This window comes from Cherax quadricarinatus, chromosome 51 (assembly GCF_038502225.1).
Source record: "Cherax quadricarinatus isolate ZL_2023a chromosome 51, ASM3850222v1, whole genome shotgun sequence".
NCBI classification, from domain to species: Eukaryota; Metazoa; Arthropoda; class Malacostraca; order Decapoda; family Parastacidae; genus Cherax; species Cherax quadricarinatus.
The window spans coordinates 5,981,969-6,054,057 of record NC_091342.1 but is presented as its reverse complement, the minus strand read 5'-3'; the positions used below and the strand labels follow the sequence as shown (position 1 = coordinate 6,054,057).

The 72,089-nt window shown below is 38.6% G+C and overlaps 2 protein-coding genes and 1 long non-coding RNA gene across 6 annotated transcripts in view; all 3 read left to right on the top strand.

The window, feature by feature from the left end:
• The window catches only part of LOC128694676 (uncharacterized), a 9,640-nt gene extending 5,099 nt beyond the window's left edge, over positions 1-4,541 (top strand). For both annotated transcript variants that reach the window (XR_008407878.2, XR_011393398.1), the window contains exon 3: positions 1-4,541. This exon is cut by the window's left edge and continues 1,640 nt beyond it. This is a non-coding gene — a long non-coding RNA (uncharacterized lncRNA).
• Positions 4,542-14,637: 10,096 nt separating this feature from the next.
• LOC128705687 (uncharacterized) lies at positions 14,638-45,187 on the top strand. Of its 3 annotated transcripts, none has more exons than XM_070095727.1 (13): positions 14,638-14,730; positions 16,064-16,128; positions 17,264-17,405; positions 18,473-18,576; positions 19,681-19,814; positions 23,271-23,483; positions 23,668-23,797; positions 32,346-32,523; positions 32,740-32,846; positions 39,069-39,182; positions 42,119-42,211; positions 42,702-42,803; positions 44,937-45,187. In XM_070095727.1, the coding sequence occupies exons 2-13, from the start codon at positions 16,087-16,089 to the stop codon at positions 45,120-45,122; spliced, it is 1,545 nt and encodes a 514-aa protein (XP_069951828.1). In that variant the 5' UTR covers positions 14,638-14,730; positions 16,064-16,086; the 3' UTR covers positions 45,123-45,187. The 3 variants fall into 3 exon arrangements, with proteins under 3 accessions (XP_069951828.1, XP_069951827.1, XP_069951829.1); XM_070095726.1 differs by having other exon boundaries at positions 14,685-14,825; XM_070095728.1 differs by lacking the exon at positions 39,069-39,182 and having other exon boundaries at positions 14,685-14,825.
• A 2,999-nt stretch (positions 45,188-48,186) lies between these two features.
• Positions 48,187-69,562, top strand: Vps25 (vacuolar protein sorting 25). The gene is made up of 4 exons (XM_070095725.1): positions 48,187-48,343; positions 56,079-56,207; positions 57,783-57,887; positions 69,346-69,562. Exons 1-4 carry the CDS (start codon positions 48,294-48,296, stop codon positions 69,545-69,547), a joined length of 486 nt encoding a protein of 161 aa, XP_069951826.1. The 5' UTR covers positions 48,187-48,293; the 3' UTR covers positions 69,548-69,562.
• The last annotated feature ends 2,527 nt before the right edge of the window (positions 69,563-72,089 follow it).

The window sequence follows — 72,089 nt, the reverse complement described above, 5'->3', positions numbered from 1 at the left end:
CATCAGTGTTCACATTGTTTTAGATCATTTTCTCGAAAAACTAGTCTAGGAAGACATATGAAACTCCATCCTGAAAAGAATGATCTTACACTTCACACCCCCTGGATTCAGCGTTCCCCAAGCGAATTGAAACTGTTGTCCCAGCAGACAGACAGCGAGGTATTGATGTCAAGTCCATCTGTGGAGATGATTGATTGCTCTGGGGAGGAAGCAAAAACCGAATCTTATGTTCCTGACTCAACAGTCTCTGATGATGATGATCCATTGGATTCCAAGATGATTCCTAAAGGTGCCATAAAGGTAGAAAATCAGGAAAATTGTATTTATATTAAGGAAGAAGTTTAAAGTAATGATATTTTGACAGGCTGTCGGTTTTCACGTATCTCTTCGCCTACAATATATCTTTGATGCCATGTTCTCTCTCTAGGAACTTTTCTTCCTTGTTGAGTTTGCTCTGTAGATTCACATTCAGATATTGTAACAACTTTTAGCGGGTAAAGATGATAATCACTGAAATAATATGGAAGTTGAAAAACAAGGTAGTGGAACACCATGTGGTGCTATACTGTAGTGAAAATATGAATTTGAAAAGGGCAATCCATTACTCATCCTAACAATAGTGCTTCCATGAGTTAAGTACAGTTGGTCTACCTCTCACAAATTTCATATTTGCCTCTAAATTATTTATTATTGAATGTAGTCTGAGTGTAAAAAGTTATTCTAGGCAGGAAAAATACAAGTCTTAAAATTCATTTAAGCATTTGTACATCTGTTTCACCCCAATAATAAGACAGTGGTAAAAATAATGTATGTTGCATACATGAAAACCTTAATTCTGCACCCCTGTTTGCTCTTGTTACTAGCAGTGTGTGTATGGATGGATGGCTTCAAAAAATGTAGAATGAAACCAAGGGGATTGTCCTTGAATATCCACATGTCAATTTATTGACATCAAAATGCTCAGGAAAACCTACTTTAATCTGCAAAAGCACTCCAACAATTTTTATGACAAGTGAGAGCATTTTCAAATAGATGAAAACTGCACAATCTAGGAAAGGTAATGCCATTATTGTACAACTCCAGGGCCCTGTGTCTCAGCGTACACAGTTGAAAAAGTGTAGACTGCAGCATAAGCTGATGCTGCAGTTGAGTAGTAGTGTTGAAGATTGGAAGGGAATCAGAAGCATTTGTAAGTTGTCATTTGGAAACTAATATCCGAATTTCTTCCATAAAAATAATAAATTAGGTCTACCATATTTTACGGTGGACAAGACGCTATGGTACTTCAGCCTCAAAGACAATGGGTAAATTTTTGAGACTTATTCTGGGGAAAAAATGGCATCTTTAATGCCGTAAAATACAGTACAAAGCCCAGATCTAATTGAAATTTTTCAGAGAGACCAGAGACCAGTACATGTCGGCCATCACTAATCCAGCATCATTGGGACCTGTAGTGTGCCGGATTAGTGAGTTTGCCAGATTACAGAATAGTTAGGTTAGAATACACTTGATTAACCTATCAGTAGAGAGCTTTTCTGCTTTTTCCTCCACTGGCTTGCTGCTGTGGATTTACAACTGGCTGCACAATTTCCAAGTCAGTATAATGATGAAATTTGAAATTATGCTAGCTGAAATTAGTGCCGGATTACTGATGGGACCGGATAACTGATTGCCAGATTAGTGATGACCTACCTGTATATGTACTAAAATACACAAGCACATTAAGTGTGAAGCTGTTCAGAAGTTGCATTGTTAAGTTATCACCATGGAAGGCTTGAATCTAATCAGTTTTGACACTCAAATTATCACATGAAAAGTAGTATTTCAATATATTACACAAAATTCAGCAAAATCTGTACCTACACAGCCTAAACCCATGAAATGTTCCTTACATTTCATACAAAGAATCAGCACAAAGTTTAAGTCTTGCCACAAGATGCATTTTCCAGTTATTGCACAGAATACAACAAAATTTGTACCTACACAGCCTAAATCCATGAAACATTCCATTTCATATGTTGCATCTGCCACTGAAGACTGATGTCATTCACAATTGTTATATTTTAATCAGTGCTAAACCTGTAGTGGTCATATATAAACATGTAACAGTTTATTACCTTTGTAATTTGTTCAGCTATCAAAATTTTGGGATCCAGTCCCTGGACCTATCATGTACCTCTGGAATCTTTTGACTACCACCCAAAGGATGGGTATGGAGTGCATAATAAAGATATTAAACTAACTAAACTCATATAGTCCTGGTGCAATGAGACATTCAAATGCAATCAAAGCAAAGGAAAGACAAGTCTGGTTCTTGGATCAAGAGCCCTTCATCAGCATCAAGGCAAAATAATGCAATAATTTAAAACAATTTCAAGGTTAAAGGTGACAAAATGGCATCAACACACTATTAAATATACCAACCTCCTCCTAAGTCAGATACACAAGTGTTGAAATTCTGATACCAATCAGAGGATCCAGTCTCCAGTTTATCGCACGGAAACCGAATTTGGGAGCGGCCTATGTAACACTGTGCATAGGGCACCCACACATACAAACACTCCCACAAATCTTACCCAAGGAACATTACACAAGTGTTGAAAATTTGAAGTGTTCATGAAGGCATTCTTGAGTAATAAAAAAAAAATTAGAGAAAGTAAACACAAAATGTTGCTCAAGACTTTTCTTAAAAAATAGGAATGCCTCCCACTGCTAAATTTAAAAAATGCCATAAAAAGGCAAACTTTTATTTTTTCCAGTTTTCTTATTTACATACTATTTAAAATTCTATACAATCCTGCAAGATGGTTTTAAAAAATAGTTTGATAAAATCGACCTAAAAAATAGCAAATTTGTACCTACACAACCTAAAATTAATATAAAAATACTTCTAATTCAAATACACGAGCATTAAAGGTTTGAAGCCAATCAGAAGAGGTATTCTCTTGTTATTATTATTATAATAAAAAAGAAGCGCTAAGCCAATCCTCTTGTTATTATATAGGAAACAATTTTCTTAATAAAATTGATAAATTGAAATTTACACAGCCGAATGTGAGTGTGAAGTCATATTTTAATAAAGCCTATCAATAGTAAAAGTTTGAAGCCAGTCAAAAAAGGCATTCTTCAGAATTTTTTTTATTCCAATTCCAAATTTTTGAACTCGGTAAAATTTCAGATTGAACCTACTCGGACTAAACTTAAGGGGCATTCTCCTCCACAGTCTAAGGATATTGGTGCAGTACAAAGAATTCAAGAATTCCAACAGGCCCTTAGACCTGAAAAAGAGCAAAAACACCATTCAGTCTATCATTCTATATTGTGAGAAGAGCCACACATCTGGGGTTTAGCCAACCAAATTAACAGACTTGGATGTTATTACAGTACAGTGCTTGATTTTAGCCCCCTGACCTTGGTGGTGGAGTTTAAATAGTTTGTACCCTGGTGAGTAGGTGCAGTTCTTCATCAGGTGTAAGTAAATTTATTTAGGCACAGGTACACATAACTACAATTATCATACATAGTGTAAATTACCTAGGATAACCCAATAAAAGTCAAGTGATTGTGGTGTGCCATTTTCCACAGACTGCTTCACTAAGAGCCCAGCATCTTTTTTTAGTGTGAATAATGGGAATTTCTCCCCATTGCCTAAATTTGATGTGACTTCTGACCAATGGAACACACTATGAATATAATTTGTGGAATGTGAATAATTTACTTCAGATTGTTTTGCTTATTTTGTGATGATGTTTTCTGTAATATGCCATAAATTAGTGATAATAGCAAGTTAGTAACAATAGCAGTTAGAGTGATAAGGATGTATACAACTGTTTATAGTGAAAGCATTGAAAACATATAACTTGACTGGGACTAGCCTATAAATACTGTAAGTATATCTGTGAGTTCTTTACCTGCCGTTGTAGATATAACTAAATGTAAACTTTCGTCAGCAGTTATTTTCTCACCCTGCAGAATATAAACTTGAATGTGAAAAACAAAAGAATTTAGGTACAGTTTATTCAGAGATGTGTAAGTGTCCAAATACTGTTCAGAATGTCATCCATAATGACCTAGAAAAATATACAGTACTAGCTAAACATACCAATTTCACATATTTTAAAAACTGCATCCCATCACCACTAATGTGCTTACCCAGTTCCTCTACCAATTATGTACAGTCTTTCAACTACTCTCCGCAGAATAGGTATGGGATACTCAGTAAAATGATTAAATCTTCCTAATCTGAAATTCTTTACGAATACTGGTAGATTGCCACTTACAAATATGAAAATAATCTATATTAGATTTATTTGTATGGTGTGATACTTTTAAATCTTAACTAGTAGCTGAATCCTTCTATTGCTAGTTTATGTATTTTTTGTTTATAATTATGGTACTGTACAAGATTTTTGTATGAATATTTAGTCTGTTGTAATAAGTAAGATCACTGTTGCTATGGAAGATTTCTGAGACTTTGTAAGTTCATCTGTGAATTGTCTTATTTGTATATAATGTATTAATAAGTAAAGCTACTAATGAAAGGTTTCTTATTCTCATCCTGCTTAATATGTGACCATCTCCCTGAACCACCTTAACAACTTTAGTTTCAGATGTTAGATTTATGTACTGTATAGTTTGGTGGGGATGTCTCAAATCAGAGGGTAATTTGAATTGGTATATCTACACACTTCTGGCAAGGTAGTTACTGAATGAACAATGGTGAATGTTTCCTTCTTGGGAACACCCTACCTTGGTGGAAAACAGTCTGGTTCAGTAAGTGTATTTAGGCACAGGTATACACAAGTACAGTTATCACACACTGTTTAATTACCTAGGATAACCTAAAAAAAAAAGTCATTGACTTCTTTCTATTGGTGGCCTTGGTTTAAAAAAAAAAATGCAAGTAGGCCATTCAGTTACCTTATCAGCTATTATCCACCATGGATTGAAAAATAGATTTTGTCACATTTTATGGTAGTGACTTTAGAAGTTGTCCATTTTTTTATTCATGGGAAAGGCACTAAACCCTTTAGGATCATAAGTGCCCAGGGGGAATGTAAGACATTCAGGCTTGATTCTAGGAATTACAGCAGTGGTCCAATTCCTTAGATCAAGAAGAGCCACCCTTGAGGGTAAAACACTTCCAGACAGTAAAGGAAGTCTGATAACTTGATTTCCTTTTATAAACTGGTATTAATAATATTCAGTGTGAAACTTGTACATGAATGGTATATAATGCCAAAAAGATAAAGTATTGGACATGTGCAACATCTGGGTATCTTTATTTGTAGAAGTTTCACCAGTGGCTTTATCAATACAAATTCAAGGACATAATGGGAAGATCGCAGAACTATATACAAAAGACAAAGTAATAAATCCCTCAGCCTTGGAGTTGAAGAGCACCGTAGTCTTGAAGAGTCTGACTTTTCTGTATATGGTTCTGCGGTCTTCCATATGTCCTTGAATTTGTATTGATAAAGCTACTGGATGGCAAAAACATCTACAAATAAAAATACCCAGATGCTGCATGTGTCTTAATTCTTCAATAATGTGAAACTCACTGAATCTTCGGCAGTCTTTAATTCTTATACCTGGAGAGGGTTTTGGGGGTCAGCGCCCCCATGGCCTGGTCTGTGACCAGGCCTCATGGTGGATCAGGGCCTGATCAACCAGGCTGTTACTGTTGGCCACACGCACCCCGACATACGAACCACAGCCCTGCTGGTCAGGTGCTGACTTTAGGTGCCTGTCCAGTGCCTTCTTGAAGACAGCCAGGGGTCTATTGGTAATCCCCCTTATGTATGCTGGGAGGCAGTTGAAGTCTTGGGCTCCTGACACTTATTGTGTTGTCTCTTATTGTGCTAGTGGCACCCCTGTTTTTCATTTGGGGGATGTTGCATTGTCTGCCGAGTCTTTTGCTTTCATAGGGAGTGATTTTCGTGTGCAAGTTTGGTATTAATCCCTCTAGGATTTTCAAACTGTATATACATGTAATCATGTATCTCTCCTGCCTGCATTCTAGGGAGTACAAGTTGAGGAACTTCAAGCATTCTCAGTAAGTGAGGTATTTTATCTTAGTTGTATGTGCCATGAAGGTTGTCTACATTTTCTAGGTCAGCAGTTTCATCTGCCTTGAAAGGTGCTGTTAGTGTGCAGCAATATTCCAGCCTAGATAGAACAAGCGACCTAAAGAGTGTCATCATGGGCTTGGCAACCCTAGTTCTGAAGGTTCACATTATCCATACTGTCATTCTAGCAGATGCAATTGATACAATGTTAGTAAGTTTATTCAGGTATACACAAATACAGTTACAAAGATTATCATACATAGCAGCATATGTGTAGATTACATTTTTAGATTTTGCCACTGAAGTGGCTAGTTTATTGTGCACCCCATATCCATCCTGTGGACAGTAGCACATTATTATTATAATAAAAAAAGCGCTAAACCACAAGGGCTAAACAGCGCTTGGACGGTAGCACAAGAGCATATAGATACACAAAAGACCTAGGAGCTAGGCCCCGAAAGGGTTAACAGGTGTACATATGGATTTATATCTACATATCTACAGTTCACTTATCTGTTACAAGCAAATTTAGGAAATTTACTTAGTATATCTGGTATCTTATTTTCATTAATAAGATATCTTGACATGTCACATAGGTTATTATATTGTCTATCTCTGTATTCAATAAGTGGACAATTAAGCACATAGTGTTCAATTATTATTATTATAATCAAGGGGAAGAGCTAAAAAACCGTAGGATTATACAGCGCCTGGGGGGGGGATGTGGAAGGCATTCAGGCTTAATTCGGGGAACTGGAGCACAGATCCAATTCCCTAAATCAAGAGCCCCTCACCAACATCAAGGAACCTTCCCTGAGGGGGCATAGTGTTCAAGACAGTGACCATATGCCTGATCATATAATTTGCATTTAGTTGATCATCATCTGTGTGTCTCCCAAATTGCCAGAAGTACTTGTAACCAAGCCTAAGCCTGGCCACTACAACATCAGTCAGTCTGTTCACATTGCACGTTGCTCCATAAACATATTTATCTATGTTCATGTTATCATAGTGGGTTATAGATCTACTCAGGCTTCTAACTGCATTCCTATAACAATAATTGTCATTATTTGTTTTTCTCCTAATATTATTCCTAATACTAGACACATATACCAAAGTTATATTCTACATTCTCCTTCTGGGTACTCTTCTTGGCTAACATATCACCTTTATCATGAAGGAGTAATCCAATGTGTGATGGGATCCATAGCAATTGTACATTAATTCCTTTGTCTCGGATTTTTAAGTATCTATAATAATAATAATAATAATAATAATAATAATAATAATAATAATAATAATATCTTTATTTACTACATGTACAAGGTATACAGTCCTAGCTGACAACAATGACATATTACTATATAGAAAGCCCCTTGTTATGCTCCATATGTCGGGCAAATTAGGTCAGTGTCCCAGGATGCGACCCACACCAGTACAGAGGATACTCTATTTGACAGGTATCCTATTATCCAGCAGAGTAGGCTACCACCAATATTCATTTTGGCTAGTTCATGTAACATAATGGTTTTGCTCATGATATTAAATGCAGATTTTAGATCAAGAAATGTGGTAAAACTAGTAGAGGTGTGTGCAGTGAGAAAGGTGGAAATACAGTTCTGCACACTTTTACCTTTCATGAACCCATAGAGGTAGGGGGAAGGTGGTGTCTGATTCTGTGGTACAGTCTGTTAAGTATCGTTCAAAAGTTTTACAAGTCTGTTAAGTATCGTTCAAAAGTTTTACCTTAAGTCTGTTAAGTATCGTTCAAAAGTTTTACAAAGACAACCGGTTAAGGAGATCGGTCTAAATGTATCAGGCTGTTGGGGCTTAGGGATAGGCACAATGAAACTATTGGTCCAGGAAGTAGGAAGAACTTCCTCAATGTAACTAGTATTATACAGTGCCAACAAAGGATTATCAAGCATGTGCCTTAGAGTTATGAGAATATCATAGGTTATGCCATCCTCTGCAGGAGCAGTTAATCGACCTTTAGTTAATGCGTTATGTAATTCACTCTCGGTGAAGAGGCAATCACTTTCATCAATATTTTGGCTCATAAAATTAATCAGTTTCAACATTTCCTCAGAAACACACTCTTCTAATACGAGGTGGAAAGTTTTCATGCCTGGATGTTTTGGACCAGTCGTTTACGAGGTCATTTGCTTTTCTAAGAGGAAAGGGATGAGCAACATTGCCAGTCTTTTTCCTAGTTATTTTATTTATACCTTTCCAAGCCAAATTTAAAGGGGTACACCTATTTAATCCACTAACAAATTGTTCCCATTCCTATTGCCTAAGCTCTTCCTTTCTATTCTTTGCATGTGTTAGTGCAGCTTGGAACGTTCTGAGCAGGTCTGGGGTTCTACATTCATGATATGCTTCACCAATCCTCCTAGCTGCTGCCCCTCAGGGAAGGTTCCTTGTTGTTGGTGAGGGGCTCTTGATTTAGGGAATTGGATCTGTGCTCCAGTTCCCCGAATTAAGCCTGAATGCCTTCCACATCCCCCCCCCAGGCGCTGTATAATCCTACGGGTTTAGCGCTTCCCCTTGATTATAATAATAATAATAATAATCCTAGCTGCTGCATGCGTTAGACTGCATAGCTGTGGATCATTATAGTATTTATATTGGTTTTTAGTGTCATTTATAATGGAAGGTTTATATTGTCTTTTCCTCTCCACTTGATCTGTGAGTAGTTTCAATAGTGGCAACTAAATTATCACTGATTTTTTGTGTGCCAATGGGCTCGTACCCCTCAAGGAAGGTTCCTTGATGTTGGTGAGGGGCTCTTGATTTAGGGAATTGGATCTGTGCTCCAGTTCCCCGAATTAAGCCTGAATGCCTTCCACATAAGGCATTATATATATAGGCGGAGAGTGAGGTGTGACGCACGTGACCTGAGGAATGTCATAAGAACATAAGAATGGAGGAACACTGTAGAAGGCCTACTAGCCCATGCGAGGCAGGTCCTTATCAAAACAACCTCTGCCTATGATTAGGACGGGTAGACGATGAAATCACGTGACTCCTGTGTTGTTGGGTTGGTGCTGCTTAAGTATCATGTATGCCAATGTTTTTGAAATTTTGTAGTTTCCAGTGTTGCGTTCTATAGTGTCGGTGACGGCGATTAGTGAGGCTTCTAGGCACCGTCGGCGTCTGAGGCCTGGTTCGGTGAGAACGAGTTGTGCCTCATTCCAGTTCATCAAATGCCCCGTGGAGTCTCTGTGGAGGACACAGGCGTACCTTACATCGTCTCTGTTAGAGGCATTTCGATGCTCATTCAAGCGGTCTGCAAGATCTCTGCCTGTCTCGCCTACATATTTCTTGGGACAAAACCCACAGGGGATAGTGTAGATGCCTGCTGTAGAAGTTAGAGGTGTGGGGCTGCGTTTCATAGTGAGGTCTTTGATAGATGATGTGTTTATGGTGGAAACGTTGATGTTACTCATAGCAAGTGCCCGGCGAGTATTTGTGGCAACATCGCCACATGGGAGTACTATGAACTGCTTATATGTTATGTTAGCTAAAAAAATAAAAAAATCTTTCTCCTCCCTTTCTGTCGCTACATTCATTAGGTACCTTTTGGCTCTTCTTGAACTGGCTTATGCTATGAATGGCTTTGACATGTGCAATCTGTTCCAATCTTTTATTGCTGTACAATAAAAGATGTTTGAAGCCTGGCCACTGACTGTGGGTACTACTAAGTTGTGTTCTCTCCTAGTACTGTGATGGGTTCCCAACCTTGACAAAATTGGCAACAAGATATTCTGGACACTGAGTAATTTTATAACTTGATTTAACTTCAGTTGTTTTACTGTCTTCAATATTCAATACGGTGGCCCGTAGCTCGATCGGTAGCACACTCAGCTCACACACTAAGGTCCGGAGTTCGAATCTCCTCCAGTATGGCTGGAAAACATTAAGGACCTGTTTCCATAAGACACCCACTGACTTTTTTGGGTTATCCTAGGTTCTCTACACATATGCTGCTATGTATGATAATTCTATGTAATTGTATTTGTGTATACCTGAATAAACTTACTTACCTGTTCGCCCATCAGTAAAATGGGTACCTGGGTGTTAGTGGACTGGTGTGGGTCGCATCCTGGGCAAAAATTGACTTAATTTGCCCGAAATGCTCTGCATAAGTTAGTTTAATATGTTTATTATGCACCCCATACCCATCCTGTGGGCGGTAGTCAAAAGATTACAGAGGTACATAATTGGTCCAGGGACTGGACTCCAAAGTTTTGATAGCTGAGCAAGTTACAGAGGTAATGAACTCACAATTTACAAAGGTAATGAACTCACAATCTACAAAGGTAATGAACTCACAATTTACAAAGGTAATGAACTCCAGGTAGGTCTGGTCACAATCATGACAAGTTACAAAGGTATTTACAGATTACAGAGGTACGTAATGGGCTCTGCATAACAAGGGGCTTTCTGTATAGTAGTATGTCATTGATGTAAGCTAGGACTGTATACTTGTACATGTACTTGTATTGTATAAGGGCTAGACATAGGGTCCTGCGAGCATCAGTAGGTAGACACTGTGCTTCTCTGTAGAGGAGCTGTATAGCCCTTGTGGCTTAGCGCTTCTTTTTGATTATAATAATAATCTCTAGAGGAACTTCAGTCTGGCATTCGCTTTCCTTACTAAACTATTCCCTATCAGTTCTCTTGACATGCATGAGTCAAAGGAGATTCCCAGATATTTTACTGAGGAAACTGAAGTGATGGGCTCCCCATTACACTGGACATTAAAATTATTTACCCTTCTCAGTTTTTGTTTCGTGCCAAAGAGTATGGCTTCAGTTTTCCCGAGGTGCAATGATAGTTTGTTGTATATTAGCCATTTGTTGCAGGACTCCAGTTCTAATGTTATTACTTTAGCTATATCGTGTGGGTCTTTACCTGGCACTAACAGCACTGTCATCCACATACAGTAGGAGTTTGCATTTGACACTGATGGGCATGTCATTTACATAACATAGGAATGATAAGGGATCCAGAATACTACCTGGTCTTTGAAGGTGAGATCCTCTGACATGATCGCTCCCAGGTCTTTTATATTAGTTTTTGCTCTATTGTGTGGTTTGAATTAGTTTTATACTCCAATGTTATTTTATGGCTCGTTCAGATTTAGCACTTTCTAAAAATATAGTACTGTACTGTATGTGGAAAATTGCATTTATCTGAATGTAACTAATTATGTACATAACAGTAAATGATAACAAAGATAATTATTATTTATCAATGTTACATAGACAAGTAGGAATTTGGGACACCGCAAAAAATGTCCCCCTTCGATACCTACCACTATCATAACCACAAGTTGCTCTGGACCTATTAATTAAATGAAATGTACATACACCAGGAATACTGGTAAATATATAAATTTGTGGACTGTATATTAAAAATAATAAATGGTTATATATATACACAATTACATAACAGAAGGAAAATATATCTTAATATCACTCACCAATTTGACTGGAGATTAATGTGTATCATACTCAGAAAACCTCACTCCAACTAAATCTATGAAAATAATGCTGGCCAGAATTACACACAAATCTAGAGAGCTTATCTGAGGTTCCTGGAGCTGTCTTGTCCAGTCGTCTGATATCTCAAGTTATGCAGGAATGCACATCCACCAATTTCGCCTCCTATTTGAGAGGTGTCAACACAATTTTAACCTCTAGAGCACGAAAAATTCTTCCCATTACACCAACGTTTGTACAAAATTCAAAACCAAGATGGCGAGTCTCCTGCCCAGACGCAGGCTTTCCGTTTTCTATGACAAATATTATTAAATACAGTATAGGCCATCTATTTACATATAAATTACCGTATTTCCGAAAAATATATACAGTATTTCCCACACTGTTTGTGTAATACTGATTTTTTGTAACACCGGATTCAAGGAATATAAGACACCCTCCAAAAAGCAGAAAGATCAAGCAGACACTGCAATCAGCTTTCATCACCATTACAACAAACTCTGGGTTATTATTATTATTAATAATAATAATAATAATAATAATAATATCTTTATTTTTATATCACTGACATCGTCATACACACCATACTGCCAGATATACTTATAGCCTGGCCTTAGTCTACCAGTAACAACTTCTTGCAATCTGCTGACCTTGCTATTTTCTCCATATATATGTTTACTTTGACACATTTTCGTTCGTGTTTGTATTCTGCTTCAAGCTCGTTTGCTAGTTCCTTTCTAACAATGTTTCGTAGTTTGAAAAAAAAATGTACTCAACATTCTCTTTATTTAATGCTTTAGCTAATTCACCAACTTTGTAAAGCTCGTGGCTGCGCCATCTTTCTAGGATTGGTTGGTCTTGTGGGTTAAGGCGTCATGTGGTTCTCGCTCTCCATGAGGCTGGCCAGTACAACATGGGTTCGAGTCCTTGGCTAGTGCAGTGTTGTTAATGATCAATACCACTCGTTCATGGTTACAATAATATATGCTGCTATGTATCATAATCAATGTAACTGTATTTGTGTATACCTGAATAAACTTACGTGTGGGGTCGTAGTTTCCACAAGCCTGAGAGCAACAAGTATGGCAAACACATCAGTAAGGTGGAAGCCGTTATTAATTCTAATATTCTACTGTATTATAGTACCATCAAGCTGGTTAACAATAACAGCACTTCCCACTGTCAGGGTTAAGGGAGCCATCAGCGTAGATAGTCTGTGATAGAATTCTTTGGCCTAAGGTCATGTACGTGTTCCAGAGCATTAATTTTTAAGTTGAGGATTTAAATAATAAGATATTGCAAGGACCCTAACGGAAATAAGTCACATCTGATATTTTTGGGAGGTTATCCTAGGTAATTTACACTATGTATTTATTTACTTTTTTTATTTATTATTAATTTGGACATGATACATAGATGTCCAAAGAAATACAGTGGTTAAGTGTAACATGCCAAAGCCCCTCGTATGCAGAGCATTATGGGCAGGCTTAAAATTAACTTAAGATTAACTAAGCAATGATATATGCAGTGGTAAAAATTATAATAAACAAATAACAATTAAACACAAATGAGTATTTCAAAGACAGGTCATATGGTCATTTACTGTGTTGCTGTGCGTTGCTGTGCATTCAGTAGAATGGAGTATTCTGTTAGGTAATGTAATTTAAAAAAAAAAAGTTTGATAGAGTCACAGGTTAAACATTTATGAGATACAATTATTCAGTATTTATTTAGTTGTGGGTGAGTAAGTGATTTTTAAGAAGAGACTTGAATTTATAAACAGGTAGTGTTTCTTTTATGTTCACAGGTAATGAATTCCAGATTTTTGGGCCTTTTATGTGCATTGAGTTTTTGCATAGTGTGAGATGGACATGAGGAACATCAAAGAGTGATCTGTGCCTTGTGTTATGGTCATGTGTTCTGTTGAGGTTGGTAAGGAGACGTTTGAGGGGAGGGTTTATATCCGAGTTAAGTGTTCTATGTATGTAGTAGGTGCAGTAATAAGTATGGATGTTTTGTATTGTGAGTAGGTTTAGAGTTTTGAATATTGGTGGAGTGTGCTGCCTGTAGTGGGAATTTGTTATCATTCTGACTGCAACCTTTTGTTGGGTAATTAGTGGTCTGAGATGGTTTATTGTTGTTGAGCCCCATGCACAAATTCCATAGGTGAGATAGGGGTAAATAAGTGAGTGATATAGGGCCAGGAGGGCTGACTGTGGAACATAGTACCGTATCTTCGATAGTATGCCTACAGTCTTGGAAATTTGTTGTACATGTGTTTGAAATTTGAGTCTGTTATCAAGGTGGATTCCTAAGAATTTTCCCTCTGTGAGCTTTGTGATAGGTGATCCGTTTATCATTATGTTAAGAGGGACATCTGTAGCTCTGTTACCAAAGTGAATGAAATAGGTTTTGTCAATGTTGAAAGTAAGTTTGTTAGTCATCATCCAGGTAGATATTTTCTGTAATTTGGTATTCACAGTATTGGCTAGCATGACTGGGCTTGGGTGAGAGAAGACGTATGTAGTGTCATCTGCAAATAGTGTGGGTTTGAGTAGTTGCGATGCATTTGGTAGGTCATTTATGTAAACAAGAAAGAGAAGAGGGCCAAGGACACTTCCCTGTGGGACATCAACTGTAACTGGCTGCGCGGAAGAGTTTGCACTTGCAAAGTTTGTACTTGCATCACACTGAGTGTCCGTGGTTCAATACCCTGCCGGGTAGACACATTGGACATGTTTCCTACTCCTGCTATCCCTGTTTATCTAGCAGTAAGTAGGTACTTGGGTGTTAGTGGTCTGGTGTGGGTGGCATCCTGGAGGACAAAATCGAAGGATCACAGTGGAAATAAGACAGAAAGTCCTCGATAATATACTAACTTTCTTGGATTATCCTGGGTGGCTAACCTTCCCCCTGGTTAAAAATCTGAACAAATCTTATCTTTTACTTCCAATCTTACATGATTAACTAGGGGTAACACTTCCTAAATAGCACTTCCTGCCTGGTCATCTTGAAACAGGGTTCGATACGGTGTAGGTTGTCAGTGGCCCTTGAAACCCCCAACAATAAAAGAAGTAGATGAGTGTTCCTCTGCGGAGTTTGTGGTCCTGATGAACCCAACAAACAAACAAATAACTCGGCGTAGTTTTGCAGTATTTTAGTTTAAATTTGCTGTCTAATGTTGATGCAACTGCTGTATATATCATTGTTACTGGCTACCACAAAGATAATTACTATATTTAGAAACGTAATTTATTTTAAAGTTTGTTAAAGATTGTTGTTACTTCATTATCCTTACGTTGGTGAAGGGCTCTTGATCTAGGGAATTGGATCTGTGCTCGTTCCCTGAATTGAGCCTGAATGCCTTCTCCCCCTCCCACAGGCGCTGTATAATCCTACTGGTTTAGCGTTCCCCCTTGATTATAATAATAATAATAATTAGCGTTCCCCATGTTTATAATATTTCTATATTAATGCAGTACAGCAGTATGTTAGAACAATCTTTTGGATAATTGGTAATAGTTAGCAACATGTTCTTGGTGGAATTCATTATTTTATTTACAGTAGTGTTCTGCCTCTTATTTTATATCTCTCTAACCCCCCTCCAGGTACTTTCTTAACTAGCAAAAATAGCTAGGTATTTGTATTGTGTATTTATTTTAATTATGCATTATTATGATGGCTCCTGAATATAATACCTTTCCAGATTCCATCACTTCTTAATTGATACCAAAAAAAAAAAAAATAACCATGCTAGATCTGCTGTGACACTTCCCTGGCCCTCTTTTTTTTTTTTTTTACCTGATTCCCCTCCATCATCACCTTACTTCCTCTGTCATCTCTTTCACCTTGGCTATGTAGTACTCATTGACTTTTATGACTCTCTGATCGTGGGTTTTATCCCCACCCGTAGTATGGTTTGTTTACAATCGTGTCATTATGATTTTGTGACTCATTAACTTTTAATGGTTTAGAGCTTTCTGTAAATATAATACTGTAATTCACAATTATTTTATTGAATCTCAACTTGTTTTTCTTATTATTATCTTGTTTTCATGTTTGATAAATGGTATATACTTAAATTCAGAATGGTGTGGATTTATGAAAATAATTTGTGTTGCTGTAAGGTTAATAATTAGATATTACAAGGACCTCAGTGGACATGAGTCACTGACTTTTTGAGTTATTCTGCGTAATTGACACATGTTACTGTGTAAGACAATTGTAATTATCTAAAATTGTGTAACTGCACTTCAATAAACTTATATACATGCTAATAAAATACTTTTAAGGGTTATTTTTGTGTCTCCCAACCAAGCTGAAATAAAAACACTGCACCATAACCTTGATACAGTACAGCATTACACACTACTGCATATTTGATGTGTTTAAACAAGGTCTCTTTCTGTTATATTCTCAGGATAATAGTGTTTGTTCTGAGGACTGTACTACGATACAGTAATATTAAATTCTGCATTCTTTCAGACATTGCCACCATCACTGCAGAAATGTTGAATTTCATTGCTCAGCAGGCATGGAAGTGCTCTGTGGTGAGTCTCTGATCTTGCCCTTTAATGTTGAACTATTATTTGTGTGAGTATCGTTAAGAGATGTAAGTTAGTTCCCTTTTCGTAGCAGTTTTATCTGTAAATATTGTTCAGGTAGTCATCTTGCAATGTTGATTATTCCAGTACTGTATTTATTGGTATAATTAAAGTCACTAATTATCAAGCTTAGTGAAAAAAACAGCAAAGTTTTTAAATTTTCAAGTTGAAATAGAATATTATTTGAACTTATTGAACGGCAAGGCGGTGTTATTTACTTATACATGTAGAAAGTATTGGCAACTGTCCTAGTAATCCCCTCAAGGAAGGTTCCTTGATGTTGGTGAGGGGCTCTTGATTTAGGGAATTGGATCTGTGCTCCAGTTCCCCGAATTAAGCCTGAATGCCTTCCATATCCCCCCCCCAGGCGCTGTATAATCCTCCGGGTTTAGCGCTTCCCCCTTGATTATAATAATAATAATGTCCTAGTAATAATCACTGAACAAGTGATAACTCTATTAGAAGGTAAATGGCACATACAAATTGTGGACAACAAGGATTTTACAATATATGTATATAATGTACAGAATATACTATTTTGTACATGTACAATACTAATTTTGAATTCCATGCTGCTGCAGTCACAAACTTCAGACCAATACTAAATTTTACTAAATGCAAATTAGTTATAATCAGTCTTAAAAATCATCATATATTATAAAATAAATTATAATTGGTTCTCTTGACTGAAAAAATTACACTGTATGACTGTTACAAGCTCAGCATTTTTTTTTATATAACATTATAATAATAATTTGACATAACAAAAGGACATCAACGGCTAAATCTTAAAGCAATAATGTCAAGTACAGTAAACCCTGATTGAACAGACCTCCAGTTAACTGAGTTCAGAAATATGGGACAAAATTCACTAGGTCAGTTGATCTGGAGACTGTGGACCTTGCCCATTGGTTCTGAATCAACTGCCATGATTGCAGCAAAATAATCTCACCTCTATCTATCACAGGTGCCATTACCAGATAACCTGCTTTTCCCAGATTACTTCCTTAAATTGAGGGTTTACTGTAAAGATGGTGCACAAAGAAGGATATCATTGTAATTGTGAATTAAATTTCATCAGGTGCGCTCTTCACTGGTTTTGAGGCTCATGAGCACCAGTAGAAAAATTTTGGTTGAAGATCAACAAATGAAGTCTACACAAAGAGAGAAGTTAACCTTACATTACCTTAGGTCTTGGAACTCAGTCATTAATTATCATTATAGTAAGTGGTACTGTATTTTGTTTTGCTCTTTAGTTGTTTAATTGACAGGCAATACGGAAGGGAGAAGGTGAAAACATGAAAGCAGTATTAAGAGACAGAGCAAGTTGATGTAGGAAATGTTAGGGTCTGGTGAGGACAACAATCAAAATAGAGGCAGAATGACAAGTAAACAAAAGTTCTTTTGTTGCAAGTCACTATAGTTACATGAACCATGGTAGAGTCAGTGATGCTCAGATGCAGTGGATACCTTTATTATTGACATTTTGCCCATGCAGAGGCCTTATCATATTTTATGAAAAGCCTCTGTGTTGGCAGAAACTTGTCATTGATTATAAGGTATCCAATGCATCTAAGTGTCATTTACTACACCTTCTTGGTATTTACAACCATTTCAGTTCCTACACCAGTTTTAGGGACTCTTCGTTAAGAAAAATCGTCAAACAATGCATTATATGGCAGCTTATTCAATTTATTTTTCTTAATACATGACTTAATTATATATAAAAAAAATAGTTTACATTTGTGTAATATGATTGAAGGGAGACAACATAGCCTTCCCAGGAGTGCTGCTCCTACTCAAAACAGATGTGAGATGGAATAGAACACTTGCTACAAGGTATAGAAGCAAGCTGAAAGAGACAGGGGGATAGATGTTTTGAATAGCATTTACAAGAAAGGAATGTTTTGCATATTTCTAGAAGCTTCATTACGGATTGTGTGCTGGAATAATTTTTCACTCTACGATGTGAGAGCAAATAGAAGAATTGATGGAGTATAAGTTACTAGTAAAGCCAATGTTGTAACTTGCCACAATACAGTGAGACTGTTGTATTTTTTCTTTAATTACTGTACTTTCTGAACTGTAACCACATGTGTTTCATAAGGAATTAAAACTACTTACCTCTTCCTTGGTTCAGACTCGATTCCCCTTCATTTCCCAGGTAGTGTATGACTTCTAAGGGTTTTTCACTTCCCAGTGATTGTTATAAAAAATTTTAACCTCTGGGTGTTGTAAAGTACTCCAATACTTTTCAGTACTAATACAGGTTTTTTTCATAATTTTTCAGAGGACATGATTAGTCACAGCGAAGTGCACACTTTTATACGAGACTTCCCCAAAATTAAGACTGTCCTTAAGACTGAACTTGATAAAACATTAACTGTTCTCAAGGTAAATACTTATATTTTTCTTATATTTTGTTTCTTGGTAGTTATTCAAGCTAGTGATGAAGACAAAATTTGTGAATTAGTTAGGGTAGTGTAGGTATTCCACACAGTTTTTTTTGTATTAGAGTTTAGCACACATCCAGAAAATGAATCCGATTAAACTTATGATCTGTATTTGTTGAATTTTGTTTAACTCATGTTAAGCGGTAAACCCATGTGGGCCATTCAGTGCAAGATGTGGTGCAGGTTTGATCCTCCATCTTCTGAGCACCAGACAGATGCCCTTCCTATTGGTACTTGCCTAGATCCTACATTTTCTTGTGATCTGTAGAGTACCTAATGTTATAGAAAGTTTTAGGTACATGCAAAAATATCAGCCAGTTGTGACATGTAATGCACTGGTTTTCTGAGATTTATGGGAGTTTTAAGATTGAAGTGGGTATTATCAAAAATTATCAGTGTAGTAGGCATGATTGAGTTTGCAGTCATTTACTGTAGCTCATGTATGTACTTGTATGTGTTGTTCATATTTCTTCCGAGTTAAATCCCATTTAATTTCAAAGCTACCACTAAAATAATTTGTCTTTGGAATTTTTAAAAATCTTGAAAACTCAAGGAATTATACAAGGAGGATTGATCAAATAATAAGGATCTATTAAGATTAATCTATGATAAGAGCTTGAAAGAACACAGGACTTTTTGGGAAACTTGGGAACAAACTTTCCTCTAGTTATATTTTATTTTATGAAAATTTTATCAAGACATTAACAAAAGTTTCAAATACATCTTCTTGTATTTGAAACTTTTGTTAATGTCTTGGGTTGGAAGGGTTGAAACTATATATGGCTGCTCGTAGCCACATACATAGTTGCAGTCCTTCCATTGCACCAGGGTTACTGACAAAAACCACCCTAAAGCAAAGTACAGCAATATATATTATACAGTAATGGCAATTTCTTTAATGTAATTGCCATAAAATCTTCTATAGTTGGAAAGCATTACAAGTATTGTACAATAGGTGGTTGTAACTATTAATGCTTTATGAACAGCACAGTTAAGTTCCTTTTATATGTAATATAAACTGAAAGTTGCTCTGGTGCATCTGCAGAGTGAAGGCTACAGCTGGGATGAAATTCAAGAGTACAAGGAGATTCTTCTGCTAAATTCTAAAGACTTGAGAGATCGACTTGGAGTTTTGCATGACTTTTTAATACAGACGCCTACACTCCATCAAGTAGTTTAGTGAGTACTGTACTGCCATTCCCATTAGTAATATTCTCACTGAGTTTTTCACCTGCTTTTTAGATGTACTGCACAGATGTTTTCACCTAAGTATGAAAGGTAGGTTCTTACGAATATATTTATAGTTCTTTATTTAAATAAACATAGATGATTCCATTTATATAACTATCTACCTTTATGCCTTAAAGCCATGCACACTCACTGTTGCAAATTTATGTACAGTAACACATTATTTTTGGGATTTGATGAGCTGTTGGAGTGAGAGTAATTAAACATTTATAAAGGAACTCAGGGAAAAGATGTTAGCCAGGCTTGAATTCTTGAATTGTTTGAAATTATCATACAGAATATGATTCAGTATTGCAGAAAGAAAAAATATTCTAACTTCAACAGCTCTTGTATGTAGTACAGGAGGGCCCCCACATTCAACATCTTCTTTTCAGTGTTCCATACTTTTGTTGGTTTTTAATCAAGCCATTATTCATTATGTTTGATGCTTTTTCCACTTTTGCGCCTTTTTCACACATTTGCTTAAGGGAAGGACGACTGGCACCACATTTTAGGGTAAATATTGTATGTACTATGTATTTATTTTTCTTTTGTAACTGTTTTTTATGCCTAGCTGTATTTAGCACTTAATATATGATAGTGTAAACATGTAATCAGGCATTTGATGCATTCGATATTGAAAAACATGCTCTTTTCCACCCACCGTCGATTTTTGCTTATTGCTGGGAACTGGGAACACACTACATTGGTACCCTGAGTTTCATACACCTCCCAACTCGAACATCTATGCAAGTGTATTATTGTAAGTGCTTTTGTAAATGTATTTTTGAGGGTCTGAAAGGGACTAATCTAATTTACATCATTCCTTATGGGAACAAATTTGTTCGGTAATGACACTTGAACAGCCTTCTGGAATGAATTATGGCCGAAACTCAGGGTACCACTGTACAGTGGACCCTCGCCTAACGCTATTACTCCGTTCCTGAGAGCTCAACGTTAGGCGAAATTATCGTTAGGCGAAATTATCGTTAGGCGAATTAATTTTCCCCATAAGAAATAATGGAAATCAAATTAATCCGTTCCTGACACCCCAAAGTATGAACAAAAAAAAATTTTTACCACATGAAATATTAATTTTAATACACACAAACTGAAGAAGACATGCACAGTTACATGACACTTACCTTTATTGAAGATCTAGTGATGATTGATGGGATGGGAGGAGGGGAGACTGTGGATGGTGTTAATGTTTAGAAGGGGAATCTCCTTCCATTGGGACTTGAGGTGGCAAGTCCTTTCCCGGGGTTACTTCCCTTCTTCTTTTAATGCCACTAGGACCAGCTTGAGAGTCACTGGACCTCTGTCGCATAACACATCTGTCCATAGAGGCCTGTACCTCCCGTTCCTTTATGACATTCCTAAAGTGTTTCACAACATTGTCAGTGTACAGGTTGCCAACACGGCTTGCAATAGCTGTGTGAGGGTGATTTTCATCAAAAAAGGTTTGCACTTTAAGCCACGTTGCACACATTTCCTTAATCTTTGAAGTAGGCAACTTCCTCAATTTCTCTATTCCCTCCTCCGAAGCAGTTTCCTTAGGTGTGGCCTCTTGCTGTTGAAGATGATCTAGCAGCTCATCAGTGGCTAGTTCTTCATTGTCCTCCTCCACCAACTCTTCCATATTCTCCCCACTAACCTCCAACCCCAAGGACTTCCCCAATGCCACAATGGATTCCTCAACTGGCCAGTTTCTTCCAAGCAGAGTTCAAGGTCCTCTTAGTCACTTCCTCCCAAGCCTTACCTATAATGTTTACACAATTGAGGATGCTAATGTGATCTCTCCAAAACTCTCTTAGAGTCAATTGAGTTTCTGAGGTCACTACAAAGCACCTTTCAAACATAGCTTTTGTGTACAGTTTCTTGAAGTTGGAAATGACCTGCTGGTCCATGGGCTGCAGGAGAGGAGTGGTATTAGGAGGCAAAAACTTGACCTTAATGAAGCCTATTTCCGCAGAAAGTCGCTCTGCCATGTCTGAAGGATGACCAGGAGCATTGTCTAATACCAGGAGGCACTTAAGGTATAATTTCTTTTCAATTAGGTAATTTTTCACAGTGGGGGCAAATGCATGGTGTAACCAGTCATAGAAAAAGTCCCTAGTGACCCATGCCTTACTGTTTGCCCTCCACAGCACACACAAATTAGCCTTGAGGACATTGTTTTTCCTAAACACTCTGGGAGTTTCAGAGTGATACACCAATAAAGGCTTCACTTTGCAATCACCACTAGTAAAAAAAAAAACACTAGCATTGGCATACATCAACAGAGTAAGCCTGTCTTTCATAGGCTTATGTCCTGGGAGTGCCTTTTCCTCCTGAGTAATGTAGGTCCTGCTTGGCATTTTCTTCCAACACAGGCCTGTTTCGTCACAATTAAACACTTGTTCAGGTTTCAGTCCTTCACTGTCTATGTACTCCTTGAATTCCTGCACAAATTTTTCAGCCGCTTTGTGGTCCAAACTGGCAGCCTCACCATGCCTTATCACACTATGTATGCCACTACGATTCTTAAATCTCTCAAACCAACCTTTGCTGGCCTTAAATTCACTCACATCATCACTAGTTGCAGGCATTTTTCTAATTAAATCGTCATGCAACTTCCTAGCCTTTTCACATATGATCGCTTGAGAGATGCTATCTCCTGCTATCTGTTTTTCGTTTATCCACACCAATAACAGTCTCTCAACATCTTCTATCACTTGCGATCTCTGTTTCAAAAACAAAGTTGCACTTTTGGCAAGAACAGCTTCCTTGATTGCCGTTTTCTTGGCCACAATAGTAGCGATGGTTGATTGGGGTTTTGTGTACAACCTGGCCATGTCGGAGACACACACTCTGCTTTCATACTTAGCAATGATCTCTTTCTTCATATCCATAGTAATTCTCACTCTTTTTGCTGTAGGGTTGGCACTAGAAGCTTTCATGAGGCCCATGGTGACTTATTTTGGAGGTGCAATCACTAAAAAGGCTGTGATGATATGAAATGTTCCGATTGTATGCTTGGAAGCGACCGCGGTGGCTGGCTTGTAAACACTGGCACCCACGGAACAAGTGAGGCGGGCTCAGGCCGCACGTGGACGCGTTTCGTATGAATCGCGTTGAGCGAGTTTTTTAGCAAAATTTTTGCGTTAAAATGTATCGTTAGGCGGATTTAACGTTATGCGATGAGTTCGTTAGGCAAGGGTCCACTGTATATGTGTATTACTATTATTGGATATCCTTTACTGTGTGTTTGTATGTATGTATGTATATATGTTTATATGTATGTATATGTTTTAAATCTTCTTTCCTGAACTTTAAATAATGATTACAATTTAAGATTGTTCAGCAGTTTCAAACTAGACATGTTATTAATACAGCAATTCCAAAAATAATTTTAATTATTTCCAGTGTCTCAGAGATCATGCATTGTAGTGTTAATGTTCTGAAGGATTACAATGTGTACAATCCAAGCCTGAATATTGTTAAGCATCTGATGAGGGCCAAGGACTTCCAGCTTACCAAGAGTGTGTATGATCATTTTATTGAACAATATCAGTATGATGAAAGTGTCTCACTAAAGGATCTTTACATGTTTCTTTTGAAGAATTATATAGCACTGAGGTGAGTAATGCTTATACATATTTTAATTAAAAAATAAAGCTTGCTTGATGTATGGGCATGTAGAGAGAATGATTATATCATGAATGCTGAATATATCCATACATCTATTTATCACAGTAGGTATTGTGGCTTTTATTCTTGAAGAGGGTATATGCCTTTCTAGTTTGTTTGTTCTTTTATACAGATTCTCAAAACCTGTCCATGAAGTTGAACTGCTATTTGAAAAGGACTGGTTACCCAAATGGAAGCGACTTTCTGCATATATTTGGATATGTAATGTCATTATTAACATGTTACAGCTTGACTTCTCAACTGTAAGTACACGTTTTATATCGTAATATAATTTATTATTCTCTCTTACCATTATTATTATTATTATAATCAAAAAGAAGCGCTAAGCCACAAGGACTATACAGCGCTGCAGGGCAGGAAGGAAGTGAGGGCATCAGGTGGCAAAAGGGAGATGGATGAGCAACAGGTTACGGATAACAGCGGGGCAGTGGATGGTGAAAGGGTAAAGGGCAGCAAGAGACTGAACCAGAAAGGGCTGAGGGGAGTGCGAAAAGTATCATCAGAGTTTGTGGAGTAAATCGGACGTTGTCAAGAAGTCAATGAGAGAGTCAGGATTAAAGGAGGGTCCATCAGCAAGAAGGGAAGGTAAAGAGAGAGTAGTAGAACGAAGACGACGTTGGAGGTAAATTCTGCGTGCTCGTTGATAGAGAGGGCAGTCTAACAGAATGTGGCTAATCGATACTGGAACTTGACACTGCTCACAGAGAGGAACAGGGTGCCTCTCCATGAGATACCCATGAGTAAGACGAGTGTGGCCAATGCGAAGGCGGGAGAGAGTGGTCTCCCAACTTCGGCACTGATGACAAGAAGACGGCCAGTAACCTATGCTCGGTTTAATAGAATGAAGTTTGTTACCGAGCAGAGTTGACCAACGTTGTTGCCAACGGGTGCGAAGGTGGGTAGCTATTGCAGCAAAATAGTCCAGAAATGGAACACCTCGATAGGAAATTGGTAGGTCATATACTGCTGACCGCGCAGCAGTGTCTGCCTGTTCATTGCCCTGTACGTCGACATGACCAGGGACCCAACAAAAAACAATATCTTTATGTTTGGTAGAGATACGGCGTAGCCAAAGTTGGATACGGAGAACTAGGGGATGAGATGTATCAAATTTTCGTATAGCCTGTAGAGCACTAAGGGAGTCTGAGACTACTACAAATGATGACACAGGCATAGATGCAATACGAATAAGTGCTGCAAGAATGGCATACAGTTCAGCAGTAAAAATGCTAGCTGAAGATAGTAAATGCCCTCGTACGACGCTGTCCGGAAACACTGCTGCGAATCCGACGCCGTCTGAAGACTTAGAGCCATCTGTGTACACAGCGGTGGCATGAGAATGGGAGTGGAAGTGATCAAGAAAAAGAGAGCGGGAAGCCACCGTAGGCAGTTGAGCTTTCGAGCAAGGGAGTGAGAAAGAACAGACCCGAACAGCTGGAACTTCCCAGGGGGGCAGGGAAAAGTGAGATGCTACATGAACATATAAAGGTGGTAACTGAAGGGAAGACAAGAGTGAATGTAGGCGAAGAGAAAAGGGACGGAGCAAACAGGGGCGGCGAACGAATAAAGAATGTCTACTAATATCGGTGACCATTCTATAAATGGAAGGATTGTGTAGATCGTGAGAGCGTACATAGTAACGAAGGCAATGGGCATCACGGCGATCAGACAAGGATGGAACATTTGCTTCTGTATAGAGGCTCTCAACAGGGGAAGAGCGAAAAGCACCAAGGCACAAACGTAAGCCTTGGTGATGGATAGAGTTAAGGCTAGAGAGAGTAGCAGGAGAGGCCGCGGAATAAATCTGGTCACCATAATCGAGTTTCGATAAAACGAGGGCTGAATGTAGGCGAAGCAGAGTTCGACGATCAGCTCCCCAGGAAAGATGAGCAAGGGTTTTAAGAAGGTTTAGCCGGCTGTGACAAGTTGCCTTCAGAGAGGTAATGTGAGGTTTCCAGGTTAACCGACGGTCAAAGAGAAGGCCTAGAAACCTGACTGTATCACGTTCGGGGATACGGGAGCCATAGAGATACAAAGGATGATCGGAGATAACAGAGCGTCTAGTGAAAGTAATTTGGTGAGTTTTGGTACTTGAAAATTTAAACCCATGTGTGGTGGCCCAAGTGGAAACACGGTCGACCGCGTGCTGGAGAGAAACTGCAATAAGGTGACAGTCAGCGCCTGCACAAGCAATAGCGAAGTCATCAACATAGAGTGATGACCAAATATTGGGTGGAAGAACAGAGGCCAAATCATTTATAGCAAGGAGAAAAAGTGTTGTGCTTAGAACACATCCCTGAGGGACACCTTCAGCTTGGACGAAGTCCGGGGAAAGAACATTATTGACTCGAACACGGAAATGTCTGTCAGTTAAAAAGTTCTTAAGGAAGGATGGTAGATTGCCTCGGAGGCCTAAGGAATGGGCCTGGGCCAAAATATTATACCTCCAAGTTGTGTCATATGCCTTCTCAAGGTCAAAAAATATGGCAATAACTGAGTGATTATTCGCAAAGGCATTACGAACATACGTATCCAAGCGTAGTAAGGGGTCTATGGTAGAACGACCCTTACGAAAGCCATATTGACTAGCGGAGAGACTGTTGTGAGTCTCTAAATACCACATTAAACGTCGATTTACGAGGCGTTCCATCACTTTGCAAACTGCACTTGTAAGAGCGATGGGGCGATAGTGGGAGGCATCATGTCCTGTAGTACCCGGTTTGCGGAAAGGGAGAACAATGGCAGATTTCCACAGCTGGGGAAGAACTCCTTGTGCCCAAATAAGATTGAAGAGGTGTAAGAGGACTACAAGGGCTGACCGATGTAAATGTTGTAACATACGAATATGAATGTCATCAGGCCCAGCTGCCGATGATCGGCAGGCTGAGAGCGTTGCCTCCAGTTCTTGAAGTGTAAAAGGCACATTATACTGTTCTTCTCCGAGAGAAGAAAAGTCCAAGGGTACTAACTCTCTGGCAGACTTTGAGGAAAGAAACGAGGGGCATAGATGGAGCCCTCGGGAAATACGGACCAGATGTGTGCCAAGTTCAATGGCAACGTCGAGAGGGTTTGCTATATCAACACCAGTGACCCGTAGAACAGGAGCCGGGTCAGGAGAGTATTTACCACTCAATTTCCTCACTTTTTTCCAGACTGCACTCATAGAAGAAGCAGAGGTGATGGTGGAAACATAGTCTCGCCAACAAGTGCGTTTAGCTTCACGGATGACATGGCGAGCGATCGCACGCTTCTGCTTAAAATCAACAAGTCTCTCAGCGGTTCTATTGTACCGGTACCTGCCCCATGCAGCACGTTTCAAACGTACTGCACGAGCACAAGCAGGAGACCACCAAGGCACGCACTTCTGAGAATGCCTGCCTGAGGTTTGGGGTATAGAATGAGAAGCTGCGGTATAAACTGATGTCGAGAAGATGTGTAGGAGCTCATCAATGGAGGATGAAGAAGGAACCTCACTAAAAGCAGTGAGGTGTGAGTAAAGATCCCAATTTGCCCGATCAAATTGCCAGCGAGGGTTACGGGAAGGTGGTGAATAGGAAGGAGAAGTAAGAATGATCGGAAAATGATCGCTGTCATGTAAGTCTGGTAGAACAGACCAGGTGAAGTCTAGTGCAGTGGAGGAAGAGCAGACTGATAGATCGATGCAAGAGAGAGTATGAGTACGAGGATCAAAATGGGTGGGAGTACCCGTATTTAAAACATGGAGGGGGTGAGAGGCAAGAAAAGCCTCCAACTGAATGCCACGTGAGTCACAATGAGACCCCCCCCAGAGGAAATGGTGGGCATTAAAATCACCAAGTAACAGAAGTGGTGGTGGTAAGGATGAAACAAGAAAGGCAAAGTCTGGGATAGAAAATGCTCGAGAAGGAGAGAGATATAAAGAACATATTGTAAACCACTTATTCAAGTGGATACGGGCTGCAGTGTAATGCAGCGAGGTATGGACAAATAGTTGACAGTACGGAATATCATTGCGTAGAAGAAGGGCACTTTCATTAAAGGTCCCATCTGAGAAAGGATCCGAAGAATACAATAAATTATAGCCTGAGATAGGTTGGAAAACAGCCGAGTGTAATTTTGGTTCTTGTAAGCAAGCACCAACAGGGGAAAACCTGGAAAGCAACATCTGAAGCTCACCCCGATTACCCCTGAGGCCGCGGATATTCCACTGTAAATAGGCCATGATTGGCGATGAAGAAAATATCAGGAATCTGTAGGTAAAGGCACCTACGGACTAGAGGGGTTAGAAAAGTCAACGTGTGGTGGCATTGGAAGATGTTCAAGTAGCGAAGGAACGGAGCGTTGCGAAGAATGGGGTTGTGAAGATGGAGGAGAGGGAAGAGAAGGAACAGGAAGTGAATCAGTGTCCATTGAAGGTTTAGTCTCTGCAATATATTCTGAAATGGCTTCAAGTGTTTCTGAATTCAAAGATGTATGGGAAACCATATTGGAGATAGGAGGAGGAGGGTGAGTAAAGATTGGGACAGTAATGGACTGTACCAAAGTAGAGGGGGAGGGAAAAGTGTAAGGGACTGGAGATGAAGTGTGGGGGGGGACAGAAGAGGTAGAAACCTGGGAGGTGACAGAAGAGGGAGAAACTTGGGAGGGGACGGGGGTGGAAGGCATAGTACGAGGAGGAGGGTGAATCTCCACACTTGTAATAGAGCCAGAGAGAGGGGAAGAACTAGGTACAGAGACTGGAAAGGTAACGTGTGGAGGTGGAAGAAGGGAAGGAAGGGGCAAAGAAGATTTGAGCAATGTGGATTTTTTGGACTTCTGAGTAGAGGGGCGATTGGTATTAGGTGTCGTACGAGGTCTTGTCGATACTGGGGCTTGTGAGGAAGGACGCGAAGATGTGAGAACAGACTGAGTTGTAGTCGGGACGTCAGAGCCAAGGACAGCAAAAGGATTAGATGCCGTAGTGGCTATGGGAGGGGTAACAACAGAGGAGGCTGCAGAAGATGGGACCCCAGAAGTGGGGGGACGTTTGGAAACACGAGAATAAGAAACACGGGGTAGTCTCCCTTGGAGGCGGAGATGAGTAACTGCCATAGCATAAGGGAGACCTTCTGCCTCTTTGAGGCAACGGATTTCACGTTCATTTAAGTAGACCTGGCAACGGCGGGAGTACGAAGGGTGAGCTTCATTACAATTAAGGCAAGATGGAGGTTGACTGCAAGATGTATTAGAATGGTTGTCGGCACCACAGACTGGGCATTCGGCCATAGATCTGCAATATTTCGCTGGGTGACCAAAACGCCAGCAATTTCTACATTGTTGCGGTGTAGGTATCACCTTTCGAACTTGTAACCGATGTCCCGCGACATATACAGAGGACGGGAGTTCTCGGCTGTCAAAAGTTAAACGAGCCACATTGCAAGGGTAACGTCTCCGCCCCCGGGCAGGAAGGACATAAGTGTCTACTTTGAGGATTGGGAGATCCTGGAGTTCCAGCTGTTCAAAAATGTCATTGCCACATGACTGGAAATTCTGTTGGACTATGGTATGGGGCAGAATGACAGTACCACTACAAGAATTGAGAGAAAGATGTTTTTCAATAGTGATAGGAGTAGTATCGATATTCGAAAGGAGAGAAAGATCATGAGCTTGGGTAGCATTCTGGACAGTGACGATGCGTGTACCGCTCTTGAGAGCGTGAAATGAAATATCTCTGCCAACATGACGCAGGAGCGCTTTGGCAATACTATGGTCAGAAAGGTAGGCAGAAGAAGAAGTTGGTCTTAAAGTAAAGAATTTAGTCCATTGTGTGGTCCGAAACTGAGCGTGGAGAGGGAGTGCTTGACGTGTCGGTCGTTTCCGAGTAGAATGGGAAGGTAATGACGGAGCATCATCAGGAGATTGACGTTGGCGTTTAGGAGTAGGACCGGAGTTGGTCCGGCAGGAAATGGGTGGGCGATTCGAAAATTGCCGTACCGTAGAGGGAGAAGCCGGAAGCATAGTCAAAGGAGAGCGGAGTTCAGACAAATCGAAGGAGTCAGTCGAAGCCCCGGTACCTGAAGCGGGTGAGGAAACAGCACCAGCAAGAGGTACAGGGGCATCAGGAGTGTCCGAAGAGTGGTCTAAACACAAGGCAGGGTCAGAATGGGGTGCGGTATCAAGAAGGGGCCCGGGGGTAGTGGTTTCATGGACTAGGGCTGCCATGGTTAGGTTACTCCTTTGCTTTTTGTTTTTAAGAAAAAAAAAGAAAGAAGAAAAGAAAATAAAAATAAAAAAAAGAATAAAAAAAGGGGGGAGCGGGGAGGAATAGTTCCCAGGAGGAATGAAAGGGCCGGAAATCCCCCTCCGCGCCCAAGAGGACTCGACACCGCTAGTAGCGCAGATGCAGCATGGAACCCGTGCCATACCCTACCCTTCATGCCAGTAAACCAGCAATCTGGGATAGCAACCTCACATCTGCCGAGCTACCTCGGTGGACAAAAGAGAGGGCGGCCGGATATCCGCCACAAAGCATACCTCCTTCAGCCACCACCCCCGGAATCCGAAAGGTGGCTTCCAGAGATACACCCGTCGCCCAAAAGACACCCAAAGCTACTCCGGGATACCGAAGAGGGATCGGGACATCCCCAGGCAATCCAGATTCCACGGCAAACTACGCCACCGCCAAGAAACCTCAACGGAATGGGATGGACCCCGGTGTCCTTTCCCCTACCTAGGAACTAGTGCGCCTGTGGGAGAAATCACGAAGGCCAAGAAGAGGAAGGGCAAAAGGGAGGGGTGAGGAGGAGGAGGAGGAATGGAAAAAGGGGAGGATGGGGAGGATGGGATAGGGGAGGGGAGAATGGGGGGTAATTAGGTTCGGTCTGATCTCTCTTACCAACACTACTTTATTATGATAACAGTTGAATGCCAAATTTCACTAGGGTTAGGTTGTTTGAGGTCCTCATGAACTAAGACTTCTCAGATGTTACAATATCATTCTGTTTGTAATACATTTTGTTTCAGATTTAGATCCATTTTGTCTTTTAAAGATGATATTTCTTTAAATATCACTCTAGTCTATTTAATATTCATAAAAAAAGTCCAGGAAGGAAAAAAAAATTAGGCACGAAAAGTAATTGGGCACATTTTGAACGAAATCCTATGATTAGTTTTCATTTCAGGGGTCATATGCTAAGCCCAAAAATGGGCACTCTGAAACTCATGAATAATTAATAGGACACAATACAGGCATACTTCATTAATACTTCGCTCATTTGTGAATGCTTCACTAATGCAGTCCTTTTCAGTTATAGTCATGTTTATTACTTTTGGCGCTTTTGCCTTGCTCTTAAGATGGTTTACAGCAATTTTCAATTTTTTTTTTATTATTTTTTAGTTTTCCATCTTCTTGTTAAGCCTACTGGTATTGTGCATTTAATACATGATAGTGTAAACATGTTTTTAGATTTTCGTATGGACTGGAAAATGAAAAAAAAGAACCTAACCTGCCGTATCAGTAAAGTATGCCTGCATGAAGTTTATGGCATTTATTGAGAAGATGCTTTGTCCACCATGGATATGTGGTTGGATGTGCATAGTGTGTCTTATTTACATACTTGTCAGTATATCTTACCATTGATATTAAAAACTGTCCACATAAAGCACTGCAGCAAAACACTGGATATATAATCAAAGCAAATAAACTTGGAAGGTCATGAGTTTGGGAGTTTGAAATTGTAGTATCACCAACTTGGATATATTTTGCTTTCAGTCTGTATTCAGCATGCAGCATTTGTATGGGGGGTATTGTATTAATACTACATATTAATTAATATCAATAAGGAACTATATGGTAATTCTGTACTAACGCTAGATTATTTTTTCAAAAATATATATATTATGTGGTATTTTTAATATTGTTTTAGTAAATTTTTATGGTATAGGTGATTTGTTACTGTAATAAGTCAATCAGTTTTCTCAAAACACTCTGCTAATGTTACCAAAATACACTAAGACGATGGCAGTGTTAGGGGTATTACCAGTATAATTTTTTCCCATATTTTTTTGGAGTGTATTTTTTTTTTTTTTCAAAAGGGCCCTACCCCAGTGCTCTTGGTCTTGGTGTGCAGGAATGTATACTGTAAACAGATGATTTACTAGGCAAAAAGTTATCTAACACTGTTACTAGTTGTATAGATATTATATCAACTGTTTGCTATTTCTTACACAAATGGTAGTTTTTCTTACTTTGAAATGATAATTTTTAACCTTCATTTGCAAATGCAATACATTGCTTGTAGTGTTGTGCATCTTATTCCTGTGTCCGAGGTAGCCATAATTTCTTGTAATTTTTTTTACATTCTCCATGGGGAAGTGGAGAAGAATACTTCCTCTGTAAGCCATGCATGTTGTAAACAGCAACTAAAATGCCAGGAGAAAGAGGCTAGTAACCCCCTTCTCCTGTATAAATTACTGAATGTAAAAAGAAGAAAAACTTCTGTTTCTTCTTTTGCAGGTCACCTGCCTTGGTGGGAGATGGCCATGAGTTAAAATAAAAATTCTTACATCCTTTAATGTCAATTGTCCATGATAATAGGGAATTATGATAATTATAATGATGATAATTATCTCTCAAATATAAAACTGGGAACCTATTTTACCATTGCCTCTTCTGAAACTAGTCAAACAATCTTAGTAGCATAATAATTTTTATTTCTAGTACTTATCAGATTTTGGTGAGCTTAGCTGGTACAGTAATGGTTAGTTTATATGATTCAAATTACATAAGGAGTGCACTCAAGGACTACAGTTACTCAGTTACTTTGTTTGCAGGTCCTAGACAACAAAACTTTACTTGACTTGGATCCAGTAAAAGTAACTGAACTACTTGATAAACATCCATATATTGGCACGTCATCAGTAAAGGATATTATTGTGAATTTTCCCTCTTTCCTCTCAATACCAATTACAAACATTGACATATGGAATAATATGCTTAAGAAGTATGGAGGTAAGAAATTACTTTGTTGTATGTAATGAATGTATATATGCTAATTTTGTTATCTCTCATTTATTATAGTATGACACAAGATGTATTCTGTCTGAACAAAAGAATTCCCAGATGTCTTCTTCATATTCCAGAATGGCCATATATTTGATTTCATATTTTTTTCCCAGCAGTTGGAAGCATCAACAACTACATTAATCTGTTTTCTTTTGTTAACAGTCACAGCATTCAAGTTTAATAAAGAAGCATTGGTGTTTTTTAAAAGTCATGCCTTTAAGGATGTTGAAGAAAGATTAAATGTGCTAGTGAGACTTCCAGAATGGCAGGTATGTGGAGGCTCCTACTAAAGGACTTAAATTTTTTTTTACAAGTCTTTTTCCACCCAGGTTGGGTACCAAAACCATGGAAATAGTCACCATCATTCATTCAGTATCTCCTTTTATTGTAGCTGATTTTTACAGTGTTGAGTTATTTAGCTGTTTTAACTGCTAAGGTTTAAATAATAAGAAATTACAAGGACCCCAATGGAAATAAATCACTTTGACTTTTTTGGGTTATCCTAGGTAATATAAACATATGTTACTGTCTATGATAATTTGTGTAATCGGTATTTATGTGTACCTGCACCTAAATTCATAACCTTACTTGCCAGAAGGGCACAGATATCACCATTCAAATAACCCTCTGGACTGCAGCATCCCGCTCATCTAATTCATAGAAATTATGCGCAACATGTTGGTTGAGTCAGGAACAAGGGGCTAGTAACTCCTGTATGTTACTAAATTTAAGAAGAGAAACTTTCGTTTTTCTTTTTGGATCATTCTGCCTCAGTAGGATGCGACTGGTGCATTGAAAGATGTTAGTTGAGTCCTGGATACAGGAGATAGTGGCTGCATTCTGAAGGATACCTTTGATGAGTTTCGAGCGTTTCTACTCCTGGAGCTTGGCCATGGGCCAGGCTCATCTGGTGCTCGCCTGATCAACCAGGCTGTTGCTGTTGGAGGCTGGGGTGAGGATGTTATAATTTGGAGTATCATTTGAATTGTGATGTCTGTGTACTTATGGCAAAACAGCTATTGAATAAATGATGGTGAATATTTATTTATTTTTTTTTTTTGGGGGGGGGGGGGGTCACCCTACCCTAGTGGGAGATGGCCAGTGTGGTAAAAAAAAAAAATCACTTGGTCCTCATCACTGCTTAGTGTCTTACAAAACACTTTGCAACCAAATTTTCAAATTAGTCCTTGAAATGTTTTAACATTATTTATGCTAGGATATACTGTACTGTATATGATAATCACTAATACATTATGAAAACTCTGATTTTATTGTGATCTTACTTGCAAAGGGCTTCCTATTTACTATGCAGTTAAAATAATATTCACCTTACATTTAACACAATACTTACAAAAGTTTATAAACACAGGTTAGGCAAGGCTTTTTTCTCATTTCAGTATTTCTAATGTGCCTCTATTACAGTGATCCATCTACCTGAGAACTATCAACTTATGCACTAAAGTCTTAAGTATATGATTAGAACTCCAGCAAGATACAAATGTAATTTTTTTTATAGAGAAGGTTTTATGTAATGTAATCAAATATTATTTTATTTTCAACCAGTCACACCATCTCTGAAGGATCAGAAATTGCTATTTTAGCTTAATATTTGCACATTATATTTTTTATTTAATACACTTAGTATGTGGAAGAGGTCTCTTACATGATAAGAAATATGAGAGAGTGTCCTGTAACTGGATTGCTAGCACACTCAGCTCATGCACTGAGGTCCGGGGGTCGATCCCCGGTATGGGTGGAAACATCAGGATGTGTTTCCTTAAGACACCTGCTGTCCATGTTCACCTATCAGTAAAATAGGTACCTGGGTATTAGTCGACTAGTGTGGGTCACATCCTTGGGACAAAATTGACCTAATTTGCCTGAAATGCTATGCATAACAAGGGGCTTTCTATATAATAGTGTGTCATTAATGTCAGTTAGGCTTGTATACCTTGTAGAAATAAAAATTATTATTATTATTATTATTAACTCAGGGTTATACCTATGCTATGTAAAGATAAATTTGTCATAATTTTATTCTGTGAAAATTAATACACCTGTCTATTTTTATGAGTATAGTGAACCTCTCTTAACCCTTTCAGGGTCCGTCCCGTAGATCTACGGCTTTATGTTCAGGGTCCAAACCGTAGATCTACGCCATGAGCTCGGCTCTCACTGATAAACTGTGAGTGGTAAATTTGGGCCTAGATATGAGAGAATACATCTATGTGGTATGTGTGCACCACATAAAACAAATCCTGCAGCACACTGTGTATAATGAGAGAAAAAAACTGAGACCGTGATTTTCGATTAAAACAGCAACTTTGCAGTGTTTTTTTGTATGTTTTCTTATAGTTGTATTTGTGATTTCTTGGTCTCATTTGATAGAATGGAAGACATATTACAGAAATAGAGATGATTTTGATTGGTTTTAGCACTGGAAATGGCTTGAAACTGAGCTCAAAGTAGTGGAAATGTTAAATTTTTGCCGATGTTCAAGAGTAAACAAACGACCTCACATGTCTAATACACGTCAGCTGGTGGGTCTAATATACATTCACAAATGTGATGATATTTATACAATTATTACAATATTGCAGAACAGTAAATCTTCTATTTTTTGGTGTGAATAAAAATTCATTATGTGAATAAAAAATCAAAATGAATTTATTTGTAAAGCATCAAAACCTAACTAATGAACAGAGGAAATGTTAGTTTAGTGCCAGGAATACCTACATTGTTTATTCTGGACCCTGTTTTGAAACTGGAATATTTTGAACTTTGTGTTAAATTGGCCAAATTACGAATTTCCGATCACTTTATTTTCTAGTTGAAACAGTTGACTTGGCGATTTCTTGTGCTCAATCGATAGAATAGAAGTAATACTAGTGAAATAGCTAAGAATTTGGTTGACTAGAATAATGTAATTGGCCTAAAATGGGAGTAAAAATCGGCAAAATCGCCGATTCGTAAATATCGCTGACACATCAAAATTCGCAAGAGCATAATTTCGTCAATTTTCTATCAAATTTCGTACTCTTTGTTTTATTACCTTCACAAAAAGATTCTCTACCATTTCATAAGAAAAAATAATTTTTTTTTTTTTTTTGAAAACTCTTGGACACTGGGGCACCACTTCAGATTTTGGCCTTGGACCCTGAAAGGGTTAAGTGGAAAAGAATCTTTCTTGTGTAAGCCATGCTTGTCATAAAAGGCAACTAAAATGCTGGGGTCAAGGGGCTACATGTCAAAAGAAAACATATCGTTTTACTTTTTAGGTCACCCTCTCCAGGCATACCCTGTCTCAGTGGGAGATAGTAAGTGCTTTAAAAAAATGAACCTGTCTTCATCAGTATAAGCTAAAACTTGTGATTCATGTATGTAAACCAACATGGAATATTTATTTGGAACCATTAAGAGCTGTATTCTGTATTATTGAGTTACAATATAAACCTTACATATTTTCTTTCTTTCTTTCAACACACCAGCCGTATCCCACCGAGGCGGGGTGGCCCAAAAGGAAAAATGAAAGTTTCTCCTTTTACATTTAGTAATATATACAGGAGAAGGGGTTACTAGCCCCTTGCTCCTGGCATTTTAGTCGCCTCTTACAACACGCATGGCTTATGGAGGAAGAGTTCTGTTCCACTTCCCCATGGAGGTAAGAGGAAATAAACAAGAACAAGGGTTGGAGAGAGGGGGTAAAGGAGGTTTTGTGGGTAAGGGGCTTGGACTTCCAGCAAGCGTGCGTGAGCGTGTTAGATAGGAGTGAATGGAGACGAATGGTACTTGGGACCTGACGATCTGTTGGAGTGTGAGCAGGGTAATATTTAGTGAAGGGATTCAGGGAAACCGGTTATTTTCATATAGTCGGACTTGAGTCCTGGAAATGGGAAGTACAATGCCTGCACTTTAAAGGAGGGGTTTGGGATATTGGCAGTTTGGAGGGATATGTTGTGTATCTTTATATGTGTATGCTTCTAGACTGTTGTATTCTGAGCACCTCTGCAAAAACAGTGATAATGTGCAAGTGTGGTGAAAGTGTTGAATGATGATGAAAGTATTTTCTTTTTGGGGATTTTCTTTCTTTTTTGGGTCACCCTGCCTCGGTGGGAGACGGCCGACTTGTTGAAAAAAAAAAAAAAAAAAAAAAAAGAACTAGTAAGAAAATAGAAGAAAACCCAGCGGGGTGTGTATATATATATGCTTGTACATGTATATGGATGTGAAGCTTGGGTGGTAAATGCAGCAGCGAGGAGACGGTTGGAGGCAGTGGAGATGTCCTGTCTAAGGGCAATGTGTGGTGTAAATATTATGCAGAAAATTCGGAGTGTGGAAATTAGGAGAAGGTGTGGAGTTAATAAAAGCATTAGTCAGGGGGCAGAAGAGGGGTTGTTGAGGTGGTTTGGTCATTTAGAGAGAATGGATCAAAGTGGAATGACATGGAAAGCATATAAATCTATAGGGGAAGGAAAGAGGGGTGGGGGTCGTCCTCGAAAGGGTTGGAAAGAGGGGGTAAAGGAGGTTTTGTGGGCGAGGGGCTTGGACTTCCAGCAAGCGTGCATGAGCGTGTTGGATAGGTGTGAATGGAGACGAATGATACTTGGGACCTGACGATCTGTTGGAGTGTGAGCAGGGTAATGTTTAGTGAAGGGATTCATGGAAACCGGTTATTTTCATATAGTCGGACTTGAGTCCTGGAAATGGGAAGTACAATGCCTGCACTTTAAAGGAGTGGTTTGGGATATTGGCAGTTTGGAGGGATATGTTGTTTATCTTTATACGTATATGCTTCTAAGCTGTTGTATTCTGAGCACCTCTGCAAAAGCAGTGATAATGTGTGAGTGTGGTGAAAGTGTTGAATGATGATGAAAGTATTTTCTTTTTGGGGATTTTCTTTCTTTTTTGGGTCACCTTGCCTCGGTGGGAGACGACCGACTTGTTGAAAAAAAAAAAAAAAAAAAAAACATGTATGTGTAGTGTGACCTAAGTGTAAGTAGAAGTAGCAAGGCGTACCTGAAACCTTGCATGTTTATGAGACAGAAAAATGGACACCAGCAATCCTACCATCATGTAAAACAATTACAGGCTTTCGTTTTACACTCACTTGGCAGGACGGTAGTACTTCCCTGGGTGGTTGCTGTCTACCAACCTACTACCTAGGATACCTTACATATACAGTATAAATATAATGCCTCTTTCTGAAAGATGATTGTAGCATTTATTTATTTATTTATTTTTTTAACAAGTCGGCCTTCTCCCACCGAGGCAGGGTGACCCAAAAAGAAAGAAAATCCCCAAAAAGAAAATACTTTCATCATCATTCAACACTTTCACCTCACTCACACATAATCATTGTTTTTGCAGAGGTGCTCAGAATACAACAGTTTAGAAGCATACACATATAAAGATACACAACATATCCCTCCAAACTGCCAATATCCCAAACCCCTCCTTTAAAGTGCAGGCATTGTACTTCCCATTTCCAGGACTCAAGTCCGGCTATATAAAAATAACCGGTTTCCCTGAATCCCTTCACTAAATATTACCCTGCTCACACTCCAACAGCTCGTCAGGTCCTAAAGACCATTCGTCTCCATTCACTCCTATCTGACGCGCTCACGCACACTTGCTGGAAGTCCAAGCCCCTCGCCCAGAAAACCTCCTTTACCCCCTCCCTCCAACCTTTTTGAGGACAACCCCTACCCCGCCTTCCTTCCCCTACAGATTTATACGCCCTCCATATCATTCTACTTTGATCCATTCTCTCTAAATGACCAAACCACCTCAACAACCCCTCTTCAGCCCTCTGATTAATACTTTTATTAACTCCACACCTTCTCCTAATTTCCACACTCTGAATTTTCTGCATAATATTTACACAACACATTACTCTTAGACAGGACATCTCCACTGCCTCCAACTGCCTCCTCGCTGCAGCATTTACAACCCAAACTTCACACCCATATAAGAGTGTTGGTAGTACTACTATAGTTTCATATATTCCCTTCTTTGCCTCCATAGATAATGTTTTTTGTCTCCACTTATACCTCAACGCACCACTTGCCCTTTTTCCTTCATCAATTCTATGATTAACCTCATCCTTCATAAATCTATTCTCTAACACGTTCAACTCCCAAATATCTGAAAACATTCACTTCTTTCATACTCCTCCTCCCCAATTTGATATCCAATTTTTCTTTATCTAAATCATTTGATACCCTCATCACCTTACTCTTTTCTATGTTCACTTTCAACTTTCTACCTTTACACACACTCCCAAACTTGTCCACTAACCTTTGCAATTTTTCTTTAGAATCTTCCCTAAGCACAGTATCATAAGCAAAAAGTAACTGTGTCAGTTCCCATTTTGTATTTGATTCCCCATAATTTATTTATCTGTTTCTAATACCTGTTGAGAAATTGGGAGTATTGTGTCTTTTAATATAAACTGAGCGTAAATTAATAAATGCATTGTTTATTCCTGTCAGATCATTTCCATGTCTGAAAAGTTATTTTATGCTATCCGAGGCCGTGCATTTGTCAAGCATGCATTGAATGCTGCAGAGTCTGGAAAACTACCCAGTGTATCATCACTTACTCTGGTAAATATTAAATGTTACTTGTAATGAACCCAAATAGCTTACTACCTAATAAAGTACACTACTGTATAGCAATTCCAAAGTGTATAAGATTGGTGTCCAGTGTTGAGGCATCAGATTGCAACACTCCTTCCTCATTTTCAGAGTGCAAAACTCAAGTCTGACCGGCCAATTTCCTTGAATCCCTTAACCCTTAAACGGTCCAAATGTATATTATTTTTTTATTATTATTTTTTTTTATTATCACACCGGCCGATTCCCACCAAGGCAGGGTGGCCCGAAAAAGAAAAACTTTCACCATCATTCACTCCATCACTGTCTTGCCAGAAGGGTGCTTTACACTACAGTTTTTAAACTGCAACATTAACACCCCTCCTTCAGAGTGCAGGCACTGTACTTCCCATCTCCAGGACTCAAGTCCGGCCTGCCGGTTTCCCTGAATCCCTTCATAAATGTTACTTTGCTCACACTCCAACAGCACGTCAAGTATTAAAAACCATTTGTCTCCATTCACTCCTATCAAACACGCTCAAGCATGCCTGCTGGAAGTCCAAGCCCCTCGCACACAAAACCTCCTTTACCCCCTCCCTCCAACCCTTCCTAGGCCGACCCCTACCCCGCCTTCCTTCCACTACAGACTGATACACTCTTGAAGTCATTCTGTTTCGCTCCATTCTCTCTACATGTCCGAACCACCTCAACAACCCTTCCTCAGCCCTCTGGACAACAGTTTTGGTAATCCCGCACCTCCTCCTAACTTCCAAACTACGAATTCTCTGCATTATATTCACACCACACATTGCCCTCAGACATGACATCTCCACTGCCTCCAGCCTTCTCCTCGCTGCAACATTCATCACCCACGCTTCACACCCATATAAGAGCGTTGGTAAAACTATACTCTCATACATTCCCCTCTTTGCCTCCAAGGACAAAGTTCTTTGTCTCCACAGACTCCTAAGTGCACCACTCACTCTTTTTCCCTCATCAATTCTATGATTCACCTCATCTTTCATAGACCCATCCGCTGACACGTCCACTCCCAAATATCTGAATACGTTCACCTCCTCCATACTCTCTCCCTCCAATCTGATATTCAATCTTTCATCACCTAATCTTTTTGTTATCCTCATAACCTTACTCTTTCCTGTATTCACCTTTAATTTTCTTCTTTTGCACACCCTACCAAATTCATCCACCAATCTCTGCAACTTCTCTTCAGAATCTCCCAAGAGCACAGTGTCATCAGCAAATGTATATACTATACGTTTTTTCAACATTTGAAAGTATGTAAAAAAATGTACATCATCTTTTTTTTTTTTTGCATTTGAAAATGTGTAAAAAAACTTTTATCTACTTTTTTTTTTTTTTTATATTTGAAAATATGTAAAAAAACAGATCTACTTTTGGAGCACTACGGATTTGAACGTCGATCTATTTGGACCATTTAAGGGTTAACAGATATTACATTGCTCACAATTATTTTCAATGCTATTTCTAATTATTCTTTGCTTTACTACTGAACCCCCTTTCATCCCATCTCCAATTTATTGATCCTCTTCATTCACCTTTTATACTCTTTCTATATGATCAAATCATCTCATCAAATCTACTTTTTGTGTTATTCCTTTTATACCCTTGGTGAAAAACAAGAGGATTTTTATGGGCAAAAAAACTTTTTCTCACAAAATGGAAAATGGTCATGATGACACTATTTGTTGGATCAATTGCTCCCCATAACCATGAAAAAATCTGGTATATACAGCTTTCATGGAAGGATATGGGAATTTTTATAAGATAAATGTACCGTAAAAGACAGGGAAGAATCAGACGAGAGAAAACAGCCTTATATCATGCTAAAATGGTCCTTTTTTGTGTTTTCAAGTGCTTATTCTTAAGTAGCATCAAAAATAGTTCAAATGGGGTGTTTCTTTTTTTGGTTATGTTTAGTTATTTTTCATAATTTATGGTTATTTTTCCTAATTTTTAGTTATTTCTCATATTTTTTGGTAATTTTTTGTTGTTTTTAATAACTTTCAGTTATTTTTCACAATTTTTAGTTATTTTTCATGATTTTTAGTTAATTTCTCTAATATATTTATTTGTTTATTTATTTATTTTATGTCTTTGCAAACAGTACATTAAGATTTTATATTTACAATAGTGGGTTGCAATACAAAGGGAGCCTCTGTTATGCCTAGGCATTATGGGCCAACTTAACATTATTGGCTTACAGACTACTTAACACTAAGGATTTTATCATAGTTGTACAGTAGGACAGTAATTATTTCATAGTTGAACAGTAGATTATTAATTATAAGTGAATTAAATTTGTATAAGACAAAGGATATATTCATATAGTCTAAAATGCTTTTTGTGAAAACAGTGGTTCAATATAGTCTTAATGAAAATATTAGCTTCCTCTGTTAGGCATTACAGGGAAAGGAGGGCCTTATATGATGCTAAAATGATCTGATTTTACAGTTTTAAGTGTATATTCTGAATCAGCATAGAAAATAGTACCCCTGGTGTGGTTTTAAGGAATTTTGAAAATGCAGCTGAGAATGGCGATTTTTGGGGTGAAAAACCTTTCTCTCTCAGTATGGAAAATGGTCATGATGACACTGTTTGTTGGATCAATTGCTCCCCACAAACATGAAAAAATATGGTATATACAGCTTTCATGGAAGGTTATGAGTTATATTTTCATGTGTATTTTATTAAAGTTTTCAGTTCTGCAATATTTATGTTCCACATTGATGCTGATTGTCAGAATATTAAGAGGTAACAGATTAACAGAGGAAATAGACATGAGGATAACTTAGAAGAAATATTTGCTTCCCTAAATGTTTGTTGCTCACCTGAAATTATTACAAAATGGTAATTTTATTTTGCTCTTTCAGTGTTAATGTAAAGTATATGGAATCTTAATTTTTCAGGGTGTAGAAAGAAAGACAAGTGTTCGTCAGACCTTAATTTCTCAGGAGTTGTCAGCCTATGTGGCGCAAGAGCTGAATATCCAACAAGAAGAGGTATGGTGGTAGTGATTTAACCTAATTTGAGAGTTGTCACAGTGTTGGTTATCTAAATTTGTGTAAATCCACCATTAATAATTTTTATCAGGAGGGAACACCAAACTCATAGGGAATGGGGGTTCCTTGGATCAAGAGCCTCTCACTGATAGGATAATCCTTCCAAAAAGCACATACAGTGGTACCTCGAGTTATGAAATTAATTCGTTCCAGAAGGCTGTTCGAGTGCCGATACCGAACGAATTTGTTCCCATAAGGAATAATGTAAATTAGATTAGGCCGTTTCAGACCCCCAAAAATACACTTACAAAAGCACTTACAAAAATACACTTACATAATTGTTCGAGTTAGGAGCTGTTCGAAACTCGAGGTACCACTGTACTGGTATTGTATATTTTCCTCAATGTACTTATGAATAGTGTACAGTTAATAACCAAGTAGATAAGACATATTATTTGTGTGCTTTTACCTATAACTTTTTTTTTTACAGGCTAGAGAACTGTTGCACAAAGACTTAAAAACAAAATTTGGAGTAAATAACATAAAGAGGGTGTTGAACCTTCTGTTTGATTTTGGCTTTACCCGGGAACAGGTAAGTTTCATGCTTTGTGATCTGAGTTTTTTGTATTACCTTATGATCCATTCCTGTGTTCCAGGTATTTGACCAGTTGTTTGGGGTTGCATCCAGAGCCTTTATTCTCTGGTGCTTGTATGTATTATTATATTCACAAAAATGTGCTAAAATTGTATTGGTCATAGAGCTTGTTGGTTGTAACATTTGATTGAAGTTAATTTTACCTTTTTTGTCACACCATTCTTACATTATCAGTGCTTGTCTTTAAATTGCCTCTTCCTTTACTTTCCAGCTTGTATATCCCTCCCATCCTTACCACTTGTGGTGCTCTTCCTAGTAATGTCCCAACAAGAGTTTTAACAAAACTATTGAGACCTTTGATTCAGTGCTGGCTGTGCTGCATTTTCAGCAGATAACAAAAAAAGTAAACTTTTACTGCCTCCTTGTTTATTCTGACATTTCGTAATTCAGAATCTACTGTTTTCTCAGTGTGATTGTCCTTCTCTGAGTATTTTTCAATACTAGCTCAGCATGTGAGACCACAGGAAGCACTGTTGACCTGAGTCAATGACCATGAAGCTGTTGTTTAATCAAATTGCATTTGGGCTTCTGGACATCTTCCCTTCATTGTTCTTGGTTATGGGAAAGTGTAGTCCCATGAATGTGTATTGGTAAAACATGACCTTCTCATGGAGAGGTATTCAGTGTGGCTGCATAAATTTTTTAAGTCATGCTGACTGTTGATAGAATGTTCAGTCCATCAGAGAGCATGCCAATTTAGTTTTGTTCCTCTTCTTTAATGCACTGACTGGCTTACCCTGTCTGTTCTCACCCAAAGTTTCAACTTTAATGACGATTTACCATTACTCATAACCGACACTGCTTTAATATTAAGCACCAACTGGTTTCATCCTTTTTGCCCATTTGCTTACTGCTCATCACTCGTACATTGCTGATTAACCAAAAAATAAAAAAAAAAGCACAATACCGTGACTGGAACAATACACAAATAAACTACACGTAGGAGACAGAAACTTATGATGATGTCATAAGTTTCTTTCTCCTGTGTGTGGAAATAATTTAATGACAGTAGTATGCATGTTTCTGCTGAAGTTGTTCAAGATTAGCGATTTCTTTGTAATATAACACAATATTTGTAATGTGAACAATACAGTAGTCTACCCTCATATCCATATCCATGGGGGATGTATTCCAAGACCTATCATGGATATCAGAAATCGCGGGTAGTAGCAAACCCTATACAGCCTCTCCTCACTTAATGGCAGAGTTCCGTTCCTAAGACTACGTTGGAAAACGAATTTGTCACTAAGCAAGGAGCAAACTTTAATGGTAGTGCCTTTGTGTCATCCATCTTTGATATTGTTGTAATGTCACCTTTGCACCATTTATAACATTTTTAGTATATGTAATTTTAAACATTTATGTAGTAGTCTACCGTATATTGTAATAAACAGAATAGAGGAAATCAGCTCTAATATACATTATTTATGTATGCATATTAGTCAGGCCATCGTAAGCCTGAGTCGTTTGTAAACTAGTATGTTGCTAAGTGAGGAGAGGCTGTATATAAGTCGTTTTTTGTTGACATACATATCTATGATAAAGTTTAATTGATAAATTACACAAAATAAGTGGAGAATTAGTACTTTTTCACTGATGAAGCACTTCATGGCTTAGGCTTTGAAGAACTGCCACCATCACTACTTTTGCATTTTGGGGCCATTATTAAGCAAAATTAAGGAGGGGTGTTAATGTTGCAGTTTTATACTGTAGTGTCAGCGCACCTCTGGCAAGACAGTAATGGAGTGAATGATGAAAATTTTTCTTTTATGAGCCACCCTACCTTGGTGGGAAACAGCCAGTGTGTTAATAAAAATAAATTTTCAGACCACGGTAAACCATGGATAAGAAAGCACCAAAACCGAATCCGCGGATACGGGGGTTCTACTGTAGCGTTTTCACTATGCTGAGAGCTAAAAAATTAAATTTGTATTCTGTTAAAGACTTTTAAATTTTCCCCTGATAGACTTACAATAGCTACAGTAGACTGCCTAATATTAGACATGTTTTATACTGGATTCAAAATATTGTATTTTGAAGCAACTCATTGCAAACTTTTTTTTTCTTCAGGTAATAAATGGTACAATAGTACTGAATTTTGAACATAGTATAGTTGAGCAAGGTCTGCGAGAGTTTCCTTCAAGGCCAGAGACTCAACCCTTTGATGAATGGATGGAGAATCCATTGGTGCTTCACCTCTTGGCCTACTGTATCAAAAAAGATGTTCCTCACCTTGATGTATCTATAAAAAGATAGAATGACTTTACCATATGGGAAGTTATGTATAAATGTTTTATATATATATATATATATAAGTTGTTCATCTTTGTATCCTTACCCTGTAAACCGTTGTCCTGTTGAAGAATAAAACCTGTGAAGAAAAATTATGCACAGTACCTGGAGTAGTAAGGGGCCTTAATTCCACTGATTGACTGACTTCTGCTTCAGAAACAGTGCAGTGCACCTTCCACTTCCAGAGAGATTGAGGTTAGTAATGCATGTCCTGAACACACAACTTACAGATTTTAAGAAGGGAAAAATTACTTGTAAGTAAATACAGTATCACTCCAAACCTGTCTTCTAAAGGATACATAGAACACAGACAACTGTTAGGCTTACAAACAAAAATCAGAAATCTAGAAAGAGTTTCAAGATATCTTAGGCCTGGTCATGGAATGGGCCACAGGGGCATTGACCTCGGTCACCCTCCAGGTATACACCTTCCAGGTACATCTGTGTCCCATAACTATGAAAGTAGATCACCCTTTTGTTGGGAAGAGTCCTTGAATTGTACTTCAATGACTGCTATATCCCAAGCCCTTCAAGGATGCCTTGATGAAAGTATAGGGCTCTTAGTATGAGGAAACAGAACTGACCTCTCCTTTCTTCGATCAAATGTGATCCTTCCATTGTTCATGTGCTGCACGATTTCTATAGGTTTAGTGCTCCCCCTGCCTGTGAATGTAATAATACATTCCAAGCACAGAAACCATTGAGGCAGAACAAAGAATTGTCTTTGATATTATAAGTTAAATAATATGTAAATTTTTCAGTGTTGTACGGTCCCTGTGGGTTCAATACTTTTTTCATAAACAGAATATACCAAGGAAATAATGGTAATATATGTATATCAGTGGTATACAATACTGATCAGTTGATGAATACTTATATACAAAGTAGACTGTGTATGGATAGATATTAGGCGACTACCAGACAAACGATGAATATGGGGTGAATACCACTAATAGGGTGAATATGGGGTGACTAACCTGCACAAGATGAATATGGGGTAACTACCACCCAGTATGAATATGGGGTGACTACTATCCAAATCATGAATATGGGGGGTGACTGCCACCCAGGATGAATATGGGGGTGACTGCCATTGACAGGATGAATATGGGGTGACTGCTACTGATAGGATGGATATTGGGTGACTGTTACTCAGGATTAATATAGGGTAATTGCCACCCAGGATGAATATGGAGTGACTGCCACCCAAATGATGAATATGGGGTAACTACCACCCATATGATGAATATGGGGTAACTACCACCCATATGATGAATATGGGGTGACTACCACCCATATGATGAATATGGGGTAACTACCACCCACATGATGAATATGGGGTGACTACCACCCATATGATGAATATGGGGTGACTACCACCCATATGATGAATATGGGGTGACTACCACCCATATGAATATGGGGTAACTACCACCCATATGATGAATATGGGGTGACTACCACCCATATGATGAATATGGCCCGGGTTCGATTCCCGGCGGGTGGAAACATTTTGACACGTTTCCTTACACCTGTTGTCCTGTTCACCTAGCAGCAAATAGGTACCTGGGTGTTAGTCGACTGGTGTGGGTCGCATCCTGGGGGACAAGATTAAGGACCCCAATGGAAATAAGTTAGACAGTCCTCAATGACGCACTGACTTTCTTGGGTTATCCTGGGTGGCTAACCCTCCGGGGTTAAAAATCCGAACGATATCTTATCTTATCTTATGGGGTGACTACCACCCATATAATGAATATGGGGTAACTACCACCCATATGATGAATATGGGGTGACTACCACCCATATGATGAATATGGGGTAACTACCACCAATATGATGAATATGGGGTGACTACCACCCATATGATGAATATGGGGTGACTACCACCCATATGATGAATATGGGGTGACTACCACCCATATGATGAATATGGGGTGACTACCACCCATATGATGAATATGGGGTGACTACCACCCATATGATGAATATGGGGTGACTACCACCCATATGATGAATATGGGGTGACTACCACCCATATAATGAATATGGGGTGACTACCACCCATATGATGAATATGGGGTGACTACCACCCAAATGATGAATATGGGGTGACTACCACCCATATGATGAATATGGGGTGACTACCACCCATATGATGAATATGGGGGTAACTACCACCCACATGATGAATATGGGGCAGCTATCAACAACAGGATTAATATGGGGCGACAACAGTAGCTCGATCGGTTGCGCACTCAGCTCACACACTGAGGTCCGGAGTTCGAATCATCTCCGGTGCGGCTGGAAAACATTAGGGATGTGTTTTCATAAGACACCTGCTGTCCATATTCACCCATCAGTAAAATGGGGCACCTGGGTGTTAGTCGACCAGTGTGGGTCGCATCCTGGGACAAAACTGACTTAATTTGCCAGAAATGCTCTGCATAACAAGGGACTTTCTATATAGTAGTATGTCATTGATGTCAGCTAGACCTATATAACTTGTACATATACAGTACTTGTAAATAAAGATTATTATTATTATTATTATTATTATTATTATTATTATTATTATTATTATTATTATTATTATTATTATTATTATTATTATTATTATTATTATTATTTCGCAGTATGGGGTATAAGTCAAATAGTGAAAAAATAAAAGCCCTTTCACAAAAATCATTTATTTTAAGCCTGTTGTTGCAAGTAAGTTTATTTAGGTACATGTATACATAAGTGCAAAGATCATACATAGTAACATATGTGTATATAACCCCAAAAAAGGTTAGGCAAAGTGACTATTTCCATTGGGGGTCCTTGTGGTCCATGTGGATATAAAGTCTTTGACTTTGAATTTTAACTTTGATTAGGGGTTCATCCAAGCTCTTCCAGCTGACCTAATTGAGAACATATTATTCCCTTTTCTATCTTTTCAGGAAAATTCTTTCCTCTTCATTTCCAGCCAGTGATAAGTGGCTTTGGCATGCTGCTCTTATCTGTATTTTTTTGTACCTCTGTATGTATGCTCAAATTGTAAATGTATATTTTATTCCCAGGAAGCAGTGCTCAATAAGACGTAAGTTTTAGTGGCCCTCAAAACCGCCAACAACAACAACAACAACAACAACAATGACAGGATTTGAGTGGCCGTGGCAGTACAGTTTTCCACCTTTTTTCACGTATGTTATCTCTTAGTTAAACTTTAATATGTTTATATGACAAGTTATTGATCATCAGCGAATCACTTTTAACTAGGAAAACCACAACTAACAAGACAATGATTAGTGATAAGAGGGGGGATTCCCAAATTTTTTTTTTAAATTCTTTTTCAGTAAAGATAAGATTTGTTGTTTTTTTTTAACCAGTGGGAGGATTAGCCACCCAGGATAACCCAGGGGAAGATTAGCCACCCAGGATAACTCAGGGGAGGGTTAGCCACCCAGGATAACTCAGGGGAGGGTTAGCCACCCAGGATAACCCAGGGGAGGGTTAGCCACCCAGGATAACCCAAGAAAGTTTGCATTATTGAGGACTGTCTGTCTTATTTCCATTGTGATCCTTTAATCTTGTACCCCAGGATGCCACCCACACCAGTCGACTAACATCCAGGTACCTTCTTATTGCCAGGTGAACAAGGACAGTAAGAGTAAGGAAACATGTTTAACATTTCCAACCATACTGTGGATCAAACCACAGATACTTGGTGCGTGAGGTGAGCGTGTTTCTAAATGAGCCATGGGACACCTATAGCATTTTCATAAAGCTATAAAATTAATAGCTGCAAATGAGAGTAGAAGTGTAGCTGTGGAGTACATGACACATGTAGTATATTGGACATGGTACTGAATAAAGAAAACATCCGCTCTTAGTAACTATTGTGTATACTAAGGATGAGATGATGCCAAAATGTTTGGCAATACTGATACTCAATTTGAGGCCTTTAACCCTTAAACAGTCCAAACGTATATATATGTTCACTCGCGCAGCACCCCAAATTTTTTGAGAATTTTTTTTTTTTTAATAGGAGAAAAAAGCATGTGGTACCCAGGCGTTCCAAATTTTTTTCATATGGCACACAATGAGTGCACACACCCATTCTCTCATGTCTAGGCGACTCAGGCATATCATGCCAATGTTGAATGAATGACAAAGGAAACGTATATATACGTTTGGGGCGCTACGCGAGAGAACGTATATATACGTTTGGACCGTTTAAGGGTTAATGATAACATAAAAAATTAGCTGATACCCTCTGTTACCATAAAAATGAGCCTATGCCCATCAATACCAATATTCACGTTTAGACTGTTCAGATTCCATCAAATTAGCTGATACCCACCAATACAGATACTTTGACACATTTCTAATACATACTATATACCTCAATATTGTAAATCTAATTATGTGCCTGGCTGGGTATGTATCTAATTATGTAAATCTAATTATGTATGTGCCTCATACTACCTCAATATTGTAAATCTACTTATGTATGTGCCTAGCTAAGTATGTGTCTAATTTTGTATTTCTTTCTTTCAACGCACCGGCCGTATCTCACCGAAGCAGGGTGGCCCAAAAAGGAAAAAGGAAAGTTTCTCCTTTTACATTAGTAATATATACAGGAGAAGAGGTTACTAGCCCCTTGCTCCTGGCATTTTAGTCGCCTCCTACAACACACATGGCTTACGGAGGAAGAATTCTGATCCACTTCCCCGTGGAGATAAGAGGAAATAAACAAGAACAAGAACTAGTAAGAAAATAGAAGAAAACCCAGAGGGATGTGTGTATATATATATATATATATATATATATATATATGCAAGTGATGCAAGGAGGGAAGAGTATATGGAGAAAAAGAGAGAGGTTAAGAGAGTGGTGAAGCAATGTAAAAAGAGAGCAAATGAGAGAGTGGGTGAGATGTTATCAACAAATTTTGTTGAAAATAAGAAAAAGTTTTGGAGTGAGATTAACAAGTTAAGAAAGCCTAGAGAACAAATGGATTTGTCAGTTAAAAATAGGAGAGGAGAGTTATTAAATGGAGAGTTAGAGGTATTGGGAAGATGGAAGGAATATTTTGAGGAATTGTTAAATGTTGATGAAGATAGGGAAGCTGTGATTTCGTGTATAGGGCAAGGAGGAATAACATCTTGTAGGAGTGAGGAAGAGCCAGTTGTGAGTGTGGGGGAAGTTCGTGAGGCAGTAGGTAAAATGAAAGGGGGTAAAGCAGCCGGGATTGATGGGATAAAGATAGAAATGTTAAAAGCAGGTGGGGATATAGTTTTGGAGTGGTTGGTGCAATTGTTTAATAAATGTATGGAAGAGGGTAAGGTACCTAGGGATTGGCAGAGAGCATGCATAGTTCCTTTGTATAAAGGCAAAGGGGATAAAAGAGAGTGCAAAAATTATAGGGGGATAAGTCTGTTGAGTGTACCTGGTAAAGTGTATGGTAGAGTTATAATTGAAAGAATTAAGAGTAAGACGGAGAATAGGATAGCAGATGAACAAGGAGGCTTTAGGAAAGGTAGGGGGTGTGTGGACCAGGTGTTTACAGTGAAACATATAAGTGAACAGTATTTAGATAAGGCTAAAGAGGTCTTTGTGGCATTTATGGATTTGGAAAAGGCGTATGACAGGGTGGATAGGGGGGCAATGTGGCAGATGTTGCAAGTGTATGGTGTAGGAGGTAGGTTACTGAAAGCAGTGAAGAGTTTTTACGAGGATAGTGAGGCTCAAGTTAGAGTATGTAGGAAAGAGGGAAATTTTTTCCCAGTAAAAGTAGGCCTTAGACAAGGATGTGTGATGTCACCGTGGTTGTTTAATATATTTATAGATGGGGTTGTAAGAGAAGTAAATGCGAGGGTCTTGGCAAGAGGCGTGGAGTTAAAAGATAAAGAATCACACACAAAGTGGGAGTTGTCACAGCTGCTCTTTGCTGATGACACTGTGCTCTTGGGAGATTCTGAAGAGAAGTTGCAGAGATTGGTGGATGAATTTGGTAGGGTGTGCAAAAGAAGAAAATTAAAGGTGAATACAGGAAAGAGTAAGGTTATGAGGATAACAAAAAGATTAGGTGATGAAAGATTGAATATCAGATTGGAGGGAGAGAGTATGGAGGAGGTGAACGTATTCAGATATTTGGGAGTGGACGTGTCAGCGGATGGGTCTATGAAAGATGAGGTGAATCATAGAATTGATGAGGGAAAAAGAGTGAGTGGTGCACTTAGGAGTCTGTGGAGACAAAGAACTTTGTCCTTGGAGGCAAAGAGGGGAATGTATGAGAGTATAGTTTTACCAACGCTCTTATATGGGTGTGAAGCGTGGGTGATGAATGTTGCAGCGAGGAGAAGGCTGGAGGCAGTGGAGATGTCATGTCTGAGGGCAATGTGTGGTGTGAATATAATGCAGAGAATTCGTAGTTTGGAAGTTAGGAGGAGGTGCGGGATTACCTATATATATATATATATATATATATATATATATATATATATATATATATATATATATATATATATATATATATATACCACCCATATATATATATATATATATATATATATATGCTTGTAGGTAGTAGGTTGGTAGACAGCAACCACCCAGGGAGGTACTACCGTCCTGCCAAGTGAGTGTAAAACGAAAGCCTGTAATTGTTTTACATGATGGTAGGATTGCTGGTGTCTTTTGTCTGTCTCATAAAATGCAAGATTACAGGTACGTCTTGCTACTTCTACTTACACTTAGGTCACACTACACATACATGTACACGTTTATTTATACACACTCATCTGAGTTTTCTTTGATTTTATCTTAATAGTTCTTGGTCTTATTACTTTTCCTTTTATATCCATGGGGAAGTGGAATAAAAATCTTTCCTCCGTAAGCCATGCGTGTTGTAAAAGTCAACTAAAATGCCGGGAACAATGGGCTAGTAACCCCTTTTCCTGTAAAGATTACTAAAAAGAATAAGAAGAAAATTGTCAAAGTGGGAAGTCTGAATGTGCGTGGATGTTGTGCAAATGATAAGAAAGAGATGATTGTGGATGTTATGAATGAGAAGAAACTGGATGTCCTGGCTTTAAGTGAAACAAAGCTGAAGGGGGTGGGAGAGTTTCAATGGAGAGGAATAAATGGGATTAGGTCAGGGGTTTCAAATAGAGTTAGAGCTAAAGAAAGAGTAGCAATAATGTTGAAGGATAAGCTATGGCAGGAAAAGAGGGACTACAAATGCATAAATTCAAGGATTATGTGGAGTAAAATAAAGATTGGATGTGAAAAGTGGGTTATAGTAAGCGTGTATACACCTGGAGAAGAAAGAAGTGTAGAGGAGAGAGAGAGAGATTCTGGGAAATGTTGAGTGAATGCGTGGGGAGTTTTGAATCAAGTGTGAGAGTAATGGTGGTTGGGGATTTCAATGCTAAAGTGGGTAAAAATGTTATGGAGGGAGTAGTAGGTAAATTTGGGGTGCCAGGGGTAAATGTAAATGGGGAGCCTTTAATTGAGCTATGTGTAGAAAGAAATTTGGTAATAAGTAATACATATTTTATGAAAAAGAGGATAAATAAATATACAAGGTATGATGTAGCACGTAATGAAAGTAGTTTGTTAGATTATGTATTGGTGGATAAAAGGTTGATGGGTAGGCTCCAGGATGTACATGTTTACAGAGGGGCAACTGATATGTCAGATCATTATTTAGTTGTAGCTACAGTTAGAGTAAGAGGTAGATGGGAAAAGAGGAAGGTGGCAACAACAAGTAAGAGGGAGGTGAAAGTGTATAAACTAAGGGAGGAGGAAGTTCGGGCGAGATATAAGCGACTATTGGCAGAAAGGTGGGCTAGTGCAAAGATGAGTAGTGGGGGGGTTGAAGAGGGCTGGAATAGTTTTAAAAATGCAGTATTAGAATGTGGGGCAGAAGTTTGTGGTTATAGGAGGGTGGGGGCAGGAGGAAAGAGGAGTGATTGGTGGAATGATGAAGTAAAGGGTGTGATAAAAGAGAAAAAGGTAGCTTACGAGAGGTTTTTACAAAGCAGAAGTGTTATAAGAAGAGCAGAGTATAGGGAGAGTAAAAGAAAGGTGAAGAGAGTGGTGAGAGAGTGCAAAAGGAGAGCAGATGAAAGAGTGGGAGAGGCACTGTCAAGAAATTTTAATGAAAATAAGAAAAAAATTTGGAGTGAGTTAAACAAGTTAAGAAAGCCTAGGGAAAGTATGGATTTGTCCATTAAAAACAGAGTAGGGGAGTTAGTAGATGGGGAGAGGGAGGTATTAGGTAGATGGCGAGAATATTTTGAGGAACTTTTAAATGTTGAGGAAGAAAGGGAGGCGGTAATTTCATGCACTGGCCAGGGAGGTATACCATCTTTTAGGAGTGAAGAAGAGCAGAATGTAAGTGTGGTGGAGGTACGTGAGGCATTACGTAGAATGAAAGGGGGTAAAGCAGCTGGAACTGATGGGATCATGACAGAAATGTTAAAAGCAGGGGGGGATATAGTGTTGGAGTGGTTGGTACTTTTGTTTAATAAATGTATGAAAGAAGGGAAGGTACCTAGGGATTGGCGGAGAGCATGTATAGTCCCTTTATATAAAGGGAAAGGGGACAAAAGAGATTGTAAAAATAATAGAGGAATAAGTTTACTGAGTATACCAGGAAAAGTATACAGTAGAGTTATAATTGAAAGAATTAGAGGTAAGACAGAATGTAGAATTGCAGATGAGCAAGGAGGCTTCAGAGTGGGTAGGGGATGTGTAAATCAAGTGTTTACATTGAAGCATATATGTGAACAGTATTTAGATAAAGGTAGGGAAGTTTTTATTGCATTTATGGATTTAGAAAAGGCATATGATAGAGTGGATAGAGGAGCAATGTGGCAGATGTTGCAAGTTTATGGAATAGGTGGTAAGTTATTAAATGCTGTAAAGAGCTTTTATGAGGATAGTGAGGCTCAGGTTAGGGTGTGTAGAAGAGAGGGAGAATACTTCCCGGTAAAAGTAGGTCTTAGACAGGGATGTGTAATGTCACCATGGTTGTTTAATATATTTATAGATGGGGTTGTAAAAGAAGTAAATGCTAGTGTGTTCGGGAGAGGGGTGGGATTAAATTATGGGGAATCAAATTCAAAATGGGAATTGACACAGTTACTTTTTGCAGATGATACTGTGCTTATGGGAGATTCTAAAGAAAAATTGCAAAGGTTAGTGGATGAGTTTGAGAATGTGTGTAAAGGTAGAAAGTTGAAAGTGAACATAGAAAAGAGTAAGGTGATGAGGGTATCAAATGATTTAGATAAAGAAAAATTGGATATCAAATTGGGGAGGAGGAGTATGGAAGAAGTGAATGTTTTCAGATACTTGGGAGTTGACGTGTCGGTGGATGGATTTATGAAGGATGAGGTTAATCATAGAATTGATGAGGGAAAAAAGGTGAGTGGTGCGTTGAGGTATATGTGGAGTCAAAAAATGTTATCTATGGAGGCAAAGAAGGGAATGTATGAAAGTATAGTAGTACCAACACTCTTATATGGATGTGAAGCTTGGGTGGTAAATGCAGCAGCGAAGAGACGGTTGGAGGCAGTGGAGATGTCCTGTCTAAGGGCAATGTGTGGTGTAAATATTATGCAGAAAATTCGGAGTGTGGAAATTAGGAGAAGGTGTGGAGTTAATAAAAGCATTAGTCAGAGGCCAGAAGAGGGGTTGTTGAGGTGGTTTGGTCATTTAGAGAGAATGGATCAAAGTAGAATGACATGGAAAGCATATAAATCTATAGGGGAAGGAAAGAGGGGTAGGGGTCGTCCTCGAAAGGGTTGGAAAGAGGGGGTAAAGGAGGTTTTGTGGGCGAGGGGCTTGGACTTCCAGCAAGCGTGCATGAGCGTGTTAGATAGGAGTGAATGGAGACGAATGATACTTGGGACCTGACGATCTGTTGGAGTGTGAGCAGGGTAATATTTAGTGAAGGGATTCAGGGAAACCGGTTATTTTCATATAGTCGGACTTGAGTCCTGGAAATGGGAAGTACAATGCCTGCACTTTAAAGGAGGGGTTTGGGATATTGGCAGTTTGGAGGGATATGTTGTGTATCTTTATACGTATATGCTTCTAAACTGTTGTATTCTGAGCACCTCTGCAAAAGCAGTGATAATGTGTGAGTGTGGTGAAAGTGTTGAATGATGATGAAAGTATTTTCTTTTTGGGGATTTTCTTTCTTATTTAGGTCACCCTGCCTCGGTGGGAGACGACCGACTTGTTGAAAAAAAAAAAAAAAAAAAAATATGCTTGTACATGTATGTGTAGTGTGACCTAAGTGTAAGAAGAATTAGCAAGACATACCTGAAATCTTGCATGTTTTTGAGACAGAAAAAAGACACCAGCCATCATACCATCATGTAAAACAATTACAGGTTTCCGTTTTATGCTCACTTGGCAGGACGGTAGTACCTCCCTGGGCGGTTGCTGTCTACCAACCTACTACCTAGGAATTATGTATTTATCTAATAATATATGTTCACATGTACTGCTCCATGACCTATATCAATATAGAGTAAGAATTAGTATTAGTCTGCCCGAAATGCCTAGGCATGCTAGTGGCCTTCTTTGTAATTAACATTTCACAGTATGTGAACCAAACATTGTAAGCTTTACAAGGAAATAAAAAATGTTAATTTAATTTTAATTTAATCTATAAAAATTTCTGTATCTAACAATTACAGCAGCTATACTGAGATCCAGTTGTTCAGTATTTTGATTCTCTTATTTTTGAGTGTATTAACAACTCTCAGGCCATTTGACAGAAATGTCATGCACTGATTCTGTGTGAGGGCCATTTAGTATTGACTGTAAGGGTTAATTGAGGTCCTTCGTCATGAAAAATATTGTTTATCAATTTTTTTTTTCGATTGCAAACATTTTGCATGTACATTATTTTTCAAGGCTTCAGCCAAATGCAGATGTACGACGAACTCAACTTGATGCCTGGTGTGCCCTGGTTGTGAGTTGGGGAAGAAACAACAATGTTAGCCAAATTGATGTCACAGAAGCATCTAGTTTACCTGTGTTTAAGTAAGCATTGATGTCTTCAGTACTTAGCACTTTACAATAATTATTCACCTGTAGATAGCCTACAAATTCATGGCTTATTTATTTGCATGTTTCAGTTTTCCAATGGTTTTACTGATGGGTAACCCAGTAGTAATACAGTAGGTTCAATTATCCAGTGATTTTCTGACTCGAAGATTTTTCACACAAATTTCTTTTTCTTCTTGCCGTTATTTTTTATGAATGTCAATATTTACCAGATTATAAAAGATAAATTACAGAGTTACAGTCTCCAAAGTACAAAATTAATATCCAGATGAAAAGCAAATATTTTTATGAAGATTTAATTTTGTATTATCTGCAGTTTTTAGTTTTGCTAATTTGAAGGGACAGGTGTACTTGTAGTCTCTGACATAATGCAGATTTAAACTTTGGCATATTTTTCTTAACAACACTTCTTTGTAAAGTAGGATATCTCACATAAGCTTGCTATATTCACATTTGCTTGAGATAAAACTAATTTTATCATACATGGTGCATGGACCTCTCAAGGAAGGTTCCACGATGATTGAGAGGGACTCTGGCTCTAAGAAATTGAATCTGTTCTCCCTTTCTTCAGATTGAACATGATTGCTTCCCAGTCCACAGATGCTATATGACCCCTACAGGTTTAGCAAGTCATTCTAAATGTGATAATATTAAGTCTGGTGTATTATACATGGTAAACTAGTCTAAAAGTATTAAACAGTATTTAAAATAAAGTTAAATTATGCTTTGTACTAGGCAAATAAATTTGTAAATTTCTTTTAGCTTATTGGTACATTAGGTCACTGTTGGTAAAATTTATAGAAGTCTTCATGGCCAAAGCCTTTTAACAGATTTACTCTTTGTTGCACTTTTGTTTGTTTTTAAGTCATCTACATGTTTGGATTTTTTTTTTTTTTTCTCAATAGATTACCAAACTTTTGAGTCACTATATATGTACTAGTATTCTGTGAAAATTTAAATAGAATTAATATTAAAGGAATGCAAATTTCAAAGTATAGAATAGTGTACTGTTTCTTTCCTGCAACATTTTTATTCTCTTCAAACTATTTTCCATTAACCCCTGAAGGGGAAGAGAAAGCATTCTTGATCCAGGTTATTTGAGCTACTCTTACTTCCCTAAAATCAAATATAATTGTATCCCTGTTCCATGCCATTGCATGATCTGTTAAAATTTTACACTTCTTTATTGTAATAATAATAATAATAATAATAATAATAATAATAATAATAATAATAATAAAAACCTATCCTGGTGGGAGATGACTATCGACTTAAAAAAATAATAATAATAATAATAATGAGTATTTTTCCATTAAAGTTTCAGATAAAGCTGCATTAATGAAGGACCCATATAGATCTATTGCTTTATGTGAATAATAATAGAATGAAGCCATCTTACAGCTTTTTTGGTGGTAGATAGAGGTATCCACTTCTTAGGCTTAAGTCACTAACAGTTTTGGGAATTTAGGAACTGATCCTGAACTTTCATTATTGCTTTTATTGCAGTACTATATTATATTAGGCTTACAATATATGTTTCCACATTTCTAGGAACCCTTCCATCAGTCGCTCCTTACCAGCAGATAGTATAATGGTTGTCTTGGAGGAGTTGGCCAAACGTGGGAATCTTGAATGGATGGACAAGACCAAACGAAGGTGAGCATATACACAGCTTAAATATACACTGAGAGGAAGCATCACATAATATATGGGGTAACAGGAAAGACTTTGTTTCTTTTAAAGTAAATTTACTAAGCAGTTCAATGTTTTAGTGAATATTCACCATCATCAGGATCTGTAAAAATGTATTATTGTATAAGCAACAGAGAACAAATGCTGTAAGAAAGGCTAAAAAAACAATAAACTTTGTTAAGCTCAATACAAAGAGCAAAATGCAATCAGAGAAGAGTATACCTCCAGAAAAATTCTGAGCTATAAGCTAATGAGAGTGATTTTGTTAAAAATTTTCAGTATTAAGATAAGATTTCGTTTGGATTTTTAACCCCGGAGGGTTAGCCACCCAGGATAACCCAAGAAAGTCAGTGCGTCATTGAGGACTGTCTAACTCATTTCCATTGGGGTCCTTAATCTTGTCCCCCCAGGATGCGACCCACACCAGTCGGCTAACACCCAGGTACCTATTTGCTGCTAGGTGAACAGGACAACAGGTGTAAGGAAACGTGTTGAAATGTTTCCACCCGCCGGGACTCGAACCCAGGCCCTCCGTGTGTGAAGCAGGAGCTTTAGCCACCAGGCCACCGGGCCACCGTATTGCTTGAAACCACACATACACTTAAACTTCTTCTTTCAACAAACCGGCCGTATCCCACCGAGGCAGGGTGGCCCAAAGAGAAAAACAGAAGTTTCTCTTTTTAAATTTAGTAATTTATAGAGGAGAAGGAGTTACTAGCCCCTTGCTCCCGGCATTTTAGTCGCCTCTTACAACACGCATGGCTTACGGAGGAAGAATTCTGTTCCACTTCCCCATGGAGATAAGAGGAAATAAACAAGAACAAGAACTAGAAAGAAAATAGCAGAAAACCCAGAGGGGTGTGTGTGTATATATATATGCTTGTACATGTATGTGTAGTGTGATCTAAGTGTAAGTAGAAGTAGCAAGACATACCTGAAATCTTGCGTGTTTATGAGACAGAAAAAAGGACACCAGCAATCCTACCATCATGTAAAACAATTACAGGCTTTTGTTTTACACTCACTTGGCAGGACGGTAGTACCTCCCTGGGCGATTGCTGTCTACCAGCCTACTACCTAGGATACATTTAAACATACTAATTAAAAACATTGGAATGGAAAAAGTCAGATGCAGAAAATTTTAGCAAATTATGAGACCCCTGGTTTCTTAATATCCAGTGCTCTCTTGGAAGCATGGAAAAGGAGTGTATATACATGTACTCTTTAATTTTTTTTTTTTTTAACAAGTTGGCCGTCTCCCACCGAGGCAGGGTGACCCAAAAAGAAAGAAAATCCCCAAAAAGAAAATACTTTCATCATTCAACACTTTCACCTTACTCACACATAATCACTGTTTTTGCAGAGGTGCTCAGAAACAACAGTTTAGAAGCATATACGTATAAAGATACACGACATATCCCTCCAAACTGCTAACATCCCGAATCCCTCCTTTAGAGTGCAGGCATTGTACTTCCCATTTCCAGGACTCATGTAAAAATAACCAGTTTCCCTGAATCCCTTCACTAAATATTATCCTGCTCACACTCCAACAGACCGTCAGGTCCCAAATACCATTCGTCTCCATTCACTCCTATCGAACACGCTCATGCATGCCTGCTGGAAGTCCAAGCCCCTCGCCCACAAAACCTCCCTTCCCCTTTCCTTCCAACCTTTTCGAGGACGACCCCTACCCCGCCTTCCTTCCCCTACAGATTTATACGCTCTCCATGTCATTCCACTTTGATCCATTTTCTCTAAATGACCAAACCACCTCAACAACCCCTCTTCAGTCCTCTGACTAATACTTTTATTAACTCCACACCTTCTCCTAATTTCCACACACTGAATTTTCTGCATAATATTTACACCACACATTGCCCTTAGCCTCCAACTGCCTCCTCGCTGCTGCATTCACAACCCACGCTTCACACCCATATAAGAGTGTTTTATTTTTTTTTTTATTATCACACTGGCCGATTCCCACCAAGGCAGGGTGGCCCGAAAAAGAAAAACTTTCACCATCATTCACTCCATCACTGTCTTGCCAGAAGGGTGCTTTACACTACAGTTTTTAAACTGCAACATTAACACCCCTCCTTCAGAGTGCAGGCACTGTACTTCCCATCTCCAGGACTCAAGTCCGGCCTGCCGGTTTCCCTGAACCCCTTCATAAATGTTACCCTGCTCACACTCCAACAGCACGTCAAGTATTAAAAACCATTTGTCTCCATTCACTCCTATCAAACACGCTCACGCATGCCTGCTGGAAGTCCAAACCCCTCGCACACAAAACCTCCTTTACCCCCTCCCTCCAACCTTTCCTAGGCCGACCCCTACCCCGCCTTCCTTCCACTACAGACTGATACACTCTTGAAGTTATTCTGTTTCGCTCCATTCTCTCCACATGTCCGAACCACCTCAACAACCCTTCCTCAGCCCTCTGGACAACAGTTTTGGTAATCCCGCACCTCCTCCTAACTTCCAAACTACGAATTCTCTGCATTATATTCACACCACACATTGCTCTCAGACATGACATCTCCACTGCCTCCAGCCTTCTCCTCGCTGCAACATTCATCACCCATGCTTCACACCCATATAAGAGCGTTGGTAAAACTATACTCTCATACATTCCCCTCTTTGTCTCCAAGGACAAAGTTCTTTGTCTCCACAGACTCCTAAGTTCACCACTCACCCTTTTCCCCTCATCAATTCTATGATTCACCTCATCTTTCATAGACCCATCCGCTGACACGTCCACTCCCAAATATCTGAATACATTCACCTCCTCCATACTCTCTCCCTCCAATCTGATATCCAATCTTTCATCACCTAATCTTTTTGTTATCCTCATAACCTTACTCTTTCCTGTATTCACTTTCAATTTTCTTCTTTTGCACACCCTACCAAATTCATCCACCAATCTCTGCAACTTCTCTTCAGAATCTCCCAAGAGCAGTGTCATCAGCAAAGAGCAACTGTGACAACTCCCACTTTGTGTGTGATTCTTTATCTTTTAACTCCACGCCTCTTGCCAAGACCCTCGCATTTACTTCTCTTACAACCCCATCTATAAATATATTAAACAACCACGGTGACATCACACATCCTTGTCTAAGGCCTACTTTTACTGGGAAATAATTTCCCTCTTTCCTACATACTCTAACTTGAGCCTCACTATCCTCGTAAAAACTCTTCACTGCTTTCCGTAACCTACCTCCTACACCATACACTTGCAACATCTGCCACAGTGTTGGTACTACTATATGTACTTTCATACATTCCCTTCTTTGCCTCCATAGACTGTTTTTTGTCTCCACATATACCTCAACGGACCACTCACCTTTTTTCCCTCATCAATTCTATGATTAACTTCATCCTTCATAAATCCATCCGCTGACACGTCAACTCCCAAGTATCTGAAAACATTCACTTCTTCCATACTCCTCCTCCCCAATTTGATATCCAATTTTTCTTTATCTAAATCATTTGATACCCTCATCGCCTTACTCTTTTCTATGTTCGCTTTCCACTTTCGACCTTTACACACACTCCCAAACTCGTCCACTAACCTTTGCAATTTTTCCTTAGAACCTCCCATAAGCACAGTATCATCATCAAAAATAACTGTGTCAATTCCCATTTTGTATTTAATTCCCCATAATTTAATCCCACCCCTCTCCTGAACATCCTACCATTTACTTCTTTTACAACCCCATCTATAAATATATTAAACAACCATGGTGACATTACACATCCCTGTCTAAGACCTACTTTTACCAGGAAGTACATAAGAACATAAGAAAGAATGAACACTGCAACAGGCCTACTGACCCCTGTGGAGCAGGTCCATGTCCCCCCCGGATTAGACCAATGACCCACCCCCCGGATTATCCCAATGACCCACCCAGTCTGGTCATCCCCAATCAAGGATGGAGCACTGCACCAGACCCAGCAGCACAGCTAGTCAGGTCCAACTCACACCCACCCACACCCACTCATGTATTTATCTAACCTATTTTTAAAACTACACAACGTTTTAGCCTCAATAACTGTACTCGGGAGCTTGTTCCACTCATCCACAACTCTATTACCAAACCAGTGCTTTCCTATATCCTTCCTGAATATGAATTTTTCCAACTTGAAACCATTGCTGCGAGTCCTGTCTTGGCTGGAAATTTTCAGCACACTATTTACATCCTCTTTATTTATTCCTGTTTTCCATTTATACACCTCGGTCATATCCTCCCTAATTCTACGCCTTTCGAGAGAGTGCAGATTCAGGGCCCTCAGTCTATCCTCATAGGGAAGATTTCTGATACATGGGATCATCTTTGTCATCCTCCTTTGTTCGTTTTCCAGAGCATTTATATCCATTCTGTAATACGGTGACCAGAACTGAGCAGCATAGTCTAAATGAGGCCTAACCAAGGATATATAGAGTTGAAGAACAACCTGAGGACTTCTATTATTTATACTTCTAGCTATGAAGTCAAGAATTCTGTTAGCTTTATTGCGAACACTAATGCACTGTTGTCTTGGTTTTAGATTACTGCTAACCAGAACTCCTAAATCCTTTTCGCAATCGGTAGTATTAAGATCTACATTATTTAGTTTATATGTGGCATGGTTATTTAACTGTCCAACATTTAGAACTTTGCATCTGTCAGTATTAAACTGCATCTGCCACTTCTCCGACCATTGCGTCAGTCTATTCAAATCATCCTAGAGTGCTCTAATGTCCTCATTAGAATGAATTGGACAGCCTATTTTGGTGTCATCAGCAAATTTGCTTATGTCACTATTTATTCCCTCATCTACGTCGTTTATGTAAATTGTGAACAACAATGGGCCCAACACTGACCCCTGAGGAACACCGCTTGTGACGTGCCCCCATTCTGATTTCTCCCCATTTATGCAAACTCTCTGCTGTCTACCCAGGAAAAAATTTCTCCTATTCCGTGTGCCCTAAGTTTCCTCAGTAGCCTCTGGTGTGGAACTCTATCGAAAGCCTTACTGAAGTCCATATACACAATATCATATTCATTACCATAATCTACCTCCTTAAACACCTTAGTGAAAAAAGTTAGTAAATTCGTAAGACAGGAACGCCCCTTTGTAAAACCGTGTTGAGAATCATTAATCAATCTGTGCCTGTCAAGATGGCTACGAATTGCTTCGGCAATTATTGATTCCATAAATTTTCCCACTATGGAGGTAAGGCTTATTGGTCTATAGTTCGAAGCCAAGGACCTGTCACCTGCCTTGTAAATAGGTATTACATTTGCCATTTTCCACTTATCAGGCACTATGCCAGTTTGTAGTGATATGTTAAAAAGATTAGCCAAAGGTATGCTAAGTTCCTCTTTACATTCCTTTAACACCCTTGCAAACAGTTCATCAGGACCTGGGGATTTGTTAGGTTTTAGTTTCTCTATTTGTCTGAGGACCATGTCACAAGTTACCGCTATCGTACACAGTTTATTATCATCCTGTTCTACGTAATCTATTATTTCAGGAATATCGCTAGTATTTTCCTGGGTGAAAACTGAGAGGAAGTAGGTATTTAATATTTCACACATATCCTTATCACTGTCAGTGATCTGACCAGAGTTACTCTTAAGTGGGCCAATCTTGTCCCTAATCTTACTTCTATATACCTGAAAGAACCCTTTTGGGTTAGTCTTTGAATCCCTTGCGACCTTAGCCTCATAATCCCTTTTTGCTTTTCTTATTCCTTTTTTATTTCTCTCTTTAATTGAATATATTGATTTCTTAACTGCCCATCCCCTCTTTTGATACGCCTATATATGCCTCTCTTTTGACCAATGAGATGTTTTAATCTATTGTTCATCCATTTGGGATCATTTTTGTTAGATCTAATTTCCCTACTCAGAACAAAAGTTGTCTGGGCAGCTAGAACTATGCTCTGAAAAACGTCATATTGGCAACCAAGATCACCTACCTGACCCATAGTCAGGACATCCCAATTTAGCCCACCCAAGTAATTTTTCAGTCCCATGAAGTCGGCCAAGCGAAAATCTGGGACAGAGATTTGATTGCAGTTATCGGGTAATTCCATGATATATTGAAACTAAGTGATTTGTGATCACTTTCCCCAAGCTCATCATTAACCTCAAGATTATTAATTAGTGAATCTTTGTTGGCAAGAACCAAGTCAAGCAGATTGTTTCCTCTAGTTGGTTCTGTCACAACCTGTTCTAAAAAGCAATCCTGAACCATATCAAGAAAGTCACTAGACTCAAGATTTCCTGTCATATTGTTCCAATCAGTTTGTCTAAAGTTAAAATCTCCCATTATCACAACATTTTCATATCTAGATGCCTTATGAATTTTGTCCCATAACAGCTTACTGCACTCCCTATCAAGGTTTGGGGGCCTATAAATCACACCCAAAATTAATTTGTCACGTCCCTCGAGAAACTGTAGCCAAACCGATTCTGTGTTCGATGTTTCTAATCTTATATCATGTCTAAGACAACAATTTAAATTTTCTCTGACATACATCGCCACACCACCACCCTTCCTGTTGACCCTATCAGTGTGGAATAGTTTATAACCCAGTATGTTGCATTCAGAAGGCATTTCTCTATCTTTCAGGTTGAACCAGGTCTCTGTTATACCAATAATATCTATATTACCTACACTTGCAAGTAATTTTAGCTCATCTATCTTATTTCTTAGACTCCTACTATTTGTATAGTAAACCTTTAGGGAGCTAGTCACTCGTTGCCCTCTACTATCTCTCTTTGTTTGTTGATCAATTGATTTGCCATTACTAGCAACTTTATTTTGAATATTGTCTTTTAAACATATCCCTGAGGTATCCCGGTAATAACTGGTGTTTTTAACCCTAATGCTGCAGCCTGATTGTTTCCCACAAACACCCATACCTCTATAATCTATCAGTTTAAATTCCTAGACAAGTCATCAATTACCCTCTCAATTGAATTGGCTAATGCAACCACTCCATCCCCAGAGATGAACCCCATCCTTTGCATACATATCACATTTGCCAAAGAAAAGGTCCCAGTTATCAATGAATGGGATTGCAAGTTCCTTGCAGTACCTGTCTAACCAGTGATTTATACCAATTGCCCTAGACATCCATTCATTGCCCACTCCCTTTCTAGGCAAGATGCTACATATGACTGGGATCCCTCCCTTAGACCTAACTACTTCTATGGCTGACCTGTACTTATCCAGCAGCTCCTCTCTCCTGCCCTTCCCAATGTCATTACCCCCAGCACTAAGACAGATAATGGGCTTGTTCCCATTACCTGCCATAATATTATCCAACCTGCTGACTATGTCGCCAACACCAGCTCCAGGAAGACACACTCTCTGTCTGAACTTTCTGTCTCTAGTTACAAAATGCACGGTCCATATATTTTACCTGAGAATCGCCTACTATTAAAATATTCTTACCTTGATTAGCAGGGGAATCAGTGGTACCTTCAACCTCACTAACCACTGAAGTACACTCGTCTTGGAGAACAGAGAATCGATTTCCTACCTTCACATCTTCTCTATTAACTCTCCTCATCTTCCTTCTTCCTGAACTGTGAACCACTTGCCACTTAAAGCGGCTGCCACTCTCACTGCTGGTGACCATTCCTACCTTACCAGTTAAATCCTTCTCACACTCGCTCCCAAACTCATCTATGCAAAGCTTCAGCTTCCTATTTTCCTCCTGAAGAAGTAGAATCTCCTTCTTCAACACATGAACCTGGGATTCTAAAGCACTACAACAAGCCATGGAATGGGTAACAGCCCACGCTAACTCCCAAGAGCTTGGCAGGTATGACCGCACTTGACCACTGACCTCAGCGTACTGACCACTGACCTCTCTTCTACACACCCTAACTTGAGCCTCACTATCCTCATAAAAACTCTTTACAGCATTTAGTAACTTACCACCTATTCCATATACTTGCAACATCTGCCACATTGCTCCTCTATCCACTCTATCATATGCCTTTTCTAAATCCATAAATGCAATAAAAACTTCCCTACCTTTATCTAAATACTGTTCACATATATGCTTCAATGTAAACACTTGATCTACACATCCCCTACCCACTCTGAAACCTCCTTGCTCATCCGCAATCCTACATTCTGTCTTACCTCTAATTCTTTCAATTATAACCCTACCATACACTTTTCCTGGTATACTCAGTAATTTTTACAATCTCTTTTGTCCCCCTTCCCTTTATATAAAGGGACTATACATGCTCTCTGCCAATCCCTAGGTACTTTCCCCTCTTTCATACATTTATTAAACAAAAATACCAACCACTCCAACACTATATCCTCCCCTGCTTTTAACATTTCTGTCATGATCCCGTAAGTTCCAGCTGCTTTACCCCCTTTCATTCTACGAAATGCCTCACGCACCTACCCCACACTCACATCCTGTTCTTCACTCCTAAAAGATGGTATACCTCCCTGGCCAGTGCATGAAATTACCGCTTCCCTTTCTTTGCCGACATTTAAAAGTTCCTCAAAATATTCTCGCCATCTACCCAAAACCTCCATCTCCCCATCTACTAACTCCCCTACTCTGTTTTTAACTGACAAATTCATACTTTCCCTAGGTTTTCTTAACTTGTTTAACTCACTCCAAAATTTTTTCTTATTTTCATTAAAATTTTTTGACAGTGCCTCTCCCACTCTATCATCTGCTCTCCTTTTGCACTCTCTCACCACTCTCTTCACCTTTCTTTTACTCTCCATATACTCTGCTCTTCTTATAACACTTCTGCTTTGTAAAAACCTCTCATAAGCTAAATTTTTCTCTTTTATCACACCCTTTACTTCTTCATTCCACCAATTACTCCTCTTTCCTCCTGCCCTCACCCTCCTATAACCACAAACTTCTGCCCCACATTCTAATACTGCATTTTTAAAACTGTTCCAGCCCTCTTCAACCCCCCCACTACTCATACTTGCACCAGCCCACCTTTCTGCCAATAGTTGTTAATATCTCACCCAAACTTCCTCCTCCCTTAGTTTATACACTTTCACCTCCCTCTTGCTTATTGTTGCCATTTTCTTCTTTTTCCATCTACCTCTTACTCTAACTGTAGCTACAGCTAAATAATGATCCGATATATCAGTTGCCCCTCTATAAATGTGTAATCCTGGAGCCTACCCATCAGCCTTTTATCCACCAATACATAATCTAACAAACTACTTTCATTACGTGCTATGTCATATCTTGTATATTTATTTATCCTCTACTTCATAAAATATGTATTACTTATTACCAAACCTCTTTCTGCACATAGCTCAATTAAAGGCTCCCCATTTTCATTTACCCCTGGCACCCCAAATTTACCTACTACTCTCTCCACAACATTTTTGCCCACTTTAGCATTGAAATCCCCAACTACCATTACTCTCACACTTGGTTCAAAACTCCCCACGCATTCACTCAACATTTCCCAAAATCTCTCTCTCTCCTCTACACTTCTCTCTTCTCCAGGTACATATATGCTTACTATAACCCACTTTTCACATCCAACCTTTATTTTACTCCACATAATCCTTGAATTACTACATTTATAGTCCCTCTTTTCCTGCCATAACTTATCCTTCAACATTATTGCTACTCCTTCTTTAGCTCTAACTCTATTTGAAACCCCTGATCTAATCCCATTTATTCCTCTTCACTGAAACTCTTCTACCCCTTTCAGCTTTGTTTCACTTAAAAGCCAGGACATCCAGCTTCTTCTCATTCATAACATCCACAATCATCTCTTTGTTATCATTTGCACAACATCCACGCACATTCAGACTTCCCACTTTGACAATTTTCTTCTTATTATTCTCTTTAGTAATTATTACAGGAAAAGGGGTTACTAGCCCATTGTTCCTGGCATTTTAGTTGACTTTTACAACACGCATGGCTTACGGAGGAAAGATTCTTATTCCACTTCCCCATGGATATAAAAGGAAAAGTAATAAGACCAAGAACTATTAAGATAAAATCAAAGAAAACTCAGATGAGTGTGTATAAATAAACATGTACATGTATGTGTAGTGTGACCTAAGTGTAAGTAGAAGTAGCAAGACTTACCTGTAATCTTGCATATTTATGAGACAGACAAAAGACACCAGCAATCCTACCATCATGTAAAACAATTACAGGCTTTCATTTCACACTCGCTTGGCAGGACGGTAGTACCCCCCTGGGTGATTGCTGTCTACCCAAATTAAATCAGGGAACTGGATATACATGATAATGTTACCTAACCTTCAACGAAACCTTTGTGTACAGTTTTTCAAATTTGTAAGAAGTGAAAGAGTAAATTACACTTTTTTCCCATGGTCTCGTAAAAATCTGGTGACCCTGTAGGAGCAGGACACTGGACATTTAAGAAACTATTTTTACCTACTCTAATTTTACCTTTAATGAAAGCTTTGTGTATAGTTTTTCACATTTGTGGGAAGCAACTGGTCTGACAAATAATTCGGCCATGCCCTTTGACAATTTTAGGCAAAAAAAAATAATAATAAAAAAGTTAAATAATTTTAGAAAAAATGCAGTCTCTCCTGTCACTCTAGGCAGGCAGGTGGACCCCAAATACAGTGAGTTTACAGTACTTCAATTCCTGTTTTAGGGATTAAAGTATTAAGAATAATAATAATACATGTAATAATAATAATAATAATAATATTATTATTATTATTATTGAATGGTGGTGTACAGATGTACTGCAGTCTTAATGACCGTCAATAGAGTTTAAACCTAACAAACTACTAGTTAAGCTTCACAACAAATATATTACGTATATTCTTTATACAAGTCCTGTCTCTAATTAAAGTTTGCTGTTTAGTCTTTACTTAATAGCTGCATGTATTACCTAAGGCATTTATCAGTCAGAGTTTATCTGTATATACTTTATTGCACTTCACTTGGTATGCAGATGTATCATCACTGAATAGATCCTCACTTTAGTGCTATGTGCAGTACAGTACAGTTCAGTTTGTTTTTTGTGTAGTTAAAATGCTGCATAACAAAATAAGTTCTTTACAAATTATATTACAATGGTACCTTAACGTACGAGTTTAATTCGTTTCGTGACCTAGCTCGTAACTCAATTTGCTCGTAGTATATCAAATCAATTTTCCTCATTGAAATTAATTGAAATGCCATTAATCCGTTCCAGCCCCCAAAAAACTGCCCCAATTTTTTTGTTACAGGTTTTTAAATAAGAAAAATGTATTTATAAATAAGAAATGATTTTTGCCTTTTTTGCCAGGGCACAGTGTAAGATGAGTGTCACTCCACTGCTGACAGTGCAGCAGTGGAGTGACAGTGTTTCAGTGTTATTAGGTATAGGTTGGAAAGAATCTTTTCAAGAAGGCTAGTAAAGGCCTTTTGTCATGTCCTCAGAGGGTACCTGTTTTGGCGAAGTCCAGCTGAATGGGGTCAGCAGATTTATACATGGGCTCAAGCCACCAGTCACATCAACAGCGTTTGTACACTGTATGAGATCAGCCAAGGTGATGATACCATCAATCAAGGTACAGTGTGTTTTTGTTTCGTACCACTGGGAAATAGGAGTGTATTGTGGAATAGAAGTTTTCTACATTAATTATTGATATTTCATTGCTTATAAAATTAAAATATGAAATAGCTATTGAGCAAATAATTTTTTGTTTTAGCAAAGTATGCATGAGGGTTGAAGGAGGAAGTTAAAGATATTAACATAGTGAAAATTTTATTTTTAAATTAGATCATTTTTATTGAAGAACTTGAGAAATTAATTTCCTTATGATGACTTGTGAATGCCTCTTCTGAGTCCCTTAAAATCTTTAATGCTAATATTAATCCTTTGACTGTTGCAACCCCAAATCCTTAAGTGTCTCCTGGTGTCGAAAAATTTTTTGGAAAAAAAAAAAAAATCTTATGAAATTATAGATAATCTTTTCCCGATGGTAATGACACCAAAAGTACGAAATTTGATTGAAAACTTACAGAATTACGCTCCCGCGAAGTTACCGATCTCAGCGATATATATGCATCGGCAATTTCGCCGAATTGAGCCCTATTTTCGTCCAATTCCGTTGTTCCAGTCAACCAAACTCAATAGATATTTCTGTAGAACTCCATTTTTTCTATCAATTGAGTACAAGAAACTGCCCATTTACTGATTTCAACTACCCAATAAAGTGATCAGAAATTGGCAATTGGCCAATTTCATGCAAATTAAAAGAGATGTCAATTTCAAAATACGGTTCAGAATAAACAATGCAAACATTCTTGGCACTAAAATAACATAGCCTCTGTTCATTAGTCACGTCTCCAGGTCCCTCTTATATTACTCTTGCTTTCTCTTTTGATTTTTTATTCACACAAAAAATAGAAGATTTACTGTTATGCAGACTACTGCATTATTGTAAAAATGGTATAAATAATATCAGTGCACTAGTGAAAGAATATTAGACTCCCCAGTTGACGTGTATTGGACGTGTGGTGTGATTTGCTTACTCTTGAACATTGATAAAAATCAAACATTTCTGCTACTTTCAGCTCAATTTCAAGGTCGTTTTCATCTTGAAACTAATCAAAATCATCTCTATTTCTGTAATATGTTTTCCATTCTATCAAATGAGACCAAGAAAACGAGAATACAACCATAAATACTATAGGAAAATACACCTCAAAGTTGGCTTTTTAATCCAAAAACATGATCGAAGTTTTTCTCTCTCATTATGCACTGCGTGCTGCAGGATTTTTTTTATACATTCTCTCGCATGTGGGCTTACCAGCTTTCTCCTGCTTTATTTGAAGCTGCTAGAATTATCGAGTATATATACGTCAGAAACACTGGCTCGTAAGATGTATATATACGGTCGAAACAGTCAAAGGGTTAAACTGTTGCACTGTCAACTTATACCACACTGTCCAGTTGTGGTCATTGAGGCACAAGGGACTAGGATTATGAAATACGGGGATATCTTTTTCTTGGATCTCACAGCAACTGATATACATCTAGTTATCGTTCAAGCCTACAAAAATATTTGATATATAATATTACAGCAATAAAATGTATATACTGTATTGTATTTGACTACTTATGAGCAAGTAGTTGGGCCTGCATTGATCCTTCCATTTTAGAGTGCTGCAAGCTATTGCAGTGTCCTGACCACTTCCACTTGCCTGTGGAATACTTACTTGAATAAGATAATTGTTGTTTTATTCACAAAAACATTAAACCAGTGAGCAAGATCAACAGATTTATCATTTGTTGTAAAAATAAGAAAAATGGTATGTGTATATTGTGTGGTATTTTATATTTACAGTCTGGTGAAGACACTTTCTGCTAAGATGATTTTTGACTCATTGGGGATTTATAAAGTACAGTACAAGGAATACAAAAAAAATAGTGGTGGTACTTAGGGGTGGCTTTAGCCCTCCCTAAACTCCATCAACCTTGAAGACACCCTAATTAGTAATAATAAATATTGTAATGATAATAATAAATAAAAAATGTACTCTCAATTTTATGTAAAGTAAGGATGGGATGATACCAGATTTTTTGCCAATACTGATACCAATATAGATACTTAATTTTAGGTCGATACAGGTACCATCAAAATTAGCCATAACCCACTAATACCAGTACCATAAAAATTAGCCCATAAGGACACTAAACTTCAGGCTGATAATGATACTTTGACACACCCCTAATGGGACAGGAAATCCAAACTTAACAACACAAAATCACCTCCCTGACAGAAAGCATGGAATTTGCCCCCCAATGGCAGAGATGCCACCGAGTACAACCGGAGACAACACAATAAGGTGTCCAGGGCCCAAGATACCAAGGCAAGTCCAGCCCAAGGATCCAGCAATTGCCTGGGGATTACATAAGGGGACTACCTACAGACTTTTCTATTGTTTCGTAAGAATGGCACTGGACAGGTACCAAAGTCGAGTCAACTGACCAACTTGCGTATTAGGTTCGCACATTAGTTTGCGTGGCCAGGCCGGCACAAGCCTCGGCTTGGATCAGAATACAGTGTGATCCTATCACAAGGCCTGGTCTCTAGACCAAGCTAAAGTGAGGGCATTGACCTTCTGGCAAAACCCTTCATTCAACTATTTCCAGGTAGTCTTTTTAGTGAACAAAA

Excerpts from the sequence above, each read along its gene's own strand:
- LOC128705687 (XM_070095727.1), top strand. The coding sequence starts at position 16,087 with ATGTTGAATTTCATTGCTCAGCAGGCATGGAAGTGCTCTGTG. Across the intron at positions 19,815-23,270 it reads ACACTCCATCAAGTAGTTTA|TGTCTCAGAGATCATGCATT; the intron begins GTGAGTACTGTA and ends AATTATTTCCAG. Across the intron at positions 32,524-32,739 it reads TATGCTTAAGAAGTATGGAG|TCACAGCATTCAAGTTTAAT; the intron begins GTAAGAAATTAC and ends TTTTGTTAACAG.
- Vps25 (XM_070095725.1), top strand. The coding sequence starts at position 48,294 with ATGACAGGATTTGAGTGGCCGTGGCAGTACAGTTTTCCACCTTTTTTC. Across the intron at positions 56,208-57,782 it reads TCTAGTTTACCTGTGTTTAA|GAACCCTTCCATCAGTCGCT; the intron begins GTAAGCATTGAT and ends CCACATTTCTAG. Across the intron at positions 57,888-69,345 it reads ATGGACAAGACCAAACGAAG|AGGGTACCTGTTTTGGCGAA; the intron begins GTGAGCATATAC and ends TCATGTCCTCAG.